Source organism: Chiloscyllium plagiosum, unplaced genomic scaffold (assembly GCF_037043375.1).
Source record: "Chiloscyllium plagiosum isolate Xiang-an unplaced genomic scaffold, Cpla_swu_hap1 HiC_scaffold_14, whole genome shotgun sequence".
Classification (NCBI taxonomy): Eukaryota; Metazoa; Chordata; class Chondrichthyes; order Orectolobiformes; family Hemiscylliidae; genus Chiloscyllium; species Chiloscyllium plagiosum.
In genome coordinates this window covers 69,040,507-69,112,595 of record NW_028270152.1, presented here as the reverse complement: position 1 = coordinate 69,112,595, position 72,089 = coordinate 69,040,507, and positions in this window count along the sequence as shown.

The window sequence follows — 72,089 nt, the reverse complement described above, 5'->3', positions numbered from 1 at the left end:
ATTTCACCCCACGGCATCAGTGGCATCTGCACTGGTGTGGTCCATCACAGCGGGTAGGACGTCGGTGGAAACAAGATGGCGCCAAAGAGTGGCAACTGTCGTTCCCATGGTGACAGCTCAGTGAAGGGGACCCATGCCTGGCTGCCAGACCCATGAAGGAGCACTTAACAAGAAGAACTGGAAAGTTGGACATGTCCTTTACTTCTGCCTTTTATATTCTATGCTTTGGTTTATTTTTCTGTGTTTTAAGGCGGCGTCAGAGAGTGACACCATTCAACACGCTTCACTGTATTTTGTAACAGGACAACGTGACAATAAATAAATCAAATAATTTTCCAGTCATGGTGAATAGCAGAATCTCGATGGTTGATTTCCGTTATCCACACTTGGCAGGCATTTAATAAGCGCCCACCCAAATGACAAGGAACAAATCTGAGAGTGTCCAAAATTGGAATTATGACATTAGCCAGTAATTGGTTGTGAAGTAGATTGTCAGCAAGAGTAGTTGTTATCTGATTGACAAGATATGAGAAGTTGTAGGCGTCAGAGGCCTCAGCTTTTCATCGCATTTATTAAAGACTTTGATGAGGGAATAATGCAGTTGTTTGAAGCTTGGAACAAATTAGGAGGCACAGTAGGAAGGAGAAACACACTTCGATTAGATGGCTGCATAAACGAAGTCTGATCTTTCTGGGCAAGTGTGAGGCCAGCCATTTCGGAGCCTGGATGAAAAAATCACAATGGCCACCTCCATTCCTCTGCTCCCTCACTCTCTCCATCTGAATTTGTGGAGGTCCATTCCCTCAGATCTGGCACTAACATTGTCACCATGTTTGCTGACAAGAGTCAAGCTGTCATTTGGGGTACCAACCTCTCACTAGCAGAGGTCAACTACCAACTCTCTGACCCACAGCCTGACCTCCCCTACCAACCCTGCTCCGACTGTCCTCAGTCCCATTCTGACTGTCCCCAGTCCCACACTGACTGTCCTCAGTCCCACTCCGACTGTCCCCAGTCCCCCTCTGACTGTCCTCAGTCCCACACTGACTGTCCCCAGTCCCAAACTGATTGTCCCCAGTCCCACTCCGACTTCCCCAGTCCCACTCTGACTGTCCCCAGTCCCACTCCGACTGTCCTCAGTCCCACACTGACTGTCCTCAGTCCCATTCTGACTGTCCTCAGTCCCACTCCGACTGTCCCCAGTCCCACACTGACTGTTCCCAATCCCACTCTGACTGTCCTCAGTTCCACAATGACTGTCCTCAGTCCCACTCTGACTGTCCCCAGTCACAAACTGATTGTCCCCAGTCCCACTCCGACTGTCCCCAGTCCCACTCTGACTGTCCCCAGTCCCACACTGACTGTCCCCAGTCCCATTCTGACTGTCCTCAATCCCACTCTGATTGTCCCCAGTCCCACTCTGACTGTCCTCAGTCCTCACTGACTGTCCCAGGTCCCACTCTGACTGTCCCCAGTCCCACACTGACTGTCCCCAGTCCCATTCTGACTGTACTCAGTCCCACTCTGACTGTCCCCAGTCCCACTCTGACTGTCCCCAGTCCCACTGTGACTGTCCTCAGTCCCAGCCTGACTGTCCCCAGTCCCACTCTGACTGTCCTCAGTCCCACTCTGACTGTCCCCAGTCCCACTCTGACTGTCCTCAGTCCTCACTGACTGTCCCAGGTCCCACTCTGACTGTCCCCAGTCCCACACTGACTGTCCCCAGTCCCACTCTGACTGTCCTGAGTCCCAGTCTGACTGTCCCCAATCCCACTCTGACTGTCCTCAGTCCTCACTGACTGTCCCAGGTCCCACTCTGACTGTCCCCAGTCCCACACTGACTGTCCCCAGTCCCATTCTGACTGTACTCAGTCCCACTCTGACTGTCCCCAGTCCCACTCTGACTGTCCCCAGTCCCACTGTGACTGTCCTCAGTCCCAGCCTGACTGTCCCCAGTCCCACTCTGACTGTCCTCAGTCCCAGTCTGACTGTCCCCAGTCCCACACTGACTGTCCCCAGTCCCACACTGACTGTCCTCAGTCCCACACTGACTGTCCCCAGTCCCACTCTGACTGTCCTCAGTCCCACACTGACTGTCCCCAGTCCCACACTGACTGTCCCCAGTCCCACTCTGACTGTCCTCAGTCCCCCTCTGACTGTCCTCAGTCCCAAACTGACTGTCCCCAGTCCCACTCTGACTGTCCTGAGTCCCAGTCTGACTGTCCCCAATCCCACTCTGACTGTCCCCAGTCCCACACTGACTGTCCTCAGTCCCACTCTGACTGTTCTCAGTCCCACTGTGACTGTCCTCAGTCCCACACTGACTGTCCCCAGTCCCACACCGACTGTCCCCAGTCCCACTCTGCTGTCCTCAGTCCCAGCTTGACTGTCCTCAGTCCCAAACCGACTGTCCCCAGTCCCACTCTGCTGTCCTCAGTCCCAACTTGACTGTCTTCAGTCCCACGCTGACTGTCCTCAATCCCAGGCAGCATCCGAGGAGCAGGAGAATCGAAGTTTCGGGCATAAGCCCGTCTTCAGGAATGAGGCTGGTGTGCCAAGCAAGTTGAGATAAAGAGTAGTGGGGAGCGAATTTGGGGGAGGAGCGCTGGGGAATTACGATTGGTGGAAGGAAGTGAGGGTGAGGGTGAAGGAAGTGAGGGGGGTGGGGGCGGAGAGGTCGGGAAGAAGATTGCAGGTCAAGAGGGCGGTGCTGAATCCAGGGGTTGGGACTGAGATAAGGTGGAGGGAGGGGAAATGAGGAAGCTGGAGAAATCTACATTCATCCCGTGTGGTTGGAGGGTTCCTAGGCGGAAGATGAGGCGCTCTTCCTCCAGGCATCATGTGGTCAATCTGACTGTCCTCAGCCCCACTCCGACTGTCCCCAGTCCCACTCTGACTGTCCCCAGACAAACTCACTAGAACATCGTAGGCTGAGGGGCAACCTGATTGCAATATATATAATGAATAGGGGCATAGATGCGGTAGATAGTCAAACTTTTTTCCCCAGTGTGGAAATGTCAGTTACTAGGGGGCATAGGTTTAAGGTGAGAGGAACCACACTTAAAGGCGATGTGTGAGGCAAATGTTTTACAGAGTGGCAGGTGCCTGGATTGTAATGCCAGGGGAACTGATAAAAGCAAATATGACAGGAATGTTGAATAGGTATTTGGGCAGACACATGCAGAAGCAGCGAATGGAGGGACCATGTGCAGGCAGATGGCATTAGTTTCGAATGACTTCACAGTTGGCAAAGACATGGTGGGCCGAAGGGCCTGATCCTGTATTGAATACTCTATGCTCTATCATCTTTCCGCTGCAATGTGAAGCCACAGCCTACCTGCCTATTTTGGTGGACATAAGATATCCCACGACACTTATCAAAGACAGAAGTCACATGACACCAGGTTATTGCCCAACAGGCTTATTGAAAATCACAAGCTTTTCTAGCACTGACCCTTCATCAGGTAAAGTCATCACCTGACGAAGGAGCAGTGCTCCAAAAGCTTGTGATTTTCAATAAATCTGTTGGGCTATAACCTGATGTTGCGTAACTTCTGTCTTTGTCCACCCCAACACCCACCTCCCCATATCATATTGATCAACGAGGAGCAGGGATTTCTCCCTGGAGTCCAGGCAGCATCCGAGAAGCAGGACCTGCTGGCTGAACTGCTGAGCTTTTCCAGCCCCACTCTACTCCAGAATCTGGTTTCCAGCATCTGCAGTCCTTGTTTTTATCCTCGCAAACGGAGTAGCCAGTTATTAATTTACCTAGCAGTCATGGGATCTTCCTGTTCATTTATCTGCCAACTTTTGCCACAGGATGCCAATGAAAGCAATTCGAAAGTAATTAATCGGGTACAACATGCTTTCGGACATTTTGAATTCCAACAGGATGCTATAAAAATGCAAGATATGCCCATCTGCGTGATCGTTAACGCAGATAGCATCTCTCCCAGAAAGGATGATCAGAGTTCATTGTTACAACTCACTCTGTATTCATGCAGCAGACAGTCAAAGCTGCAGGTTATGGTGCAGAAAGCCTATGTCCTTCAAACAGAAATTATCTCCAGGCAATTGCAGAAAAGGTGTTGAGAAATTTTCTAAACATGCAATCTAATGGGTCTGTAATTTACACAAGTATATAGCTAGCTGTGTATGAGCAGATAAGGTTAACCCATTTAAAGAGTCACCTCATACCAGAAACCATTTTACCCTGCACAGAAATGGCCAGTCACTGAGGAGGAGGGGTCAACAAGGTACTCAGAATACACTCCTCTCTTCCAGCAATTTTTTTAGATTAGCCCCATCCCTCTGATCTGATGGTGATTTAATAATTCAAAACAAACAGGCATTTTGTAACATGACGATGCTTTTTGCTTTAATCATTCCCAGGATGTCGGCACCACTGGCCAGATCAGCATTTATTGCCCATCCCTAATTGCCCAGTGCGCAGTTAAGGGTCAATCACATTGCTGTGGGTCTGGAGTCACATGCAGGCCACAGGGTAAGGATGGCAGCTTCCTTCCCTGAAGGGCATTCGTGAACCAGATGGGGTTTGCTGACAATTGACAATGGATTCACAGTCATCATCAGTTCCAGATTTTCTTTTCCCAATTTAATTCAAATTCGAGCGTCTGCCATATCAGGATTCGAACCCAGGTCCCCAGAACATTACCTGGGTCTCTGGATTAACAGGGGGAAAGTGAGGACTGCAGATAGAGTCATAGAGATGTACAGCACAGAAATAGGCCCTTTGGTCCAACCTGTCCACGCCGACCAGATATCCCAACCCAATATCTGCCAGCACCGGGCCCATATCCCTCCAAACCTTCCTAATCATATACCCATCCAAATGCTTCTTAAATGCTGCAATTGTACCAGCCTCCACCACTTCCTCTGGCAGCTCATTCCATACACGTATCACCCTCTGCATGAAAATGTAACCCCTTAGTTCCCGCCTCAGGTGACTATCTGTGTGGAGTTTGCACATTCTCCCCGTGTCTGCGTGGGTTTCCTCCGGGTCCTCCTGTTTCCTCCCACAATCCAAAAATGTGCAGGTTAGGTGAATTGGCCACGCTAAATTGCCCATAGTGTTAGGTGAAGGGGTAAACATAGGGGACTGGGTCTGGGTGGGTTACGCTTCGGCGGGTCAGTGTGGACTTGTTGGGCCGAAGGGCTTGTTTCCACACTGTATGTAATCTAATCAATCAGTCTCTTTTATATCTTTCCCCTCTCACCCTAAACCTATGCCCTCTAGTTCTGGACTCCCCCACCCCAGGCTGAAGACTTTGTCTATTTACCCTATCCATGCCCCTCATGATTTTAGAAACCTCTATAAGGTCACCCCTCAGCCTCCGACGCTCCAGGGAAAACAGCCCCAGCCTGTTCAACTTCTGATAGCTCAAATCCTCCAACTCTGGCAACATCCTTGTAAATCTTTTCTGAACCCTTTCAAGTTTCACATCTTTCCAATAGGAAGGAGACCAGAATTGCAAGCAATATTCCAACAGTGGCCTAACCAATGTCCTGTACAGCTGCAACATGACCTCCCAACCCCTGTACTCAACACTCTGACCAATAAAGGAAAGCATACCAAATGCTGCCTTCACTATCCTATCTACCTGCGACTCCACTTTCAAGGAGCTATGAACCTGCACTCCAAGGTCTCTTTGTTCAGCAACACTCCCTAGGACCTTACCATTAAATGTATAAGTCATGTTAAGATTTGCTTTCCCAAAATGCAGCACCTCACACTTATCTAAATTAAGCTTCATCTGCCACTTCTCAGCCCATTGGCCCATCTGGTCACGATATGCTCACATTCAAATCATTTATATAAATGATGAAAAGTAGTGGGACCAGCACCGATCCTTGTGGCACTCCGCTGGTCACAGGCCTCCAGTCTGAAAAACAACCTTCCACCACCACTCTCTGTCTTCTACCTTTGAGCCAGTTCTGTATCCAAATGGCTAGTTCTCCCTGTATTCCATGAGATCTAACCTTGTTAACCAGTTTCCCATGGGGAACCTTGTCGAGTGCCTTACTGAAGTCCATATAGGTCACATCTACTGCTCTGCCCTCATCAATCCTCCTTGTTACCTTCTTCAAAAAACTCAATCAAGTTTGTGAGACAGGATTTCCCACGTATAAAGCCATGTTGACTATCCCGAATCAGTCCTTGCCTTTCCAAATACATGTACATCCTGTCTCTCAGGATTCCCTCCAACAACTTGCTGGAGATCAGAGTCAAAACATGTGGTGCTGGCAAAGCCCAGCTGGTCAGGCAGCATCCGAAGAGCAGGAGAATCAACATTTCAGGCATAAGCCCTTTGTTAGGAATTTGGGGGTTGGGTGCAAGGGGGTTGAGAGATAAATGGGAGGGTGTGGGGCTGGAAGGGAGGTAACTGAGAATGCAATAGTTAGATGAAGGTGGGGGGGTGATGGTGATAGGTCAGAGCAGAGGGTGCAGTGGATAGGTGGGAAGGAAGATGGACAGGTAGGACAGTTCAAGAGAGTCTGCCGAGCGGAGAGTTTAATTTGGGACAAGGTGAGGGGAGGGGAGATAAGGAAACTGGTGAAACCCACATTGATCGTGTGTGGTTGGAGAGTCCCAAGCCTGAAGATGAGGCATTCTTCATCCAGGCGCTGGGTGGCTTGGATTTGGCGGTGGAGGAGGCCCAGGACTTTTATGTTCTTGGTGGAGCGGGAGGGGGAGTTGAAGTGGCTGGCCACAGGGCGGTGGGGTTGTTTAGTGCGTGTGGCCCCAGAAATGTTCCCCGAAACATTACACAAGCTGGCATCCTGTCTCCCTAGTGTAGAGGAGACTACATCAGGAGCAACACAGTAGATGAGGTGCAGAAAAATCTCTGCCAGATGTGGAAGGATCCTTTGTGGCCTTGGATGGAGGTGAGGGGGGAGTGCGGGCACAGGTTTTACACCTCTTGCGGTGGCAATAGAAGGTGCCGGGATTAGCGGGTGGGTTGGTGTGGGGCGTGGACCTAACGAGGGATTTGCAGAGGGAATGGTCTTTGCAGAATGCTAATAGGGGTGGGGAGGGAAATATATCTCTGGTGGTGGGGTCTGACTGTAGGTGGCAGAAATGGCAGAGGATGACATGCTGTATCTGGAGATTAGTGGAGGTGCCCTTGAACCCTCCAACTGCAACAACGATAGAACCCCCTGTGGTCCTCACCTTCCACCCCACCAATCTTCGGATAAAATGCATCATGCTCCACCATTTCCACCACCTACAGTGATAGTTGTTAGCAGGCCTCAGTCAAGTTAAGGGGGATAGCCTTCACTGAGGGGCACAGGGCAGTCTCCAATGCTAGTGCAATGCCTGCTCAGTGTGGACAGAGTCAGGATCCTCTGTTGATCAGGGGTGAGGGGCCAAATGTCAGACGCACCTGTCTTGACTCTTTCTGCCCAGTTGTGGGCTGTCTTCCTCCTGGAGTGAGAAAGAGGGAGGTATGAAGGGAGATGGATGGCTCATCTGTTACAGGTGGTGCAGGTGGGGGTGGGGATGTCCCGAGTGGGTCGGCATGGAGAGGGCATGAGGGGTTAGTGGTGTGTTGGGTTGGTGGAGTGGAGATGGGTCATTCACCTTCTTCCCTCAGCCCGGGACATTCCTCCAGATGGCTGAGACTGCTCTAACCTGAGGATGCACACTGGACCAGGATGGCATGATCTGGTATTGTGGACTCAGCTAATGGTCCTGGGATAAGAGGACGAAGTCCCTTCTATCAACCACCCCATTCAAAAGGAGGTCCACACTACCGTGTCAAGGGTAAGTTTTAGGAATCATGCAGGGCAGCTCTAGACTGACAGTGCTCGTCCTGGTGCACAGTGGAATTTTAAACATGGCCAAGAGATGCCAGTGAATTCAGGATATTCACTGAGTGGCAAATTGTTCGGGAATGGTATGCGATAAGTTAGAGCTGCAATCAAACAGGAGGGACATCCTAGGGATGTTTTAGATCATTACATAAGATCATCTTATATATTTCAATCAAGTCACCCCTGATTCTTCTAAACTCCAGAGGATACAGGCCGAGCCTGTCTAGCCTTTCCTCATAAGGCAATCCACTCATTCCAGGTATTAGTCTATTAAACCTTCTCTGAATTGCTTCCAACACATTAACATCCTTCTGTAAGTACAGTGAGTTCAGTAAGATACAGTGAGAGAATTCTCCAAGCCTCACAGTGATAAATATTCCAAAAAAGCTCAACGTGACTCAGACTTAATCAGAAAAACGTAACACTCAGGAGAAAGTGAGGACTGCAGATGCTGGAGACCAGAGTTGAAACATTTGGTGCTGGAAAAACACAGCAGGCCAGGCAGCATCCGAGGAGCAGGACAATCGACGTTTCGGGCATAAGCCCTTCTTCAGGAAACATAACACTCAACCCATCATCTCAGTGGCTTCCCACTCTGGCTGAAGTCTGAGGTTACAAAATGATCCAGTTGAGTAAATCCAGCCTGAAGGGCCCAGCAGCCTGGGGGACAGAATTCCAACATCGCAGCTAACAGCAAATTATCCTATTCCAGTATGCATGGCTGCTAAGTGAATGCATCAGGGATTCTCAGTGTCTGATTTCTGGAGCTGGGAGAGATTAGTGATTGTTCGATCGTGCCATCTGAGCATGCCAGCGCATTCTCTGTGTGAGCCACTGTCGGGATAAAGGGTGCTACCACTCTCCTTGTGAGAAACCCCTGCTTAGTCCAGCGTGATGGAGTAAAACCACTTCCTGGTCTAACTAGAAGGGTCTTTTGGAGTTAACATGATATTGTTTATCACAGATTAACAGCGAGTTACACTTTACTTTACCATGGTAGTGTCACAGAGACTTTGAGGAGGACTGGATGCTCAGTGTTGCTCCTTTAAGACCCTAAGCTGTTCCATCACCAGCGTTATTTAAGGGATCATCAACTCCTTCCAGATTAGTTGGTCCACCATTCAATCAGAACATGGCTGACCTTATTTTAAACTCAACTCTGCGTCCCTGCATATCCCCGATAATCTTTGGTCATCAAGGATTTATCTACCTCTGTCTTAAAAATATTTAAAGATGGTGCATTCCCCTGTCTTTTGAGGAAGAGAATTCTGAGGACTCGCAACCCTCTAACAGAAAAAAATGTTTCCTTAAATGGGTAACCCCAGTTATTTCTAAACCCCTAGTTCTAGATTCTCCCAGAAGAGGAAACATCCTTTCAACGTCCACAAGTCTTTGAGGAAGTGGTCAGCATGTAGCGTTCTTAAGACCCCACGGGAAAAATGAGAGGGTGGACCCGGTCACGTGGTTCCCTGAGGGGACTGTCAAAGTCATTTGGCAGAATGTCTCATCACCAGGACGTTCCAAAAGGCACCAAGACATCCTCTGGCTGGTGGTGAGAAGGGCACAGTCTGTGAGATCCTGCATGTAGGTCTGTGCTGCTGCATGCTGCCCGCAAAGTGGCTGTAGGGGTGTAGAGACCGTCACACATCTCCTTCTGGAATGTGCCTTTGCAAAGGAAGTCTGGAGAGAGATGCAGTGGATTTTGTCGAGGCTCGTCCTGAGCAGCTCCAAGACGCAGGACTCTGTGCTCCAAGGCCTGTTCCCCCGGGACGCACATCAAGGCAAATATCGACTGTGACTGGAGGATGGGCAACTCAGTGAAAGGCTCTCTCTGGTCTGCCGAAATATGATGGCCTTTCAGAGCAAAGAGTTAACCTCAACTGAGTGAAGCAGACTGGCACATTCCAAAGTCCAGGATTATGTGCTGAGGGACGCGCTGCTGCCAATGTGCAGTGGGGCAAGACCACTGTCTGAGGTCTTCCTGCTAAAGGGAAATGGGGGTCCATTCATATCTGATCCTCCCAGTATCTCAAATGTACGTCAATATAGTCTTGTTCAAGTGAGAGATTCCTTTGGTTTATTTGGATCGAGTCAAACTCCAATGTTTGTTTGTTTCCTTGAAATGCTACTATACAGAACCGAACTGCGATTGGGACTATGTATGGATATACAAAGACATTGTTTCATGAATAAAGTCTATTTTTGAAATAAAGCAAATTTGAAAGGGAGAAATATGAGGTTGTGGTCCAGGGAAGTAGGGATATTAAGAGGTGGAGGAGCACGCTTTGCATGTCTTGTGAATCAGCGAAGAGTGTGGACAAGCTCACAATTACTTTCAGTGTGGAAACAGGCCCTTCGGCCCAACAAGTCCACACCGACCCGCCGAAGCGCAACCCACCCAGACCCATTCCCCTATATTTACCCCTTCACCTAACACTACGGGCAATTTAGCACGGCCAATTCACCTAACCTGCACATCTTTGGACTGTGGGAGGAAACCGGAGCACCCGGAGGAAATCCGAGCACCCGGAGGAAACCCACACAGACACGGGGAGAATGTGCAAACTCCACACAGACAGTCGCCTGAGGCGGGAATTGAAGCCAGGTCCCTGGCGTTGTGAGGCAGCAGTGCTAACCACTGAGCCACCGTGCCGCCCACAATATGATGCAAGAAGGAAGACTAAGCATGAGCTCACCGTCGGCTTTGATGGTTTCAGCTCAGCGATTGGCCCCAGCCTCAGCAATGCAAGTGCCAATCACAGCGCAGCCTTATCTGCCCATTGAGGGGGTGAGGATGTAAAGCCCCCTCTCCAGTTACCTCCAACCGCCTGCAGTTGTGAGTCACTCTGTCCTGCAGGGCAGAGGAAAGCCTCAGGACACTGGGTAGCTCAGGGTTGTACAAGCTGATGGATGTGAATGTGAGGCTGGCAGCAGTGTGAAGGCTGAGCTGAAGTATATGAATGCGCAGTGTGTGCCCCTGATTGATAGAGATTGCTGGTAGGGAGGGATGGACGTCTAGTGAATCAAACAGCTGCTCAGGGTACTGCTTCGGTAAGCAGGGAGTAGCATTTGAAGATACATTCACGTGCCATGAATGCTCAGGTCAGCATTTGCCCACCATGGGTCGCTACTCAAAGAAACCTTTGACCATGTTTCTAGAGGTACCTGCTGCAGACACTGGACATTTCTATGACAGTCTACCTCCTCCAGCACAATGCCTGGGAATGAGTCAAAAAGTGCAGTGCAGTTGAATGGGTTTTTCTTTTTTGTGTTTTGGTTATTATTTATTTAATATTTAGTGGTATATTAGTGTTTATATTTGTGCTATTTTGTAAGTTTGTAAAAAAATGTTTAAAAAAATTTCCTATTTCTTCAATAAAAATATCAATTTAAAAAAAGTGCAGTGCTGGAAAAGCACAGCCAGTCAGGGCAGCATCCGAGGAGCAGGAGAGTCGATGTTTCGAGCGTAAGCCCTTCATCACCTTTTGACTCTGATCTCCAGCATCTGCAGCCCTGACTTACTCCCAAGGCCTGGGAATGGTGGAGCCCACTCTTGCCCATGTTGTGCCTTTCCTCACTCCTTTCCAGATGGACTCACTTCCCCCGTGACTTGTTCCAGGCACAGCTCCTCCCTTTTAAGGGATGCAGACTTGTTTGAAGCAACGCTAGGCTCTCATGTTGTTGCCCATTGCTGACATGCCCCAGCCAATTAGCAGTGCAGCTTGCTTTGGCTTCATGCCAAAGTCATTGAGGGAGCACAAAGTCAGCACATTGTCATGTTGCAATGATTAGGTGCAAATTAATCACACGGTCCCTACACTTACTTTTACAGAGGCGCTATCTGAGTTGCCCTGTCATGTCACATCATTGCGCTCTCACTGCGTGCGCAGTTGACTTTCTCGGTGAGTTTTAAAGTAATTTAGGCTTCTTCTTGCCGGGACGAGAAAGCACATCTTGCTTTGCATCATCCTTCCCTGTCACCTCGCATCCATTCTCTGCTGATTCCATCAGAGATAATGGCAAAGGGAGGGGAGCTGAGTGGTGCTCACAGAACACAACTGATCGCACAAGCTGATTAAAAGCAACTGAATGAGGAATGATTTTTTTGTTCTCTCTTACATCGCTACACCACTCTGGAAATGAATGCAGCCACCAGCCAAGAATGTTACTGATTCTGGTAAATGGCACTGTTTTATATACACACACACATATATATATATACATATATATATATATATATATAAAATACAGATTCCTGGAAGAGAGCTACATGATGCAATCACTGTACAATCCAGCCCAGCGTGTCCGAGTTCCTGGCTGTAAACTAATCTGAGGTTTATATGCCTCACTAGTGGACTTCCTGTGGTGTTGCTCTTCAGTGATGTAATTGTGTACCTGTCCCTGTCTGCCACACATTTTCTTTTCCTGCCTCCTCTTTGCGTAGGCATACACCATTTTGCAATAATGACAATTATAGAGGAGCCTAAAATGGGATCAAGGTACAGAGAGATCGGGAGTTACAAATTCACTGGTTATTAAAAACGAATGACAGAGATCAAGCTGGCCAGAAAAAGTGCAAATAATACAGCGGGTCAATTTACAGTCATAGAGATGTATAGCCTGGAAACAGACCCTTCGCTCCAACCTGTCCATGCCGATCAGATATCCCAACCCAACCTAGTCCCACCTGTCAGCACCTGGCCCATATCCTTCCAAACCCTTCCTGTTCATATACCCACCCAGATGCCTTTTAAATGTTGCATTGTACCAGCCTCCACCACTTCCTCTGGCAGCTCATTCCATACATGTACTATCCTCTGCGTGAAAAGATTGCCCCTTAGATCTCTTTTATATCTTTCCCCTTTCACCCTAAACCTATGCTCTCTAGTTCTGGACTCCCCACCCCAGGGAAAAGACTTTGTCTATTTATCCTATCCATGCCCCTCATGATTTTAGAAACCTCTATAAGTTCACCCCTCAGCCTCCAACGGTCCAGGGGAAACAGCCCCAGCCTGTTCAGCTTCTCCCTATAGCTCAAATCCTCCAACTCTGGCAACATCCTTGTAAATCTTTTCTGAACCCTTTCAAGTTTCACAACATCTTTCCGATAGGAAGGAGACCAGAATTGCACACAATATTCCAACAGTGGCCTAACCAATGTCCTGTACAGCCGCAACATGACCTCCCAACCCCTGTACTCAATACTCTGACTGATAAAGGAAAACATACCAAACGCCGCCTTCACTATCCTATCTACCTGCGACTCTAATTTCAAGGAGCTATGAACCTGCACCCCAAGGTCTCTGTGTTCAGCAACACTGCCTAGGACCTTACCATTAAGTGTATAAATCCTGCTAAGATTTGCCTTCCCTAAATGCCAGCACCTCGCATGTATCTGATTTAAACTCCATCTGCCAAATTAGAATTTTTTTTTTAAAACGTTATGTTGAATTTATTTTAACCTTGGTCAAACTGCCCTTGGAATACTGTGAGCAGCTCTGGTCATCGGGTTACAAAAAGGACGTTGATATTGCATTGTGGAAAGTGCAACAAAGATTTGCAAGGATTATGGCATCCGTGTAACTCAAGGAGGCTGGGATGTGGTCTGCTGGATGACTGGAATGTGGTGTGGAATAAAACCAACACCGAGTATTCTATGCTTCATAGAGATCTGCCTCATCTTTCTCCACATTTAGGAAGTGGTTACCCTTAAGCTACACAAAACCAATTGTGCCTCTCTAATGGCGAGCATTGGACACTATCAAAACCTACCACAACTGATAGAACAGGGCATCGCCTTTTGGCTCAGAAAAGGATCGCATGATTTGATAAAGGTATTTAAATTTATACGGGGTTGAAAAATGGAGAATTGTAGAATGCAATTACCCTAATTAATGATTAAGAGACTCTAGTAGAAGGTAAGTAAGAAAGCAGTGGTTTCATTTTTTTATCTTATTCTTAAGTGGTAAAGTTTATCGAATTTTAAATTTATGTTGGTAAAGTAAGTGATGTGAGAAGGGAGAAAGTGAGGACTGCAGATGCTGGAGAGTCACGGTTGAAAAGGGTGGTGCTTAATAGGCATAGCAGGCCAGGCAGCATCCAAGGAGCAGGAGGGTCGACATTTCGGGCATAAGCCCTTCATCAGGAAAGATGTGAGAAGGGACCATTGTTTATTTAATAATTAACCATATATTTAATTATTTACTTAATAGAGACACAGTGAAGATGGCAGGACGGGTAATATGTAATATGCTTGCAGCATGTGAAATGTCCTGGACATTTGAAGCAAATGTTTGAAGTTCAATACATTTTGGTATACAGTCATAGAAAGCTACAACACAGAAATAGACCCTTCAGCCCATGTGTCCTTGCTGGTCAAAAATACCATATAACCATTCCAATCGCCTTTTTTCAGCAATGCAGTCTTCTTGGGCTGAAGGCTTAACTACAGGCACCATCACATAACAGAGAAGGGAACGTCGCCCACATACATTCCTGGAGGTGGTCATAACCCTGGAGATACAGTCTTCGGATTTGGCCAGTTGTCTGGGACGGGAGGGTATAACTGTATTTGAGGCAGGTTAAGGGGATACAGAGGGAAGGCGAGCAGGAACCTTGACCTATTTAGGACGGCACGGTGGCATAGTGGTTAGCACTGCTGCCTCACAGCGCCAGGGACCTGGGTTCAATTCCCGCCTCAGGCAACTGTCTGTGTGGAGTTTGCACATTCTCCCCGTGTCTGCTTGGGTTTCCTCTGGTTTCCTCCTACAGTCTAAAGATATGCAGGTCAGGTGAATTGGCCACGCTAAATTGCCCATAGTGTTAGGTGCATTAGTCAGGGGTAAATATAGGGGGGTGGGTTTCTCTTCGGAGGGTCGGTGTGAACTTGTTGAGCCGAAGGGCCTGTTTCCACACTGTAGGGAATCTAATCTAATCTATTCAATTGTCCAACAGGTTGAAGCTTCTTTCAGCTTCGGGCCAATCTGTTCAGGGTGGGAGAAAAGCCTGCAGCAGGAATGTAAGACCCATTTGTCCTGGTCCATGTAAGTACCGACAACAGAAGTAGGAAAAGATATTCTGCAGCGTGACACATTAAAACGCAGAACTTCAAAGGCAATAACATTCAAAATTCAAACATTCATTTGGTTACACAGAGTGTGAACATTGCTGAACAAAGACATGTTTCATGTCAGCTTTTGATCTGACATTCATTGTGACAACTACAAATATTGAATTTATACTCAAACGTAACTATCCAAAGATCGGACAGAATTTTTGAATACAGCAAAATAAAATGACTAGTAAGTTAATGGAAAGAGTGAAATTAGGGTAGGACAGAAAGTTAACTAGAAATATAGAAACAGAGAGCAAAAGTTTCTTCCTTCATTGAAAGAGGAAACAGAGAACAAAGTGAGCGTGCATGCTACAGAATTAAAGCAGACTATCACAATGGTGAGAGGTTGCAGTGCTTTGAGATGTGAAGGGATCTGCATGTCTTATTGCATGAAGCACAGAAGATCAGTCTGCTGGTACAGCAAGTCATCAGAAATCCAATATCATGTTATTGTTTGGAGGGAGCAGAATTGAATACACAAGTTGGGAGCTTATACAGGTCATTGGTGAGACCACATCTGGAGTACTGCATACAATATTGGTCTCCTTATTTAAGGAAGGGCATAAATACACTGGAGGCAGTTCAGAGAAGGTTTATCGGTCTAATACCTAGAAAGGGCAGGGGCTGCCTTTTGAGGCAGTTAGACAGCTTGGACTTTGCAGCTTAGAAGAGTTGGAGGTAACTTCATTGAAACATGTAAGATCCTAAGAGTTCTTGTCACGGTCGATAGGGACCAAGATGTTTCCACTTGTAGAAGAAGCTATACTGAGGAGTGACTATTTAAAACTCAGGGATCACCCATTTCAAACAGAGATCTCACAGAGAGTGGTGACAGATTGGAACTTTGCTTATCATAAGGCAGTGGAGGCAGAGGTCGATGGATTCATGATCAGCACAGGGGTAAAAGGAAGGAATGTGGGGGAACGGGGTCAGCAAAGGGGTAAAAGGGCAGGAATGTGGGGGAACGGGGTCAGCAAAGGGGTAAAAGGCAGGAATGTGGGGGATCAGGATCAGCAAAGGGGTAAAAGGCAGGAATGTGGGGGAACGGGGTCAGCAAAGGGGTAAAAGGCAGGAATGTGGGGGATCAGGATCAGCAATGGGGTAAAAGGAAGGAATGTGGGGGAATGGGGTCAGAAAAGGGGCAAAAGGCAGAAATGTGGGGGAACGGGGTCAGCAAAGGGGTAAAAGGCAGGAATGTGGGGGATCAGGATCTGCAAAGGTGCAAAAGGCAGGAATGTGGGGGAACGGGGTCAGCAAAGGGGCAAAAGGCAGGAATGTGGGGGAACGGGGTCAGCAAAGGGGTAAAAGGCAGGAATGTGGGGGATCAGGATCAGCAAAGGGGTAAAAGGCAGGAATGTGGGGGATCGGGGTCAGCAAAAGGGTAAAAGGCAGGAATGTGGGGGATCAGGATCAGCAAAGGGGTAAAAGGCAGGAATGTGGGGGATCAGGATCAGCAAAGGGGTAAAAGGCAGGAATGTGGGGGATCAGGATCAGCAAAGGGGTAAAAGGCAGGAATGTGGGGGATCAGGATCAGCAAAGGGGTAAAAGGCAGGAATGTGGGGGATCAGGATCAGCAAAGGGGTAAAAGGCAGGAATGTGGGGGATCAGGATCAGCAAAGGGGTAAAAGGCAGGAATGTGGGGGATCAGGATCAGCAAAGGGGTAAAAGGCAGGAATGTGGGGAATCAGGATCAGCAAAGGGGTAAAAGGCAGGAATGTGGGGGATCAGGGTCACCAAAGGGGTAAAAGGCAGGAATGTGGGGGAAACGGGGTCAGCAAAGGGGTAAAAGGCAGGAATGTGGGGGAACAGGATCAGCAAAGGGGTAAAAGGCAGGAATGTGGGGGAAACGGGGTCAGCAAAGGGGTAAAAGGCAGGAATGTGGGGGAACAGGATCAGGCATAATGTTACTGAACAGCAGAGCAACTCTGAGAGGCACAGTGATCTACTCCTACTCTTACGTGGTATCTTTCTATATTAGAAACCAACACTCACTTTCCCTATATTTTAACTTTGAAACTTGTAAGATATTCACTGTCTGTTTTTTTTTCCCAATTCTTGCCAGTTTTCTCTCATACTCCAATTTCTCCTTCTTCATTATTTTGTTTGTCATCCTTTACTGGTTTCTGAAGGTTTCCAAATTTCCTAGCACAGCACTAATCTTTGTACCGTCATGTCTTTGGTCCCACCCTTAATCTCCTCAGTTAGTCATGAGCAGTGCATCCTTCTCAGAGAGCTACCCCCTCTCAGGCAATGACTGTCTCTAACAAGACAGAATCTCATCATTGCCCGTTGATGTTTAATGGAATTATCATTGGCAAATCCTTCACTACCAACAACCTGGGGGTTACCATTGGCGAGAATCTGAACCAGATTAGCCGAACAAATGCTGTGGCTACAAGCGTTGGTCAAAGACTAGGAAGCCTGCTAGGCAAGGAACTCAACTCCTGACTCCTTAAAGCCAGTCCACTACCGACAAAGCACACGCCAGGAGCACGATGGAATATCCCCCACTTGCTTGGATGAATGCAGCTCCAACAACACTCAGGAAACCTGACACTAAGCTCCCAGGGGCATAGATTTAAGGTAAGCCAGGGGGATAGAGTCATAGAGATGTACAGCATGGAAACGGACCCTTCGGTCCAACTTGTCCATGCCAACCCAATATCCTAAATTAATCTAGTCCCATTTGCCAGTGCTTGACCCATATCCCTCCAAACCCTTCCTATTCATATTCCCATCCAGATGCCTTTTAAATGTTGTCATTGTACCAGTCGCCCCCACTTCCCCTGGCAGCTTATTCCACACACACACCACCCTTGGCAATGAAAATGTTGCCCTGTAGGTCCTTTTTAAAGCTTTCCCCTCTCACCCTAAACCTATGCCCTCTAGTTCTGGACTCCCCCATTACCCTATCCATGCCCCAGCCTATTCAGTCTCTCCCTTATAGCTCAAACTCTCCAACCCTGGCAACATCCTTTTCTGAACACTTTCACGTTTCACAACAGCCTTCCGATAGGAGGATGTGAGGAAAAATGTTTTCACCCAGAGAGTCATGGGAATCTGGAACTCCCTGCCTGTAAGTGTGGGAGAGGCAGTAACTCTCGTGACATTTAAGAAGTGTTTGGATGTGCGCTCATGATGCCATGGCATGCAAGGTTATGGGGCAAGTGCTGGAGAATGGGATTACAATCACTGGGGTGGTCGTTTGTGACCAGCAAGGTCAAAGGGCCTTCTTCCTCCGTTATCGATCTCAATGACTCTATGACACAGTAGACCTTCACCATTCTCTCCCTTCAATGCTGATACACAGCCGGTGCATTGTAGAACCTCATCGAGGCTCCACAGTTAGCACCTTCCAAACCCACGACAACTACCATTGAGAAGGAGAAGGGAAGTAACATAGGAACACTGCCTCTTGCAGGTTCCCCTCCAAGCCACCCACCACCCTGACCTGGAAATATATCACCATTCCTTCACTGTGGCTGGGTCAACTCAATTATTAGATTAGATTCCCTACAGTGTGGAAACAGGCCCTTCGGCCCAACCAGTCCACACCGACCCTCCGAAGAGCAACCCACCCAGACCCATTTCCCTCTGACTAATGCACTAATACTACGGGCAATTTAGCATGGCCAATTCATCTGCACATCTTTGGACTGTGGGAGGAAACCGGAGCACCTGGAGGAAACCCACACAGACACAGGGCTGGAATCGAACCTGGGACGCTGGTGCTATGAGGCGGCAGTGCTAACCACTGAGCCACCCGTGCCACCCCATCCTGGTGAGTATCCCTCCACCCAAAGGCTTCAGGGATTGAAGGCAGCTCACTAACACCATCTCCATGGCAAGTAGAGACGTGTAACAAATATTGGCTTAGCCATCGATGCTAACATCCCTTGAAAAAAAAAATTGAAGAGAGAGCAAAGTGCAGCCAGATGTCATAGGAACATGGAAACACAAGTGAACACATTCAGCCCCTTGAGCCCGTATACCGAGCAATAAGGTCAGGACTCACATGGGACTGGTCTCCCTCCACATTCCTTTCCTACACAAGGAGAAGGCCATCAAGGGGAAGACATAAACTCTTACTGACACATCCCCATGAGTGAGTTAAAAATACTGGGGGCAAAAAGACTGCCTGACTGACAGCTCAGCATCATGGGCAATGAGGCGCTTCCTTTCTGGTAGATGTACAAAAGCAGGATGGGTGTGTTGGCTGATTAATGGCCGGGGTTGAGGGGTGAGGGTTATGCGATGAAGTCTCCAGGGATAGACTTAAGTGCAGTTGGCAATCTGACTCCCTCGCGATGGCTAGAACGTTACTTTATACGCAACCCTCGCCTCCACTTCCCCGCACTATCGCAGCCCTGAATCCTGAATGACGTCTGATAGTAATTATTATTTCCGACTAGAAAACATCCCTTTGTCACTTCTGCGCTTGGAAAGAAAGCTTGAAATCCGCAAAAGCCCAGAAGGTTCACAGCACCTTCAATGCCTTGGGCCGTACAGTGAGTACAGCTGTGGTAAGGCCATGACTTCTGATGTTGCCAATGACGTTTCAACACTATAGTCCAACTGAGCAGTTTCCATGGGTAAGTGCCAGACAAGTAAAGATTGTTCAAGCAGCAAAAAGAAGAGGGAATAAGAAAGGATATGTAGAAGTGTTCCTCACTTCACTTGGTTCTCTGATCTCTTAGCCTCTCATGTATCTCAGCCTCCACTGAAGCTCTCAAAGCAAAATCACATCATTGCACTTGCCACTGCCATCTCCGATGGCCATACTTATAATGTAGAACATAGTACAAGCACAGAGAATGTAGGAGCAACTCAGCAGGTCTGGCAGCATCCGTAGAGATAGAAACAGAAATCACGTTTTGAGTCACGTGACCCTTCCTCAGAATTGATACTAGCTATGGAGGTGGAGGGGAACAGGAGTAAGAGGATAGGTGAAAATGGAGCCCAGAGAGAGAAAGAAAGTTTCGCAGACAAAAGGATGGTTGTTTACATTTTCACAAGTACTTGACAGTGTTATCACATCTCGCTCCTCCTCCCCCCCACCCCTTTATCCCCCATCACCACTGCCCTGACCAAGATTCTGAACAGACCATGGCTCCTTCCTTTCTGGAGTGATCAGGAACCATGAACCTTGGTATTGAGTTTCTTCAAGGTTCACTATCTCACAGTCAGTATAGCTGTAAGAGATACACTGATATCACTGTGTTGTAGTATGTGACTGCAGCATAGAAATGTCCCGATGGAACTGGGATAACTGCAACTATTATCTTGCCCCATTACTCCACAAGTTGTCACAAAACTTATGAAAGTGTAAAATTCCAAAGAGACTACCCAAACCAATTTGCTTGATGGGCTTGCAGGGACAGGGCAATTCACTCTAAGCTGCCTCAGGAACTGTAAAAATATCTCTGTTTATTGTAATACACATAGCTTTTATAAGAACAGTATGAAGAAAAGTTTTCTAATTTATGCAACTTAAACTGCACCCCTTCAAATCCCCCAATCATGCACACTCACATATACACACAGACACACACTGTCTCTCTCTCTCACACACACACATATACACACAGACACACTGTCTCTCTCACACACACACTCACGCACACACATATATATATATATACACACACACAGACACACACACGAACACATATATACACAGACACACAGACACATATATACACACAGACACACACACATATATATACACACACAGACACACACATATATACACACATAGAGACAGACACACACAGACACATATACACACAGACACATATATACACACAGACACACATATATACACACACAGACACACACACACATATATACACACAGACACACACACATATATATATACACACATAGAGACAGACACACACAGACACATATACACACAGACACATATACACACATTGTCTCTCTCACACACATATATATACACACACACACATATATACACGCACACAGACACACACACATATATATACACACAGACACATATACACACATTGTCTCTCTCACACACATATATATACACACACACACATATATACACGCACACAGACACACACACATATATATACACACAGACACACACACATATGTACACACACAGACACACACACACATATATATACACACACACAGACAGACACAGACACACACACACACAGACACATACACACGGACACATTCACGCACACGCTCACACTCACATATACACACAGACACACACTCTCTCTCACACACACACAGACACACTCATACACACACATATACTCACAGACACACTCACGCACACTCACACTCACATATACACACAGACACACACTGTCTCTCTCACACACACACACATGTATATACACACAAACACACTCACGCACATGCCCACACACACATTTACACACAGACACTCTCACGCGCACGTACACTCACATATACACACAGACACTTACAATCCCACGCACACACTCACATATACACACAGACTCTCACGCACACACTCACATATACTCACAGACACATACACTCTCACGCGCACATACTCACATATACACACAAACACACACCCTCTTGCATACACACACTCACATATACACACAGACACACACTCTCATGCACACACACTCTCATATACACACAGACATACACTCTCACGCGCACACCCTACTTACATATACACACAGACACACACCCTCTTGCATACACACACTCACATATACACACAGACACACACTCTCACACACACTCATATACAAACATAGACACACACTCTCATGCACACACTCACATATATACACAGACACGCGTCCTCACACACACTCATATATACACACAGACACATACTCTCATGCACACACTCACGCGCACACACTCACATATACACACAGACACACACCCTCATGCATACACACACTCACACAATCTCATGCACATACACTGACATGTACACAAAGACACACACTCTCATGCACACACTCACACACATGCACCCAAATAAAGACACAGACACTCACCCTCACACACACACTCATATATACACAGACACACACTCGCATGCACACACTCACGCGCACACACTCACATATACACACAGACACATACCCTCACACACACTCATATATACATACACCATTTCACACAAATATACTCACACATACACACAGACATAAACTCACACACATACTCACATACACACACACACACTCGTGCACACACATATACACACAGACACACATGCACATTCTGACACAGACACTCACATTTACACACATGCACACTCTTATGCACACAGACACAAACACTCATGCACACACACTCATATAAACACACAGATACACACACTCTCCTACACACACACATATATATATATATACACATAGACACAAACACTGTCACGTGCACACATTAGATTTTAGATTAGATTAGATTACTTTACAGTGTGGAAACAGGCCCTTCGGCCCAACAAGTCCACACCGCCCCGCCGAAACGTAAACCACCCATACCCCTACCCCTACATTTACCTCTTACCTAACACTATGGGCAATTTAGCATGGCCAATTCACCTGACCTGCACATCTTTGGCCTGTGGGAGGAAACCGGAGCACCCGGAGGAAACCCACGCAGACACGGGGAGAATGTGCAAACTCCACACAGTCAGTCGCCTGAGGCGGGAATTGAACCGGATCTCTGGCGCTGCGAGGCAGCAGTGCTAACCACTGTGCCACCGTGCCGCCCCAACATGTTTATATAATGTATACACAAAGGAGTAGCAAGCACTTGACAGTAAACTAAGGTCTGGTCCTGCTGCCTGCTGTCATTACCTTCGCAAAGATTATAATCCGATAATCCAGAAATGGCAGGAGAAATGTTCAATGAACTGTTAATTTCAAGATTTACAAGGGCCAAGGTAACATTGGGGGAGAGATTTTTCAACTGAACAGCTTGGGCAGTAATCCAGCACCTAAAATAAACAGCCCTTCACTGAATGCGTTTTATTCATTTCATTTGCTGCTTGTTCCATCGTTTTATCAGCAATTCTGGTTGCCGTGGTACCTTATGTTACACTTTTAACGTATTTTGCTGGTTGCAAAGGTCTTGGAAGATCATGAAACAGGTGATAGAAATGGGTTGCCTAGTAACTGTGAAGAGTGGCCACTCTTGTCTGACTGCGCAGACACATGCACGCAGACACTGTGCACATGCACAAACACTAAACACAGACACACACACACGCGCAAACACCTACAGAGTGCACACCTTCATGTGCAGAGACACATGTGCGTATACACACACATACATACATGCAGATACACACACAGCCACACACACATGCAGAGAACAGGCACGAGTGTGCACACACAGACACACATACAGATAGATACACACATACACACAGAGTCACACACACAGAGACACACACATAGACACATGCACACACAGACACACACACATAGGCATATACACACACACATAGGCATACACACACAGAAACACAGGCATGCACACACACACACAGACACGCACAGACATACACACACGCGCAGACACATGCATGCAGACACCACGCACACACATGCATGCAGACACCATGCACATGCACACACACCATACAGACACACACACACATGCAGAAACACGCTGAGACATGCAAGCGCACACCCACATGTGCAGAGACACGTGTGTACACACACACATACATGCAGACACACACACGGCCATACACACATGCAGAGAAAGACATGAGCATGCACTCACACAGACACACATACAGATAGATACACACACAGAGTCACACACACAGACACACACATAGACACATGCACATATACACACACAGACACACACATACACAGACACACACATACACAGACACACACATACAGACACACACATGTACACACACACACAGACACACTTATACACACTGTTTTCAACAGTCACTGCTGGTGAAGCTCAATAGACCGAGGAATTTTTGCATCGTCTATTAAATCCTTTTACTCAAATCTGTTCAGTTTCTTTTAAATTTGCCTCCTAACCAGACCCTCTGCCCTTGCCAGGATATGACCAACTCATCAATATTTCGCCTCATTTCCATGTTGAATGTAACTATGAAGGTGTTTGGGAATGGGAGCCTGTGTTTCACAGTCACATTCCAGTTGTGCCTCAGAAGATTAGAGGTTTGACTCCCACTTTCACCTAAACCCAGTCCGAAACTCCATTGTTAACCTGAGGGAAAGTGGAACTGACTTTCTGCCGAATTGTCAAAGCTAGGCCATGTCTGTCTGCTTGACTATGCACTTTATCCTCCAAATTTCTCCCCAGTGACTTGGCCAATATTTGTACCAACACTCAACACTGATTATCTCATCACTATCTCAGTCTTGCCATCTGCAAATTTGTTGCTGGTTTCCGAAATTAAACAGTGGCGATCTTTCAAAGATGCCTTATTGGCTGGGAAGTGCTTTGGGATATCCTGAGATCAGGAAATGTGTTGTGGAAATGCCAGCCTTGCTTTCTTATGATCGTGTCATTGCTTTATCAACTCTTTTAACACATCAACTAAACCGCTGCAGCTATAGGGCTGTCTGGATATTTAAGGGGGGCCCAGCATTTCCCTCCTTTCTGGTGACCCATTTCACCAGCTCACTGGCCTTTGCTGTTGTAGGGAATGACAGCTGATCACTGACAAGAGGTGTAAAGGCACAGTAAAATATCAGAGGTACACAGCAAACTGACTTATGAAACTCCTCTGGTCTGTCAGCTTGGAGCTGATATTCATTGACGTTGCTCTCATCAGGCACAGAGAACTGTGTGGAGCTGTTTCTCAAACACCTTCAATCCATGGCACAATTGTTGAACCCCTGAAGTTAAGGACTGATTAGGCAGAGCCCACATTGTGAAGGGGTCCTCCTGGTAATGTCTCTCCCTCTGAGACAGGGTCGCGAGCGTCTGCAGAGTTTTCTTTTTGTTGAAGGAGCTGGTGTACTTTTTGTGCAGACGGCTCCCTCAGTGTCTAGTCAGTGCCTTACTCCAGCCGACACACCACAAACAGCTGACACCAATGATACGGTGGCTCAGTGGTCAGCACCGCTGCCTCACAGCACCAGGGACTCAGGTTCGATTCCACCCTTGGGTCAATGTCTGTGTGGAGTTTGCACATTCTCCCTGTGTCTGCGTGGGTTTCTTCCAGATAGTCTGGCTTCCTGCCACAGTCCAAAGATGCACAGGTTAGGTGGATTGGCTAAGTTTCCCACAGTATCCAGAGATGTGCAGGCTAGGTGCATCAGTTTTTAGATTAGAGTGGAGCTGGAAAAGCACAGCAGGTCAGGCAGAATCCAAGGAGCAGGAGAATCGACGTTTCAGGCAAAAGCCCTTCATCAGGAATGGAGCTCCATTCCTGATGAAGGCCTTTTGCCCGAAACATTGATTTTCCTGCTCCTCGGTTTCTGCCCGACATGCTGCACTTTTCCAGCACCACTCTGATCTAAACCCTGGTTTCCAGTATCTGCAGTCCTCACTTTTGCCTAGGTTAGGTGCATCACCCATGGGGAGAGTTACAGGGAAAGGGTGGGTCTGGATGAGATGCTCTTCGGGGGTAGGTGTGGACTTGATGGGCTGAATGGTCTGTAGGGATATGTGCATGCACCCAGTGGAGTATGCTCTCAATGACCCCTTCATTAACATCTAACCTTTACTTGTTCCCTAGTTGCATGTGGCCTCAGGTATCTCTGCCAGGCCCTGTTATATGGCAATGCAGTCTTTGCTTGATACAGAAGTCACCTTTTTCTATGTGTAAGCACACATCTCTTGCTCTATTCCGAGATTGTTGCCTGGGACTGAGGTTCTGCCTAAGCTCAGCTCATCTTACCTTCACTCAGCAGGTTGCATTGCCAAAGCCAATTCACCACTCACTCCCTGAAACAGCACCACTTGGCTCTCCCCATCGTGGATACACTCATCATTGCACAGTGGGAAACATTACAGACTTCACCTCCAGCTGTGAACTTATATTGCTCATCAGAAACTCTACGTCTGTGCAGAGGGGTGGAGCTCTTCCTGCTTCTCCCAGCCTTTAATGTCAGCATAAGACACTGTGACAGGGCCCTCATGGTATTGTCTCTACCTCTGAGACAGGATCTTGGGCGGTGGCAGAATTCTCTTTCTGTTTAAGGAGCTGGTGTACTTTTTGTGCAGATGACTCCTTCAATCATTGCCAAGGGAGATACAGCATGTGTTAGCTATTAGTTGCTTCATTAAATACCCCAAGGGTGGTGCAGGGTGGTTCAGATATTGCTTTCACTTCACAACAGTCTGGGGGGGGGCATGCTCTTTGCAGACTCGATGGGCGAAATGGACTCGTTCTGCACTCTAGAGATTCTATGCATGTTAATTCTTACTCAGATTGACTGACTAACATGACAGAGGGAATTGGGATCAATGCATCATTTTCAGGTTGGCAAACATTATCAAAGGGCAATTCCTCGGGGATTAGTGCTGGGTCCTCAACTGTCTACAATCAGTGCCAGTGAATCGGATGAAGGGACTATACATAATCCCAACAACATTTTCTGCTGATACAAAGATGACTTTGTGAGGAGGACACAAAGATCGATGATCCAAAAGGTCTTTAGAAAAATTAAGAATGGGCAAGGAAAAAGATTGGCAGATGGAGTACAACGTGAAAACCTGAGAGGTTGTTCAAAACGCAGAAAGAGGTACAGGATGTTTGGTGAACAGAGAGAGATTGCGCAATGTGGGCTGAATGGCCTCAGTTGTCCCTTTTCCTTATGTTACATTCAGTAATGCTCCTGATCACACAGCGTGCAATCTCCTTTTCTCAAATTTTCTTTTGCGGCCATTCCTGTAAGAAATATTTTCAGCCGGAATGGGCAACCCTGTGTCCAGAAGAAAACAGCCCAGAGGTTCTTAGCCTGCAACCAACCAAATCTGGCAATCACCTACCTCCGGCCCAGCAAACCACTACAACAGTCGATAAAGCGTGGCACTTGAAAAGGCACAGCAGCTCAGGCAGAATCTGAGGAGCAAGAGAGTCATCGTTTCGGGCATAACTCTTCATCAGGGTACACCACAAGGCCCAGTAAACCAACCTCACCCACTACAGGGCCTGTAAACCAGCCTTACACACTACAGGGCCTGTAAACCAGCCTTACACACTACAGGGCCCGGTAAACCAGCCTTACACACTACAGGGCCCGGTAAACCAGCCTTACCCACTACAGGGCCTGTAAACCAGTCTTACACACTACAGGGCCTGGTAAACCAGCCTCACCCACTACAGGGCCTGGTAAACCAGCCTTACACACTACAGGGCCCGGTAAACCAGCCTTACCCACTACAGGGCCTGTAATCCAGCCTAATCCACTCCAGGGCCCGTTGAACCAGGCTCACCCACTACAGGGCTTGGTAAACCAGCCTCACCCACTACAGTGCCCGGTAAACCAGCCTCACCCAGGACAGGGCTTGGTAAACCAACCTCACCCCCTACAGGTCCCGGTAAACCAGCCTCACCCAGTACAGGGCTTGGTAAACCAACCTCACCCCCTACAGGGCCCGGTAAATCAGCCTCACCCAGTACAGGGCTTGATGAACCAGCCTCACCTACTACAGCACCCCCCCCCCCCCCCCTCACCCACCATGATACTGGAATCAGGGCCCCGGAGCTGTAAGGTAGCAATGCTAACCACTGAGCCACAGTGCCTCCCCCCACAAAATGTTATCAATGTGTTCAATTTCATTTCCCATGTCTCTGGTAGTCACGTTCTCATTGTTGATAAACAGGAGATGGAAATGTGTTGCTGGAAAAGCGCAGCAGGTCAGGCAGCATCTAGGGAACAGGAGAATCGACGTTTCGGGCATTAGCCCTTCTTCCTGAAGAAGGGCTAATGCCCGAAACGTCGATTCTCCTGTTCCCTAGATGCTGCCTGACCTGCTGCGCTTATCCAGCAACACATTTCCATCTCTGATCTCCAGCATCTGCAGACCTCACTTTCTCCTCAAAGATGATAAACAGGAGAGCAAACCACTGTGGATGCCGGAAATCTGAAAGAAAGACAGAAAATTCTGGAAACGCTGAGTAAGCCTTGGAGCGGGACGCAAAGTTAACGTTTTCAGCTCTGCGACCTTCTCATCATGGAAGGTCAGAGACCCGAAAGGTTAACTGCCTCGCCTCTTTCAGCATTAATGTCTTTTAGCCAAGCCAGCAGCTTATGGTTTTGAATCCTACTTCAGGGCCCTAGTGCAAAAGGCAAGGCTCATACTGCACACCACAGACCTGGTGACTTCATCATAGAATCCCTACAGGGTGGAAACAGGCCATTTGGCCCAACAAGCTCACACCGACCCTCCAAAGAGTAACCCTCCCATTCCCTTTTACTATTACTCTGACTAATGCACCTAACTTACACATCCCTGAACACTATGGACAATTTAGCATGGCCAATTCACCTAACCTGCACATCTTTGGATTGTGGCAGAAAACCCACACAGACACGGGGAGAATGTGCAAACTCCACACAGTCGCCTGAGGCTGGAATCAAACCCGGGTCCCTGGCGCTGTGAGGCAGCAGTGCTAACCACTGAGCCACCGTGCTGCCTGTAGCTGAGGTAGGGCATTAAACCTGAGACTGCGTCTGCCTCTCAGATAAATGTAAAAGCTCCCATGGGACTATTCTGAGGAGTGATCTGCAGTGTGCTGGTCGATACTCAACTCTCAGTCAACAGAACAAAGCAGATTATGTGGTCGTTATCACATTGTGAAAGGGACTACCACCTTTCTTTCATTGTGTGGCCTTCCCCTAACCCCGCGATTAGATTCCAGCCTGTAACCTACTTATGAGCATCTGTTATTCCATTTATAAACCGCGAGACCCACTCAATTATGATTGCACTCTGTAATTCCCTCCCTAGGGAGTCAATTAGTTTCCCGCAGATTGCATTGTGTACCTTTGTAGCTTTGAAAATTCCTTCAAAACACAGGCATTGATTCACATGCTGAGTAAAGGCCTAAAACATGTACTTCAGTGCTGAGAAAAAGGGGTTGTCTTGTACTCCACACTGAATTACATTCTCGAATCCGTGATATATATATAAACTCCCTGAATGCCTCGATCAGACTCCAGCTTGTATTTTACTTTAAGGAATCCACTGTTGCTTCTAAAAACCTCCCTTTCTTAGATTCCAGCCTGCAATTTATTCCTTGGTATCAATGATTCTATATTTAAGCCATCTAGCAGTTACAGTCTGTAATCTGCTTCCAGATGTTTGTTATTCTATGTGGAAACTTCAAAGATAAGACGATTAAATTCCAGCCTGTATCTCATCCTTGTGCATCCATTTTTCTAATGCTAAAGAGCAAAATGGATGTGGCATAGTGGCTAACACTGCTGCCTCACAGTGCCAGGGACCTGGGTTCGATTCCAACCTTGGGTGACTGTCGGTGTATGTTCTCGCCATTTCTACCTGGGTTTCTTCTGGTTTCCTCCTGCAGTCTAAAGATGGGCAGGTTAAACGGATTAACCATGCTACGTTGTCCATAGTGTGCGGGTTAGCCTTGGGAAAAATTCAGCCCATTGACCCTTCAAGCAGCATCCACCCCAACCCATCCCTGCAACTCGCCATTTCCCATGGCTAATCCCCCTAACCTGCACATCTTTGGACTGTGAAAGGAAACCCACATTGACACAGGGAGAATGTGCAAACTCCACACAGACAGCCGCCTGAGAGTGGAATCAAACCCAGGTCCCTAGCGCTGTGAGGCAGCAGTGCTAACTCCTGAGCCACTCCAGGTTAGTGGTTACAGAGATAGGTAGGTGAAGGTTATCTGGACACAAGGATGAGACTGGCTGATAATCTGCTCCAGAGGTGTGTCATAACATCTCTGAACAGGTTGATTAGAAAAACAAGTTCAAATTAAGAGAATGAGAATGAAAATTAGAAGCTGCACAACAAGTAATAAAATAAAACCAAGGAAAGAACGTGGCAGTGGGCAATGAGAGCAGTTTACCCAGAATGCAGAAGATTCCTGGATGATTGCAAATCCAGCTGCCAGACTTGACACATCCACAGCCCAGAACCTGGAGCGATAGACTTTGTTCAGGTGGGATATTTCATTGTTGGGCAACATGTTTAAACTCCTTTCAGACAAGCTGGCATGTGCAGCCTGTAAGGGCAGTGGGGAGTGGGCTCAATCAGAGCTTTAAAAAAGCAAAATTGCAGGAAAATCTCAGCAGGTCTGGCAGCATCTGTGGAGAGAAATCAGAGTTCACGTTTTGGATCCAGTGACTCAGCCGAGGAAAGGTTAGCCGTAAAAAAGGTGAACCCACAAATTGGCAAAATCATCGAGAAACTGGCACTTGTTGTGCCTTTTGTTTTTTGTCTGTCCTAGGAACTGTTCCAAGGATTATGGCGCTCCACTTCTTTTGCCGATTTCTCTGAGGAGGGTTTTGTATTTAAAGCTGACCCTCTCGTGGACTTAAACAGGAGGAGGCTAACAGAAAGCCCTCATAACCCTCCAAACCCAGACCCACTGCCAGAGACTGACAAACTCCAGCAGGAATTTGCTGCACTGTCCTTCACACTGCCTCTCCTACAGTTTATATTCCAGCTGGTAAAGGGCCCCATTATGACTACTCTATAATTACATACGGGTCCAGTTAACGCAATTATAAATTAATATTCAGATCATACTTCCTGCTAGCAGTTTGATAATGTCTGTGTGTGAAGTGCCTGAGGACATTTTGTTACATCAAAGGCACTATGCAAATGCAAATTGTTTGAACATGATTGCAGGTGGCTGAGGAAGCTGCAAGCACTCCTGATAATGTGATTGGACAAGGGGAGGATGGAGGGAAGTCATGAGGGGACCTGAGATGATGCACTCAGATACGTGCAGCCAAAGTGGCAAGTAAGCATGATAGGAGATTTCCGGACTGAGGTGTGCTTTAGCAGCAAAAGGAGAGCAAGCTGTTGGAACATTTGAGTCAGGAGTCAGTGCGAAAGGGAGGAGTGAGACTCAGTGACAGTGCAGGTGAGGCAGAAACAGGAGAGATATTTTGATGGTGAAAGCTGGGAGCTGTAATGGCAGCCAATTGTGGGATCGAGAAAGACACTGAGCTTGCACAGTCACCCGTACTAACGTCAAGTACTGAATTACAAGGTTCCTCCCACATTGACTGTAACAACTGTTCGATGCAGAGAATATCACATTGTGCAATGGGTTTGCTCAGATCAAACCTAGAATTTTAGATTTAAATGATTCAAAAAGCTGATCTCAAATGTTTACGTCAACTTTTTAAAGCAGAAGAGAAGATTGAAGAAGATTTGTAGGAGCAATACCCTGCAGAAATGCCTGTGCTATTTGAGTGTTCCAATGCTGTGTGTGACCTTTAAACCTTGTATCTTGGTTAATGTGTCCATTAATGTAGCAGGCAGCAGAATGTCACCCTCAACATGTTAAGTGCTCACCATCAATGGCAGCCAGTCAATGGAAGGCCTATATTTTAGCTGAGGACAGCAGCGCACTTGTAAATGATCTACTCAGATGAAATATGTATCCATTACTGTCACATCAGGAAGAAATAAGGATGATCTTCTGTGAGAGTTTGGAAAGAAGGCAACAACAACTATAAATGAAATTGCGCACTGCTTTTAAAAAATAAAGCTGCATCTTCCTTGATAGGTGTCAAGCCTTGCAGCACTGAATGTTTTACTTTCACATTAATCTATCACAGTGGCAGAAATCAGGGCAATGCTGCCTCTTGCCAGTTTAAGCCCCTGTGCCTTGGAAGGTAAATGATCGGCTGAATTTTATGCCCAAACTGGGGTAAGACTGGAGGTGGGGTGGGCATGTAAATTAGTGGCATTAGCTAGCATGCCCAATTCGTGACTCCATGCCGACACATGCACATACACACACACACATATAAGCATTCTCATACACATGCACATTCTCTCACGTCCACAGACATGCACACATGTACACAGGCCATACGCACGCACACATGTGTGCGCACACGCATGCACACACACGTATTCTCACACGTACACAGACATGCACACACACATTCTCAAACACACAGACATGCACATGCACACGTCATACACACGCGTGCGCACACATGAATGCACACTCACACATACACACACACGTGCACATACATGCACACAGATATGCACACACATATCATACACATGCATTCTCACACACTTGTGCGCGTACACATGAATGTACACACACGTGCACATGAATGCACACACACATTCTCGCGCACACAGATATGCACACGCACACATGTCATACACCTGCGTGCGCACACATGAATGCACACACACATACACACACACGTGCACATACATGCACACACACATTCACACACACACAGATATGCACGCACACATGTCATACACATGCATTCTCACACACGCGTGTGCGCACACACAGCCAAACACACACATACATGTCTCCAGTGTCATTTGGATGTTTACAGTCTCTAGGACCTTAGCAATGCCTGGGAACAGTGTAGATGCCTGGAGCAGTCCAGATGTCCCACACTCCAGGCATGCTTAAAGACCCTTCCCAGTTGCCTGGCCCTAACTATAGCTGCAAGCTGCTCTTTGGAGGAGTAGATAACAGCCATGTGACTATCCACCACACAGTGCATGCTTCCAGCCCTTACTCTTTAATTCATTCATGGGATGTGAGCCAGCATTTAGTACCCATCTTTCACTGCCCTGGAGATGGCAATTGGGAGCTGCCATCCTTGAGCAGTAGGTACACCCACAATGCTGTGAGAGAGGGAGTTCCAGGATTTTAAGCCAGTGACAGAGCAGGAACAGTAATATTGTCCAAAGTCAGGAAGCCAGTCAGTCATTTTCAGAAGGCTTTTTTGATAAGGTCCATCACGACAAGCGGGATTGGGAGTGGTATCTTGGCAAGGACTGAGAATCAGTTGACTGACAATAAACCGAGAGTGGGAAGTCTTTCCCAGTTTTCCGCTTTTCCAAGTTGCAGGCAGTGATTAGTGGGGTACGCAGGGACCAGTGCTCGGGCCCGAGTTGTTTATAATCTATATAAATGAGCTGGAGGAGGGAAACGGATGCAACATTTACAAGTTTATGAACAATACAAAATTCGGTGAGATTGTGAGCTGTGAGAAAGATGCAAGGAGACTTCAAGGTGATTTAGACAAGTTGAAAGAAAGGGCAAACACATGGCATATATAGTACCCACACACGTGATTAATATGAAGTTATATACCTCAGTGTATAAACAGAAAGGGAAAGTATTGTAAAAATGGTGAAACACTGGGGAGTGTGGATGGACAAAAGGATCTGGGTGTCCTTGTATACCAAGCTATGAACGTGGTCAGGCAGATGCAGGAAGCAATTAGGAAGGCAAATGGTATGATGGTCTTCACTGCAAGAGGATTTGAGTTCAGAAGTAGGGATATCTTACTGCAGTTATACAGAGTATTGGTGAGACCACACCTGGAGTATTGTTCCCAGCATTGGTCTTTCCATCTGAGAAAGGATATAACTGACATTGAGGGGGTGCAGTGGGATGTTCACTCAGCTGAAACCAGCAATGGCAGAACTGTCCTATGAGGAGAGATTGGTTTGATTGGGCCTGGATTGACTATACTTTCGGGAATCTGATTGAAACATATAAAAACCTGATAAAATTCGACAGACTCGATGCTGGAACATGTTGGGAAGGCTAGAACCAGAGGTTACGGTCTCAGGATACTGATCATGTGGGACTGAGAGGAGGAAACGTACCCTCACTTAAAGGGTCGTGACCTTGTGGAATTCTCTTCCACAGAGGCCAAGTCATTGATCATTTTTTTAGCATTTAAAGGCATCAGGGGGTGCAGGAGGAATGTGGCACTGAGACAGAGGATCCACCTTGTCCATACTGGATGGTGGAGCACACTCAGAGGGCCGAATGGCCTACTCTAGCTCCAAGTTTCTGCTTTTCTGAGTGGCTTGGAGATTGTGGTGTGCTGTGTATCTGCTGCCCTTGTTGTGGCCGTGGGTTCGGAAGGTGCTGTCTCACTGAATTTCTGCAGTGCATCTCGTAGATACCATGTATTGCTGCTACGAGCATCGGTGGTGAACTATATTCCATTGCAATATAGTTAACACTAAACTGCTCTCTTAGGGATGGGCAATAAAAGCTGGCTTAGCCAGCAGTGCCCTCCTCCCGTGACTGAATTTTTAAAAAAACATAAGAAATAGTAATAGGCCACCCATTCCATAATTCAATAAGAATCTCATTGTGGCCTCCACTTTCCCACTTGCTAGCCTTAGTCTTTTGAATCTCTCTTAGGTCAAAGAAATATGTTAAACTGCGTATATATTAAGTGACCCTCAGTGCACTCCAGAGAAGGGAATTCCAAGCACCACTGACCAGTTGTGTTCTGTGATAAACCTCTAATACCTTACATATATAGCTGATGTTAATCATCTCATGGTATAAAGCTCTTTGGCTCCAGCTTACTGAGCTCTGTCTTCTTGCACCATGACATGTTGAGGAAAGCGTCCTGCAGAACATCCAATTGCTTAGTGTCAGCCAAGACATCCACGTGCCTGTGATTGCAGTGTGCACATAGAGATACCAGGAGCTGTAATAATTCTGCAGTACTCCGTGACCTCCATCTGATCTATATTTATGCTATGGGAACCATCATGAGTATCACAGCATGATAGTTGTTGATCATAAGCTTTCATATGACAGTGGTAACACGAAGTAAGCTGCTAGTAACTGTTTATAGAAAATCCTCACTGAAGGATAGGCAGCCCTGGGTTCTAAAGCAGTCACATGGGTAACCAGAAGACATTCATGTGAGCAAAACTCTCCAACATAAATAAACAGGAGGCAGACTTACTTTCCCTCTATTTCAAGTTCAAGACCTACCAAGCTAGAAGCTTTTTATCTCTCTTACAGAAATAAAAGTGAACTGGCCTGATATAAAAATGAAGATATAACAGTTAAAAGTTTAAAAGCAGAATTCGCAGCTAAATGGCTTCCTGTGGATATAATATCAACAATCAAAGGATACTGTCAGTTTAAATACACAACTCTTCTGTCCAAAAGAAACTGAGTTTTTAAGCACGAAAGAGGATTTTCTAACCTGGGAAAGATGATCTGTGTGCAGTGGTCAGTTGGTTCTGTCATTTTTTTCCTCCAATTTGGTTCCAAGGTTGGTGTGATGTCAATCTAATGGTTGAAATCTGCTACTACCGGCCTTTACCTCTTAAAGTTGCAGACCCACACTCAGTAAGACATCTCAAAGAGGCCATTCCATGAAAAAAATACAAATGAGAAGCAGAAAACTAAAAGGACAGAACAGCAAATCAAGTATAAGAGGGAATAAATAAGCCTTGAAAAACAGAAAGCCACAGACCTACAACTAGAAATGGAAGGTAAGCATTTGATTAGGGATTGTGGCAGTGAGTGACATCATCACTGAATGACAGCTATTTAAATAACATATGCAACTTCACTTCACAGATCACGCTTAAATAATCCTGGGAAAATCTCTTTTAAAAATCAGGAAGGAAGTGTTTTACAGAATAAACACTTCCGGTCTTTCCAGGGATGGTGTAAAAGATTCTGAGAAAATCTGGGAATTGCTTGAAGACCAACTCGATGTATGATTCAGTTTTGGGATCAACAGATTCCAATTCATGTCATACAGACAGAAATCTCAGAGTCTACTGATAATGATGTCACTAAATTCCAAAAAAAAGAGTGACAGTCTGACTTCTCTGTGTGAAAGAGAGTGGCTAAATTCGTAATCACCTATTCTTTGATTAAAGTCTTCTAGAAAGATCTTCTTGGCAAGTGAAAGGGCCATTCCATCAATGCCTCGCTGAAGGTGGATGCCAACATGAAGCCATGGTGGCAGTCCAACATCAATTACACGCTTTCGGTGCAGATAACATGATTACTACAGTGAGTAAAGTCCACCAAACCAGCAAAATCTATCATGTTACACCACCCTGAAGTTGCCCAGCAGAAGATTTTGCAGCCACCAATATTGTAAGCCCCAAAATTGAGATGGAGCTCATGCCAACATATTACCAGTTGACATCCTAAAAGATATATACTCAACAAATGGTGCTCCATGGTACATTACATCATATAACAGATCGGCAATTCTGCACAGTGGCGCAATCACACTACCATGCCCATCCAGCTTCAATTCCCAAATTCCACTACCTTGTAGGTACCAAAGGTCCCACAGTGACAGAGCTACCAGTACACATAGATCTCAATCTCATACCCACAGTGGTGAGAATAAAAGAGCCACAGGACTTTCCTGTTCAAAGACAGAGGGGAATGGAACAGACACGACAGTAGCAAGCAGGTAGAGAACTCCAACAACCCACACAGCAGTTGGTCAGTCAAAACTCCAGCCACTAATGCCTGGATGCCAGCAAAGGTGTCTGAGATGTGGAACCAGATCAAGTTACATGAAGTCAAGTCCGATCGCGGTGTTGCATTGCGAAGAAACAGATGTCAGCTTAGATCAATGTACGGAACACCAATCACACACACACGCTCACACTCACACACACACACTCATACGCGGACGCACGCGCGCATACACACACACGGAGGAAGAAGAACCAGAAACACAAAAAACAAATTTTCAACCAAGGGCAACCGTGGATAACACATACCTCCCCAGATGGGTTTCAGATCACCAGGTCGGAACGAGTTGTCAAACATGATATCAAAATTTGACTCAGTGATCTTGTTAACTCAATTTTCACCTGTCTGTATAATTGTTGAATTGACAACATGTGTCCATGTCCAATGATGTATATCGGTTTGGATATCTCTTATAAAGTCACAGAGTCACACAGCTTGGAAACAGACCCTTCGGTTCAACCAGTCCATGCCAACCATGATCCCAAACTAAGCGCGTCCCACCCGCCTGCCCTTGGCCCCTGTCCCTCCAAGCATTTCTAATTTGTGTACTTTTCTAAATGTCTTTTAAACATTGTAATTGTGCAACCTTCCACCACTTCCTCTGGGCATTCATTCCACACACGAAACACTCTCCATGTAAAACTCCTTGTATCTTTTTTAAATCTTTCTCCTCTCACCTTAAAAGTGTGCCTCTTTGTCTTAAAGTCCCCCACCCTATGAAAAAGATATATCACTTTATCGATGCCCCTCATGATTTTATAAACCTCTCTAAGGTCATCCCTCAGCCTCCGACGCTCCAGGGAAAAAAGTCCCATCCTGTCTCTCCTTATAACTCAAACCCTCTTCCTTGGAAAAAGAGAAATGTTGCATTAGGTCTCACAGCAGACGTGTGAGGGTCTCAGTCTCCCATCTTATTGACTCCTCTTGTAGCATGTCACACTGAGGGAAGTGTGCAATCGTACATCTAAATTGCGTAGCCAAGACACACAAATGCATGTGACTGTGGTGTAAGTACGTAGATCCTGTGATAGCAGTTCATTGAAATTTTCAGTACTATGTGACCCATGTCTCAAATCTACATTGCCAGAGCTAACACAATTATCACAATGTGATAGTGGCAGATCATCGGTACATCTCAACACCTCATGTCACTGACCTTCCTCCTCACCTCCAATGTACTTGGGAAATCCTTCATTTTGAAACTATGTTTTGACACTAGTTCCAGACTCTCTAATGAACAACATTCCCTCTAAGCTGTACAGCCATGTGACCGTGTTGTCACCTGTGGGTCCACATACACTGATTAACGTTCTGATGCTTTGATTTCTGGTTTCGAAAGTTGCTGCGATTGTACAGACCTCAGAGATCTGCTCAGAAGAAAACAAGTTTAGTGGGAAGGGAGCTCACACTGGGAAACATCATCTCCCCATCTACTCCTATCAAACCCCTTCAGAATCTTATAAAATCAATAAGATCACCCTTCATTCTTCGACACTCCAACTAGTGTAGGCCCAACCTGCTCGATCCTATTAGACAAAGTGTTAGATGCCTTTTTTCCACACTTCACAGATGCTTTCAGTCCTAGAAATGGACACAAGATGTTGAAAAGGACAGAAAAATATATTTGATCCTGCTATAACAACTAATCTCTAGGGTTTGCCACACAATTGTGATATTTAGCCAATGAGATGGAGCTATGATTAATTTCCTGAAGAAGGGCTCATGCCCGAAATGTTGATTCTCCTGCTCCTTGGATGCTGCCTGACCTGCTGCGCTTTTCCAGCAACACATTTTCAGCTCCGATCTCCAGCATCTGCAGCTCTGACTTTCTCCTATGTTTAACATTGACCTGTCCCTTTAGGCTGCTATTTCAGGTACAACCTGGTAATCAAGTCCAGGTTAGCCGACCATTGTTATTGTTAATTATTAATTTGTTTCTCTTTAAACTCTCCATGTCATCAATAATAAAGCATTGTCTAGTCAGCGAAGTGCATACTTGCTGTTTATGTACGGTACAATGCAAAACATTTTGCCAAGAAGGGCAGAGAATCCAGCCGAGCACTGCAGCCAGCCGGGTACGTGAGGATGGGCTCAGTTAAAAAAACTGGATTAGAGTGGTGCTGAAAAAAAACTGCCACGTAGGTTTGTTTCTACTGGTGTTCAGGGTCCAATTCCTTTGTGCCATAGTTCATAAAGTTCAGATTAATTTCCAACTGGTTGTCACTTTCCAATCTTATCAACGCTTCCGTCGATTCGGACCCCAACACCATGGCAACCACTGTCAGTCAGCATTGGCAATGTCCCAGCCTATGTCAACTGCACTCAGTCAGTAACAGCATCACCTCAGCCCCATGGCAACTGCCGTCGGACCAGTCCCTCTCAAGAGATCCCCTATTGGAGAGATGCCCTAGAGATATAAATGATGAAGAAAAGTGAACTTTTAACAGCTCAGTGGTCACTACAGGCAGGCATAGCGCTTTTATTAAACAGAGATACACGGATGTAGGTTTGCTCGCTGAGCTGGAAGGTTCGTTTTCAGATGTTCCGTCACCATACTAGGTAACATCTTCAGTGAGCCTCTGAATGAAGCTTCAAACAGAGACATACATATAGATACATATATACCTATACATTGGATAAACAGAATGTGTGACTCAGTATTAATTTTTCTCTGATTATGCAATTTTTGCTGAGTTTTATGACATTAACGGTGCTAAACAATCAGGGTTGTTGCAGACAGCTACCAGTAGAGAAACAGATACCAAACAGACAAATAGGTGCAAACACAGAAACATAGAAAATCAGTACAGCAGTAGGCCATTCGGCCCCTCGAGCCCACACCACCATTTAATATGATCATGGCTGATCATGCAATCTCAGTGTCCCACTCCCTCCCTCTCTCCATACCCCTTGAGCCCGTTAGCTGCAAGGGCCATGTCCAGCTCCCTCCCGAACATCTCTAACAAACTGGTCCCCAACAGCTTCCTGTGGCAGGGAATTCCACAGCTTCCCAATCTCAGTTCTTAGACTGTGACCCCTAGCTCTGGAATTTCCTAACGTCGGGAACATTCTTCCCACATCTAGCCAGTCCAGTTCCATCAGGCTTTAATCCCTCCCCCACCCCCATTCTTCTATGTTCCTGTCAGTAGAAGCCCAGTCAATCCAATCTTTTTTCATATGTCAGTCCGCAGAGATATACACACAGAGATATGCAATCAATGCTGGGACATGATGTACATAGATACAGGTATTTGTTCAAGCAGGTACATACACAAAAAGAAATATTGAAATAAAATATAGATATAAGAGACAGATATTTATACTTCTATCAGTGTGGACTGGCATATTAATACTGATATTTGAATAGAGGTTCAGATATAAATGAAGAAATAAAAATCAAGAGGGTTGCAAAGATAAACGTAGGTACAAATATTCACATTTCTTTTTTGCTACACTAATTTATGAAAAGGGGCAGTGGAATTGGATTGTTTCTGTTGATGGGATTGTTAATATGGAACGCTATTTTTCCAATCACAACACAAAATCAACATGCTACTTTAACATCAGCGCCACAGCCTGGGTGATGTCACATGTTTACAGAGGCTTCTTCCTTTTCTCAGTTGTGGACAGAGGAAGTCATGACAGAAGCACAAAACTGGAGAGTGGAGTGGAAGACGTTCAAAAGGGGAGCTGAATTGTGTGTGCACATATCTGTCCAATTATCCCTTGCCCTCGAATGCTGCTACTTTTGAAAAGCGTTTTGTAACACACGATCAGCCTGGCATCTCCATCCGGACGTGTGACTCATACATTGCCAGCTCCTGTATGATACAGATTTAAGGCCAAACTGTTCACAGCTGTTCCCCATTCCCCACTTCAATTGTCATCTGAGTCCAGTTAGTATAGCATTACAGCTCAGTACATGATTACTGTCGACACTCCAGTCATATTGCACCTTGAAGATTCACACTGTGCCATCACAGGGGATAAGAAAATCACCCAGGGCTTTTTGGACTCCATAATGTTCCTGATGATCAGTTTAGAGAGCAGCTCGTGTTTGCAATTCCAGTGAAGGACTTAAAACACAATGGTTGTTTTGTGTCTTTTCAAATACCAACAACCTTTCTGCTTCATATTAAGTAAAAGGGGCTATTTTCAAATTGATGACATTAGTATTCAGAGTTCATGGATTCAAACAATTCTAGATAGACAGCTCATCGTCACTGTCCATTTCTCCCTCCTATTCCTTCTTTCACCCTCATCTGGTTGATAGCACTTCTTTCTGAAGATTTCTCCTGCTCCAATGCCTTTATCGATAAATAGAATATCAAAACCTCCACACTCTTTGAGCATCTCTGCATAGTCACACAGACCCTGGTTGTTCAGGCATTGGCAACCACTGACTGCTGTGTCATACTCAGATGTGACAAGGTACTGCAGTGATTTGCCGTTCCCCTCTGTAAGTGGCTGGCCAGGAGTCTCTCCCATTCTCCCCATGTGTTGGAAAGATTTACAGGTTGATGCCCAACTCTTTAAACGCATTATGATTGCAGCTTCCTGAGCCATTGACTTAGAATCATTGAGTCATCCAGCACAGAAACAGACCCTGCAGTCCAACTAGTCCATACCGACCACAATCCCAAACGAAGCCAGTCCCACCTGCCTGTGCTTGGCCCATATCCCTCCAAACATTTCTTATCCATGTACTTAGCTAAATGTCTTTTAAACGTTGTAACTGTACCTGCATCCACCACTTCCAGACATGAACCACTCTCTGTGTAAAAGACTTGCCCACTTGTCCCTTTTAAACCTTTCTCCTCTCACCTTAAAATATGCTGCCTAGTCTTGAAATCCCCTATCCAAGGGAAAAGACATTTACCCCATCCATGCCCCTCATAATTTTATATAACTTCTATAAGGTCACACCTCACCCTCCTACACTCCAATGAAAAAAGTCCCAGCCTATCCAGCCTTTCCTTATAACTCAAAACTCCACTTTAAGCAACATCCTGGGAAATGTCTTCTGAATCCTCTCCAGCTTAAAAATATCCTTCCTATAACAGGAACTGAACACAGTATCCCAGAAGAGGACTCATCATGTCCTGCACAGCCCCAACATGATGTCCCAACTCCTATACGCAAAGAACTGAATGACAAAAATTAAACACCTTCTTAGCCAACCTGTCTACATGTGATGCAAACTCCAATGAATCATGTACCTGAACCGTTAGGTCTCTGTTCTACAAGACCCTTCTTTTAATTCTATAAGTCTAAATGTGGCTAAAACCCAGAGCTTCTGGGCTCTGAGGCAGAGATGTTACCCATTGCACCTCAGAACCACTGACTAGTCTTTACCCTGCTAAAGTGAAACACAGTGACCAATCATTACCTTGCTGAATAAATAGATGCTCCACACAGTGAGTAATCCTTGCCCTGCTGAATAAAATGTATTGTGTTGACGTTCCTTTAGGTAGTCTAATCAGCTTGTTCAGAGGTGTTATTACACACCATTGGGGATGGTGGGACTTGAAACCTAATTCAGACGTAGGGACACTATCAGTGGACCACACGTGCTCTTGGTGTTTACTGCACTGAACACAAATACATGCTCTGATGTGTCAATCATTGTTATTAGAACATAGAACATAGAACATAGAAAAATACAGCGCAGTACAGGCCCTTTGGCCCTCGATGTTGCGCCGATCCAAGCCCACCTAACCTACACTAGCCCACTATCCTCCATATGCCTATCCAATGCCCGTTTAAATGCCCATAAAGAGAGAGAGTCCACCACTGCTACTGGCAGGGCATTCCATGAACTCACGACTCGCTGAGTAAAGAATCTACCCCTAACATCTGTCCTATACCTACCACCCCTTAATTTAAAGCTATGCCCCCTCGTAATAGCTGACTCCATACATGGAAAAAGGTTCTCATGGTCAACCCTATCTAAACCCCTAATCATCTTGTACACCTCTATCAAGTCACCCCTAAACCTTCTTTTCTCCAATGAAAGCAGCCCCAAGTGCCTCAGCCTTTCCTCATGCTATCTTCCTACCATACCAGGCAACATCCTGGTAAACCTCCTCTGCACCCGTTCCAGTGCCTCCACATCCTTCCTATAGTATAGCGACCAAAACTGCACACAATACTCCAGATGCGGCCGCACCAGAGTCTTATACAACTGCAACATGACCTCAGGACTCCGGAACTCAATTCCTCTACCAATAAAAACCAGTACGCCATATGCCTTCTTCACCGCACTATTTACCTGGGTGGCAACTTTCAGAGATCTGTGTACATGGACACCAAGATCCCTCTGCTCATCCACACTACCAAGTATCCGACCATTAGCCCAGTACCCCATCTTTTTATTACTCTTACCAAAGTGAATCACCTCACACTTACCTACATTGAACTCCATTTGCCACCTTTCTGCCCAGCTCTGCAATTTATCTATATCCCGCTGTAACCTGACACATCCTTCCTCACTGTCAACAACTCCACCGACTTTCGTATCATCCGCAAACTTGCTCACCCAACCTTCTAGCCCCTCCTCCAGGTCATTTATAAAAATGACAAACAGCAATGGTCCCAAAACAGATCCTTGCGGAACACCGCTAATAACTACACTCCATGATGAACCTTTACCATCAACTACTACCCTCTGTCTTCTTCCAGCCAGCCAATTCCTAATCCAAACCTCCAACTCACCCTCAGTGCCATACCTCCGTATTTTTTGCAGTAGTCTACCATGGGGAACCTTATCAAACGCCTTACTAAAATCCATATACACCACATCTACCGCTTTATCCTCGTCTACCTCCTTAGTCACCTTCTCAAAGAATTCAATAAGGTTTGTGAGGCAAGACCTGCCCTTCACAAAACCATGCTGACTATCCTTGATCACATTATTCCTATCCAGATATTCATAAATCCTATCACTTACAATTCTCTCTAAGACTTTGCCCACAACAGAAGTGAGACTCACCGGCCTATAGTTACTAGGGTTATCCCTACTCCCCTTCTTGAACAAGGGAACCACATTTGCTATCCTCCAGTCTACTGGCACTATTCCTGTAGACAACGAGGACATAAAAATCAAGGCCAATGGCTCTGCAATCTCCTCCCTTGCTTCCCAGAGAATCCTAGGATAAATGCCATCAGGCCCAGGGGACTTATCTATTTTCACCCTTTCCAGAATTTCCAACACCTCTTCCCTACATACCTCAAAGCCGTCCATTCTAATTAATTGTGACTCAATATTCACATCGGCAACAATGTCCTGTTCCTGAGTGAATACTGACGAAAAGTATTCATTCAGTGTCTCCCCAACCTCTTCAGCCTCCACACGCAACTTCCCACTACTATCCTTGACTGGACCTATTCCTACCCTAGTCATTCTTTTATTCCTGACATACCTATAGAAAGCCTTAGGGTTTTCCCTAATCCTACCAACTAAGGACCTTTCATGTACCCTCCTTGCTGCTCTTAGCTCTCTCTTCAGATCCTTCCTGGCTACCTTATAACTCTCAATCGCCCCAATTGAACCTTCACGCCTCATCTTTACATAGGCCGCCCTCTTCCATTTAACAAGGGATTCCAATTCCTTATTAAACCACGGCTCCCTCACACGACCCTTTCCTCCCTGCCTGACAGGTACATACTTATCAAGGACACTCAATAGTTGCTCCTTGAACAAGCTCCACATATCAATTGTGCCCATGCCTTGAAGCCTACTTTTCCAAGCCACGCATCCTAAGTGATGCCTCACCGCATCATAATTTCCCTGCCCCCAGCTATAACTCTTACCCTGCAGTGCACACTTATCCCTCTCCATCACTAGAGTAAAAGTCACCGAATTGTGGTCACTGTCCCCAAAGTGCTCACCTACCTCCAATTCTAACACCTGGCCTGGTTCGTTACCCAGAACCAAATCCAGTATGGGCTCACCTCTTATTCTGGTGGATTTCTGTAAATTTAATTACCATAATTCCATTATTTCCTTAATTCTGTAAAAATGGTCAATAAGTCATAACTAGCACTTACTTAACAGCTTTTTGGTGCAGAGAGTGTTTGCAGAAACTTTGTGCGTGTGTAATTTGACAAAACTCAGTGCTGAGGCAGACAGGTGTAGTCGGGATAGGGTGAGCACCAGTTTGGAGAAATGGGTTACTTCACAGAGGAGATGGAGGAAGGGAAGGAGAAAAGGAATTTCAGAGTTTAACGGCCAAACAGCTAAAGTCTGGGCATCCAATGTTGGCATGAACGGAAGGAATGATGTACTGGAATTTTAGGAGTGAAGAATTCTGGTTGGAATCACACTGGTTACAGGCGCAAGGAGGTTCAAGGCTACAAAGTCATAAAATCCCTCCAGTGGGGAAGCAGGCCATTCAGCCCAATGAGTCCACACTGACTCTCCACAGGTCACCCCACCTGGACCACTTCTCCCTATCTTATCCTACAGGGCAATTTAGCATGGCCAACCCATCTAACCTGCACATCTTTAGACTGTGGTAGGAAACCCATGTAGGTAAGGGGAAAATATGCAAACTCTACACAGCCAGTTGCCTGAGGCTGGAATCGAACCCTGTTGTTGAGAGGCAGTAGTGCCAACCACAGAGCCTCTGTGCTACACCCTTTCTTTCTCCTAACCCGAGCCTAATCCTAACCATAGCCCTAACCCCACGCCATATTCCTAACCCTAACACTAGTCCTAACTAACCCTAACCTGGAGAACATAAACACAAATTTTCCATTGGAGATTTTTTTCTTGGGAATGGGAAGACAGTGTCACTCAATATGGAGACGAGGAAAAGCCTTTTTCCCTAGAGTGTCATCAGTTCTCTTCCCCAGAGACTGGAGGAGGCAGTCATTGAATATTCTTCAGGCTCAGTTGACTGAAAGGTGGGCTTCTCACAGGGTACAGGGATTGACAGGGAAGTAGGGTCGAGGCTGCCAGCCATGATCTTGTTAAACAGCAGATTGAACTGGAGAGGCTGAATAACCCACTCCTGCTCCTCATTCATACATTCACAAATATTATGGCTTGATATGTGACTGTATAGGGGTGCAAGGTTGAGCTGAGGTGTATGGAGATTGGAAGAGGGGTCAGCCCAGTGTTAAGTCAAGGTGATAAAAGACTTGGATACATGGTTGAGCAGCATGTGGACTGGGCCATGGTGGAGAAAGCTGATCTCTTTGGGAGCCAATGACTTTTGAAGGTGGCCTTACTATTTAGCTCTCCCGCCTACGTTAATAGCACCCTTGCTTCTGAACTTCAAAGGTACATTCAACCAACGATTCAGAATCAATTTTTTCCTTCTTTCATGGTGTGTGGGGCACTGCTGGCAAAGCCAGTGTTTGTTGTACATCCCTAATTGCCCTTAAACTGAGGGGTTTGCTTGAATTGTTCGATGGACAGTTCAGAGCCAATCTCGTAGCTCTGGGTGGAGTCATGGGTAGGCCCAACCAGCGAGATTTCCTTCGCTAGTGAGCCACATAGGCTTTATACAATCAGCACTAGTTTCATGCACAAAGGCAGAGAAATATTTAGAGTCCGGTATGTTCTCCAGCACTGACTGTTTCGGACGGCCAGTGTCTGTCATATTTTGCTTTTAAGCAATGGCTTCATAATCATCATTGTTGAAGTTCGCTTTATGTGCCACCTTTATCGATCAAATTAGAATTAGAATGCCGACAGTGGGAAACAGGCCCTTTGGCCCAACAAGTCCATACCGACCCTACGGAGAGTAACCCACCCATTCCCCTACCCTATATTTGCCTAGTTCACCTAACCTACTCCAATTCACCTAATCTACACATCTTTGCTATGTGGGAGGAAAACCATGCAGACACAGGGAGAATGTGTAAACTCCATATAGACAGTCGCCCGACGCTAGAGTTGAACCTGGATCCCTGGCACTGCGAAGCAGCAATACCAACCACTGAGCTACCGTGCTGCCCTAGATTGAACTTAAATTCCACCAGTTCCTGTGGTAGGATTTGAATCCATGACTCTAGGCCAGTGACCTTATCACCATCTCCTCAGGTGCTGAGCTCATAGCCTGAGTGAACATTTCAATTCAGTACTGAGGGGCTGTTGCATGATAAGAGTTGTCATGTTACGAGGCCCATCGCAGTGGTGCAGTCAGATGACCCAACTCAAAGCCAACCCTGAGTCCCCGCAATTTCTAAGTCACCATTGCTCAAAACCCAATCGGCACAGAATTCTCAACTCATCGCGGAAATTCATCATGTATCAACCAGCTGCCATCTGCATAACCACTGTCAATGCACTTCAGAATAATCTATTGCACGTGAATCACCTCAGAGGATTTGAGAGAGGCAGGATAAGGTCTGATTTAAATATATTCCTTTCTGCTTTAAAGAAAATTGTTCACTGGGCTGTGAAAGCACATCAACAACAAACAAAATCTGTTCTGGCACATGACAATGCATTAATATAGCTCTTCCTGAATTAACCAGCCAAGTATGTGGCCCTTGCACCACAGACTGGTTCCAGGCAGACACCTACTCACCAAATACCTCTACCCCCGTCACACTTAAAGATTCAACGCATAGGATAGATAAAAACCATGGCCAAATAAAACAAAAACCACAACAATCTCACTGGCTGCAGCTCCAGGAAATAAAACATCCCAACTGTGCTCTCTGAAGCTCACTGGAAACGCACCAATGCAGATTTATGCTGATGACACTACTTTATAACATTAACAGAAACTCACACTGAGATACGTGACTGGCTTATCAGCGTTCCATGGCTTCAGTTAATGCTGGCTTGCTCCCATTTTTAATCTCCACAGCTATGTGCAGGGATGGGGACATCTTGTGATTTTTATGATTATGTAAGGCTTAATAACTACTATTTGTCTAACTTTGTATCTAATGAAAACAGTGAGTGCTGGCGATATCATCAAACTCATTGTGAAGGCCACTGCTCACATCAGGTTACTGTAGTTAACACAGGGTTCTGGCTGGAGGGGTGAGTGCGCATTCTGGGGTGTGGGAGCTGGATTAGATAGATGTCATCATAACCAACAGCGGGGAGGCAAAGGAAAGGAGGGTGGCTGGGTGCAGTGGGGAGGAGGAGGGGAGCAGACAGAGTTGGAGGAACCCAGGAGCCCTCAGAGGTTCCAAGGATAAGAAGGAGTAATGGTACACAAACAGTGCCATCTCTCCTCTCTGTGATGCCATGACAAGCACTCCGAACGTCAGCACCCCCTAACTCTTAGCTTCCTCGCCTTGTAGCCAAGAGTGCTCACAACTTGGCAAGAGGCAGGGTCGGACACTGCAAAATTGTGCCCGCTCGATCAATGGCGAGGGAGGTCTCCAGGAGGATTCCAATGTCAGCAATGACCCGCTGCAAGAAACTAAACTTCCTGAGGCACTGTACACAGGCATGCAGCGAGATGATCCTCCTCCTGTTGGAATTAGATATAATAGTTTCAAGTTTACAAATAGTACATAACTAGGTGGAAGTAAGAGTTGTGAGGAGACTTCAGTGGGATTTGGATAGAGTGGGTGAGTGAGTGAGTGGGCAAATGGGATATAATGTGAGGTTATCTGCTGTAGTCGGAGATACACAGTATTCCATTGATGGTGAGAGACTGAAGTGCTAGCGTCAAAGGGAACTCAGTGCTCTTGTTGAAAAGCCACAGAAAGCTAACATAAGGACTCAGAGCAGGAAATGGCCATTCAGCCCCTCTGCCTAGTCGAGCATTTGATTTGTCATGGTTGATCTCTTGTGGACTCACTACTATTTTTCCACCTACTCTCAATAACCACTTAACCTATTTGTAGCAATTATAACAAGGTCAACCAGCTAGTCCTCATATCACATGAGTTCCCTGATTGGGGCTGTTAACCTGGTCCAATCAGGGAGCCCTGGCTGACTAATATGAGCAGGAGTGTCAGAGGTTCCGTTCACTCTGAGAACTGGCTCTGAGGGAGTTGGATCAGTGTTGAGGTCTCTCCAACTATAAATAAAGGGTGACTTGGTGACGGGATACCAGCCTGTGTGGAGTTTTTTCACCATCAGTAATTTAAAAATCTGTCTATCTCCTCCTTAAATTTACTCAGTGCCACAGCATCTACCACACTCTGGGATAGTGAATTCCATGGATTCATTGTCCTTTTGAAAGAAATAATTTCTCCTCACCTCCATTTTAAATCTGCTGTGACAACTACGACCTATGACTCCCACATGAGGAGACATCCTTCCTACAGGCAGCAACGCCAGGACAAGCTGGGAACGAGCAAGGTGCAGGTCCTGGCCTGAGACTCGCAGGCTGTGCCGAGGCTTCAGGTCTGCAGCTAGGCCTGGGCGCCCGAAGGAGTGGACACATCAGCCATAGGGCCCGGGTGCAGAATTGGTGGCAGCATCTGGAGAAGTGTTAGATGGGGAACAGGAGGTTTCTCCCAGCCAAGCGGCAAGGTGGCTTCCACCCACCGGTGTGGTAGGTGGTCTTCTTCGGCAGAGGCCTCCGGCCCAGTATTCCAGCCACCCGGAGTGACGGTCTCATCCCTGTGTATCCCAGCATTGTGTTCTTGTCCCAGGTTGGCAGTCTCATCCCGACTATGTATTCCAAAGTTCTTTAATCAGCTTTCCCAGAGCCCAGGAGCTGAACTGCGATGAACCTTCTCTTAAGTTTACATTTTTATAATTATTATGTATGAATTGTGTTATTAATATAGGCACCATGGTGGGGTGACTTATGAAACGTTTTGCTGTATTTTTCATGTAAAGGTACACCTGACAACATTTCTATTCTATTTTATACTGTCCCAACTTTGTCAATCCCCTTTTAGCATCTTACGTACCTCAGTTAGATCGCTTCTAAACTCCCAAGGCTGTAGGTCTAAACTGCTCAATTGCTCTTCAAAAGGCAAACCCCCAGACGGGTTGCAGACACTCCCTTCTCAGTGATACTGGGTAAGTCACTCAGCCGCGTGGCACCTTCACCAAGTTGCTGCCCAAATCGGAACCTGGATGGATGATGGACACGTGCCCCTCATTATCCAGGTGCACAGTGCGTCTCGCTGTGTGTGGAGAACGTAGCTGGGCTGCCCCCCCAGACACAGAGCGCTATTGACTGGAAGCACGAGATACTGAAGAGGGCTGTGTCACAACACTGCGCAATTCATCCTCAGGAAGGAGCTACATCCCATTAATGTTCAGGTGATCTGTGATCGCTGTTACCACTTCCTGGAGGGGTGTGCCTGCCGCTCTGGCAGCTATCACCTCTCCAATATCCTGCAGCACTCTCCTGTACTTGAGGGTCTGGGACCCTGATTACTTGGAGGGGCCATGGCTACCCACTGTGACCATGGCACACGACAGAACCCCTGATGCCAAAGTGCAGATACAATGCTGACCATTCTTCCACCTGGGCCGCGGTTCAGTGGATGATGGGGCTGGTGAAAATGAGCGAGTTGTTGGGCCCCTCCAATATTACCCAGACAGAGTCCCTGTGCTGCAGGCGATGAGCTGGACTGGGGGAATGGCAAAGGGTAATGGTTCACTTCTTTCTTGTTGGGGATGGTCATTGTCTGGCACATGTGGTGCAAATATTACTCGACACTTAACCAACCAAAACCCGGATAACATTCAGGTCTTGCAATAAGAAATCCCATCCTACATTTCATTGGCTATAACACTGCTTTCAAACGTCTTGTGGTCATGAAAATGTACTTCCTCTTTTATTAAACTTCCACAAGGCTCAAATTCATTTCTGATCACAGGAAAGCACAACATTTGCTGAACATGTTTGAAATGGAGGAAGAAATGGAGCTTTATAACAATTTACGATTCATTACACAGTGCTTTTTATGTATTCAAGAAATTATTACACAGCAGTTGCTATTGGTAACTGCATAGACTGTTTAAAGTGGCTGTCTGAATCACTTATTTGAAAGAATTCAAATTATGATTAGCTCCGTTGTACCATAGTGATGTTGGGTTTCACAGTCAAAATGACTCATTACACTGTGGAGTGGGTGGTTTGAGGCCTCAGGAGTTTCCTGTTGGTCTGTGACCCTGGACATATTCAGAGGAACCTGCATTTTCCCATGCCGGTCACAACCTTCAACCTACCCAGGTGCCCACCCCAGCCCCCACCGCGCCCTGTGGTAGATCTCACCAGCACTCACCCTTCAGCTGCTTTAGAGATTCGGATCGAAAACAATTTGCCAGTCTCCTTGTGTACCTCCACAATTTAATCTCTGTTTACAAATCCCCTGAAGGGAATTCATCAGTCATAACAACACAAGTCAATTCCCCCCTCTGTTTCACTCCCTCTCTCTCATGATGTTTCCTCTTCTGTTGCACTCTCTCTCTTTTCCATTATGTTCCCTCTCTTCTGCACTCACTACATTCCCTCTCTTTTACACTCTCTCATTCTGATCCCTCTGCTACATACACTATCTTTATGTTTCCTCTCCCATGCCCTCTCTCCTTCTACGTTCCCTCTCCTTCACGCTCTCTCACTGTGTTCCCTCTGCAGTGCTCTCTCTCTCTTACACTACATTCCCACTGCTACATACACTCTCTGGATTCCCTTTGCGGTGCACTCTCTCTTTTAACGTTCGAGTTGAAAGGAACAATGTACATCTGAAATTAGTAAGCGGTTTGGAGAATGACAGGGCAGTTAGCACTATTACCTGCTCATATATCTGGACTCTTGACACATTGAGCTACTCACTGTATGCTATAGCATCATAGCAGAGGGCTCTAGCCAGTTGTTCTCAAACTCAGATGTAGCCTCCATATATCCAGCCCTTGAAGAGGACAATTTGTACCTGTTTGCAGGTTTCTCCTGTTAGAATATCCTAGACCTGAAATTCAGAATGGAATCGTTTTGTTGCTTTTGCATTTGATAGATAAACCCAGAACTGAAAAATTTATTAGCATCCGAAAATTGGGATATAGAATCTATAGTTTAGGGAAGGAGGCTATTTGACCCATTGTTCCTATATCAGTGTAAACCAATGCGGTCTTTCACACACACACACACGCACACACTCACACTCACACACTCACATGCACACACACACACACATACACACTCACACACACGCACACAGTCACACACATACACACTCACACACACATGCACACACACACACATGCACACACACACACATGCACACACACACAACACACACATGCACACACACACACACAAAACACACACACGCACACACACACGCACATACACAACACACACATGCACTCACACACACTCAAAAGCTATATAAAAGGTATAAACAATGACTGCAGAGGCTGGAAACCAGAGTCCTGAAACAAACTCAAACTCACCTTCATCCCCTCCCCCACTCACCGATTGTACTCAGTATGCTACTTTCTCCCCAACCCCACACTCCTCTCACTTATCTCTCTACCCTTCAAGCTCTCTGCCTTTATTCCTGATGAAGGGCTTTTGCCCGAAACGTCGATTTTCCTGCCCCTCGGATGCTGCCTGAACTGCTGTGCTTTTCCAGCACCACTCTGATCTATACAACAGCTATATAAGCAATCCAATATTTAGAGTCATAGAGATGTACCGCTCAGAAACAGACCCTTTGGTCCAACCCATCCATGCCGACCAGATATCCCAACCCAATCTAGTCCCACCTGCCAGCACCTGGCCCATATCCCTCCAAACCCTTCCTATTCATATACCCATCCAAATGCCTCTTAAATGTTGCAATTGTACCAGCCTCCACCACATCCTCTGGCAGCTCATTCCATACATGTACAACCCTCTGTGTGAAAAGGTTTCCCCTTAGGCCTCTTTTATATCTTTCCCCTCTCACCCTAAACCGTCTAGTTTTGGACTCTCCCACCCTGGGCAAAATACTTCACCTACTTACCCTATCTATGCCCCTCATGATTTTAGAAACCTCTATAAGGTCACCCCTCAGCCTCCGACGCTCCAGGGAAAACAGCCCCAGCCTGTTCAGCCTCTCCCTGTAGCTCAAATCCTCCAACCCTGGCAACATCCTTGTGAATCTTTTCTGAACCCTTTCAAGCTTCACAACATCTTTCCGATAGGAAGGAGACCAGAATTGCATGCACTATTCCAACAGTGGCCTAACCAATGTCCTGTACAGCCGCAACATGAGCTCCCAACTCCTGTACTCAATACTCTGACCAATAAAGAAAAGCATACCAAACGCCTTCTTCACTATCCTATCTACCTGCGACTCCACTTTCAAGGAGCTATGAACCTGCACTCCAAGGTCTCTTTGTTCAGCAACACTCCCTAGGACTTTACCATAAAGTGTATACATCCTGCTTTCCCAAAACGCAGCACCTCGCATTTACCTAAATGAAACTCCATCGGCCATCCTTGCACTGTGTTAATCAGTATGAACCATGTGACCATGCTTTTACTTCTTTCCTATTTACGAATGTAAGCTGCTTGTGATGAAGCCCCCCCTAGTGGGTTTGCCTCATGCTGGCAAGATTGGCATCGAAGAAGAAATTGGTGCCCTGGCTAACGACATGAATGATGGGCATGAGAACGGGAAGCCCTTGGTCAAGCCACAGATCTTTAGCTAAGAGCCTTAATCCATGCAGGAACCATGAAGGACATTTTTTCTGGGATCTGGAGATGCCAGTGCTCATTTCTTCTCAACCTTGGCCTTGAGGAAGGGAATGCAGGGAAATTACAGCCAGCGAGGGCTTTGAATAGGACAGCGATGGGGCGGAAAGCCAATTAAGTGGAGCAGAACCAGGTATTACCTAATGTGGCACAGGTAGAGCAAAGAAAGCTTCATTGTTGCTGCCAGGAGAAAGCAGGTTCTGCTCCAGAAGATACGCACCAGGAGGACCACTGATGCATTGACTAACTGAGACAGATCAGGTTTGTAGAGTTTAAACAACTGACTGGGGTAATTGTGACTCGGGAACAATGGCTGCCATAGTGCAATAAAGGAGAGGTGGAACTCGACTCACATTGTTGCGTGCCATTTATTTCTGGACCCCAAGATTTGACCCCAAGGAGGGGAGTACACCAGCGCTTCGAAAAATCTACACATTTAGTCCCAGGACTGGTCCCCTACGCCCTGCAAATATTTCTTCAGTCAATGTTTGTCACATTTCCTGTTGCAAGTTATTCTAAAATCTGCTCCTGCCATCCTTTCGAGCAATGCAGTCAGATCATAATAAGGTAAGTCATTTCTCCGCAAGCCCTTTCGCCAAACCTGCCCATATATCTGCACCCCTCTGTTTCATCACATTTCCATCAGTGGAAATCGGGTTTCTCACTTCTCAAAGTGTTGGATAATTCTATTAAATCTCAATTAACCACGTTTGGAGAAAGGAGTCAATGAGAGAGAGAGACCAGGCCTGTCTGTGTGTGAGAGAGACCATGCCTGTCTGTATGTGAGAGAGACCATGCCTGTCGGTGTGTGAGAGAGACCAGGCCTGTCTGTGTGTGTGTGAGAAAGACCATGCCTGTCTGTGTGTGAGAGAGACCAGGCCTGTCTGTGTGAGAGAGAGACCAGGCCTGTCTGTGTGTGAGAGAGACCGTGCCTGTCTGTATGTGAGAGAGACCATGCCTGTCGGTGTGTGAGAGAGAGACCAGGCCTGTCTGTGTGTGTGTGAGAAAGACCATGCCTGTCTGTGTGTGAGAGAGACCAGGCCTGTCTGTGTGTGAGAAAGACCAGGCCTGTCTGTGTGAGGGAGAGACCAGGCCTGTCTGTGTGTGAGAGAGACCGTGCCTGTGTGTGTGTGTGAGAGAGACCATGCCTGTCTGTGTGTGTGAGAGACCATGCTTGTCTGTCTGTGTGTGTGAGAGAGCAGGCCTGCCTGTCTGTGTGTGAGAGAGACCATGCCTGTCTGTGTGTGAGAGAGATCATGCATGTCTGTGTGTGTGTGAGAGAGACTGTGCCTGTCTGTCTGTGTGCGAGAGACCATGCCTGTCTGTGCGTGTGTGTGTGTGTGTGTGTGTGAGAGAGACCATGCCTGTGTGTGTGTGAGAGAGAGAGAGACCATGCCTGGCTGTGTGTGTGTGAGAGAGAGAGACCATGCCTGTCTGTCTGTGAGAGAGACCATGCCTGTCTGTGTGTGTGAGAGACCCCTGTCTGTTTGTGTGTGAGAGAGACCATGCCTATCTGTGTGTGAGAGAGACCATGCCTGTCTGTGTGTGAGAGAGACCAGGCCAGTCTGTGTGTGAGAGAGACCGTGCCTGTCTGTCTGTGTGTGTGTGAGAGACCATACCTGTCTGTGTGTGAGAGAGATCATGCCTGTCTGTGTGTGTGAGAAACCATGCCTGTCTGTCTGTGTGTGTGTGAGAGATCATGCCTGTGTGTGTGTATGTGTGTGGGAGAGACTAGGCCTGTCTGTGTTTGTGCAGGGCAGACCATGCCTGTCTGTGTGTATGTGAGAGACCATGCCTGTCTGTGTGTGTGAGAGACCATGCCTGTCTGTATGTGTGCGTGAGAGACCATGCCTGTCTGTGTGTGTGTGAGAGACCATGCCTGTCTGTATGTGTGTGAGAGAGACCACGCCTGTCTGTGTGTGTGTGTGTGTGTGAGAGAGAGACCATGCCTGTCTGTCTGTGTGTGTGAGAGAGACCAGGCCTGTCTGTGTGTGTGTGTGTGAGAGACCATGCCTGTCTGTGTGTGTGAGAGACTATGCCTGTCTGTGTGTGTGAGAGAGACCATGCTTGTCTGTGTGTGTATGTGAGAGAGAGAGACCATGCCTGTCTGTGTGTGACTGTGAGAGACATGCGTGTCTGTGTGTGTGTGAGAGAGACCAGGCTTGTCTGTGTGTGTGTATGTGAGAGAGACCAGGCCTGTCTGTGTGTGTGTGAGAGAGACCATGCCTGTCTGTGTGTGTGTGAGAGAGACCAGGCCTGTCTGTGTGTGTGTGAGAGACCATGCCTGTCTGTGTGTGTGTGAGAGAAACCAGGCCTGTCTGTGTGTGTGTGTGAGAGAGACCAGGCCTGTCTGTGTGTGTGTGTGAGAGACCATGCCTGTCTGTGTGTGTGTGAGAGAGACCAAGCCTGTCTGTGTGTGTGAGAGAGAGACCAGGCCTGTCTGTGTGTGTGAGAGAGACCATGCCTGTCTGTGTGTGTGTGTGTGTGTGTAAGAGACCAAGCCTGTCTATCTGTGTGTGTGAGAGACCATGCCTGTCTGTGTGTGTGTGTGTGAGAGAGACTAGGCCAGTCTGTGTTTGTGCAGGACAGACCATGCCTGTCTGTGTGTGTGTGAGAGACCATGCCTGTCTGTGTGTGTGAGAGACCATGCCTGTCTGTGTGTGTATGTGTGCGTGAGAGACCATGCCTGTCTGTGTGTGTGTGAGAGACCATGCCTGTCTGTGTGTGTGTGAGAGAGACCATGCCTGTCTGTGTGTGTGTATGTGTGTGTGAGAGACCATGCCTGTCTATGTATGTGAGTGAGAGAGACCAGGCCTCTGTGTGTGTGTGTGTGTGTGAGAAACCATGCCTGTGTGTGTGTGAGTGTGTGAGAGAGACCATGCCTGCCTGTGTGTGTGTGAGAGACCATGCCTGTCTGTGTGCGTGTGAGAGACCATCCAGGTCTGTGTGTGTGAGAGAGACCATGCCTGTCTGTGTGTGTGTGAGAGACCATGCCTGTCTGTGTGTGTGAGAGACCATGCCTGTCTGTGTGTGTGTGTGTGAGAGAGACCATGCCTGTCTGTGTGTGTGAGAGAGACCATGCCTGTCTGTGTGTGTGAGAGAGACCAGGCCTGTCTGTGTGTGTGTGTGTGAGAGACCATGCCTGCCTGTGTGTGTGAGAAACCATGCCTGTCAGTGTGTGTGTGAGAGAGACCATGCCTGTCTGTGTGTGTGAGAGAGACCATGCCTGCCTGTGTGTGTGAGAAACCATGCCTGTCAGTGTGTGTGTGAGAGAGACCATGCCTGTCTGTGTGTGTGTGAGAGAGACCAGGCCTGTCTGTGTGTGTGTGAGAGACCATGCCTGTCTGTGTGTGTGTGAGAGAGACCAGGCCTGTCTGTGTGTGTGTAAGAGAGACCAGGCCTGTCTGTGTGTGTGTGTGAGAGAGACCATGCATGTCTGTGTGTGTGAGAGAGACCATGCCTGTCTGTGTGTGTGTGTGTGTGTGTGAGAGAGACCATGCCTGTCTGTGTGTGTGAGAGAGACCATGCCTGTCTGTGTGTGTGTGTGTGAGTGTGAGAGAGAGACCATGCCTGTCTGTGTGTGTGTGTGTGTGTGAGAGACCATGCCTGTCTGTGCATGTGTGAGAGACCATGCCTGTCTCTGTGTGTGCGTGAGAGAGAGAGAGAGACCATGCCTGTCTGTGTGTGTGTGTGTGTGTGTGTGAGAGACCATGCCTGTCTATGTGTGTGAGTGAGAGAGACCAGGCCTGTCTGTGTGTGTGTGTGTGTGTGTGTGAGAGACCATGCCTGTCTATGTGTGTGAGTGAGAGAGACCAGGCCTGTCTGTGTGTTTGTGTGAGAGACCATGCCTGTCTCTGTGTGAGAGACCATGCCTGTCTCTGTGTGTGAGAGAGACCATACCTGTCTGTGTTTGTGTGAGAGACCATGCCTGTCTGTGTATGTGCGTGTGTGAGAGAGAGAGACCATGCCTGGCTGTGTGTGTGTGAGAGACCATGCCTGCCTGTGTGTGTGAGAGACCATGCCTGTGTGTGTGTGTCTGTGTGTGTGAGAGAGACCATGCCTGTCTATGTGTGTGTGAGAGAGATCAGGCCTGTCTGTGTGTGTGTGTGAGAGAGACCATGTCTGTCTGCGTGTGTGTGAGAGAGACCATGCCTGTCTGTGTGTGTGAGAGACTATGCCTGTGTGTGTGTGTGAGAGAGACCATGCCCGTCTGTGTGTGTGTGAGAGAGACCATGCCTGTCTCTGTGTGTGTGAGAGAGACCAGGCCTGTCTGTGTGTGTGTGAGAGAGACCAGGCCTGTCTGAGTGTGTGTGTGAGAGAGAGAGACTATGCCTGTCTGTGTGAGAGACCAGGCCTGTCTGTGTGTGTGTGTGAGAGACCAGGCCTGTCTGTCTGTGTGTGTGTGTGAGAGAGACCAGGCCTGTCTGTCTGTGTGTGTGTGTGTGTGAGAGACCAGGCCTGTCTGTGTGTGTGAGAGAGAGACTATGCCTGTCTGTGTATGTGTGTGTGAGAGACCATGCCTGTCTGTGTGTGTGTGTGAGAAACAATGCCTGTCTGTGTGTGTGTGAGAGAGACTAGGCCTGTCTGTGTGTGTGAGAGACCAGGCCTGTCTGTGTGTGTGTGTGTGTGAGAGACCATGCCTGTCTGTGTGTGTGTGAGAGAGACCAGGCCTGTCTGTCTGTGTGTGTGTGAGAGACCATGCCTGTCTGTGTGTGTGTGAGAGAGACTAGGCCTGTCTGTGTGTGTGAGAGACTAGGCCTGTCTGTGTGTGTGTGAGAGAGACTAGGCCTGTGTGTGTGTGAGAGAGACTAGGCCTGTCTGTGTGTGTGAGAGACCAGGCCTGTCTGTCTGTGTATGTGAGAGAGAGACCAGGCCTGTCTGTGTCTGTGTGTGTGAGAGACCAGGCCTGTCTGTCTGTCTGTGTGTGTGAGAGACCAGGCCTGTCTGTGTGTGTGTGTGTGTGTGTGTGTGTGAGAGACCAGGCCTGTCTGTCTGCCTGTGTGTATGAGAGACCAGGCCTGTCTGTGTGTGTGTGTATGTGTGTGAGAGACCAGGCCTCAGTGTATGCACCTGAAGCATCTGCAGTCTGTCCATATAACAGAATTCCCTCATCCCCCACTATCATTCACGAAAACCTCCTCTGCATCCTCTCCAAAGCCTTGACATCCTCCCAAACATCAAGGTGAATGGGGTAGAGTGGTCTAAACCTCCTACCTGGTTGTCATGGCTGCATACGGAGTGCCTAGGTCACCGATGAAGTCAAAGCCTCAACACTCCTGCACCAGATCCTGATCTTGAGTGGTCACCCACATGATAACCACAGGGTGACCAAGCGTCTGGTCTTGCCGGTGATGGAAATGATTCCCCTGTTGGCAATTGGTTAATCCCTCCTCCAAGAGTAGATTCATCAGTCACTCAAAGTAGAAACCAACCTTAATGTGCTCCTCATTAGTATGACAACGCCAGCAAGCAGGGCAGCATGGTGACTCAGTGGTTAGCGCCAGGGACCTGGGTTCAATTCCACCCTTGAGCAACTAACTGAGTGCAGTTTGCACATTCACTTTGTGTATGTGTGCATTTGCTTTGAGTGCTCTGGTTCCTTCCCACAGACCAAAAATGCAGGTTAGGTGGGTTGGCTATGCTAAATCACCCAGGGCTGGCCATGCTCAATCACCCAGGACTGGCCATGCTAAATCACCCAGGACTGGCCATGCTAAATCACCCAGGGTTGGCTATGCTAAATCACCCAGGGCTGGCCATGCTAAATCACCCAGGGCTGGCCATGGAAATGCAGGGCTGCAGGGATGGTGTAGGTATGGCTGGGATGCCTGCTGGAGGATCAGTATGGGCTGAATGGCCTGTTTCTGCACCGTCGGGATTCTATGCATTTATGGAAATATTTATATCAACATGGGAAAAATGGCGCTACAGCGCAGTTTGCAGAAGTAGCAAAGTCAAAATTCTCAAAGACAACTGGAAGCTTGGGCCAAAATTTAGAACTTAAGGGTAGATCTTAAAAATAGTGGCTAAACTTCAGAAGTACTTATAAAGTCTTGGTGAGCTTTGAGAAGATTTGTAGCTCAGGTTGAGGTTCTGGATGTAGGTTGGCTTGCTGAGCTGGAAGGTTCATTTTCAGACGTTTCGTCACCCTACTAAGTAACACCTTCACTGAGCCTCCAGACGAAGGGTTTGTCTGGGGGGGGGGGGGGTCACTGATGATGTTACCTAGTATGGTGATGAAATGTTTGAAAATGAACCTTCCAGCTCAGCGAGCAAACCTACATCCAGATTATAAAATGCTTTGAGATGTCCTGAGGACATACAAGGCGCTGTATAAATTAGAAGCATGGGCTGTCTGAATATTCTGGGTCATAAAAGGCTGTGGGTTTCAGAGACCTGAGCACAAAAAAATACAGAAGGAGTGCTGCACTGTCTGTGAGGCCGTCTGTCAGCTCAGCCATTAATCCAAGACCATGTCTGCTTCTCAGTAAAAGACTCCTTGGCACTATTTCAAAGAAGGTCAGGTGAATTCTCCACTGTGTCTGAAGCGATGTTTATCCCCGAGCCTACATCACTAAAAACACATAATCTGGCTGTAACCTCATTGGTGTTTGTGAGGTCTGTCTGTTGTACAAGGGCTTCTGGATCCTGGAGCAACTTTGTAACAATGCCTGCACATCACTGAGTATAAATAGCACAGTGTGGGCAGGGCTAGAACACGACAGGGCTGGGAGATGCACATGAACATGAACACATGAAGACAAATTAATCCGTCTCTGTAAGAACAGAGCTTAGTGGACCTCCGATTACAATGTTTAGCAGTGTTTAAAATTAATGTACAATAAATAATGTTACTTTGAAATCTAGTCCTTGACTTTGCTTCCTCCTCAATCCCAAAGACACAGTGTGCCAACAAATCAGGTCAGAAGACCTAGGAGCAAAAATTTAGGCCATTCAGCCCGTCAAGTCTGCTGCGCCATTCAATCGTGGCTGAGAAGTTTCTCAACCCTTTTCTCTTGCTTTCGCCCCATAACATGTGATTCCCCTTGACAATCTATGGGCGGCACGGTGGCACAGTGGTTAGCACTGCTGCCTCACAGCGCCAGCGACCCGGGTTCAATTCCCGCCTCAGGCGACTGACTGTGTGGAGTTTGCACGTTCTCCCCGTGTCTGCGTGGGTTTCCTCCGGGTGCTCCGGTTTCCTCCCACACTCCAAAAATGTGCAGGTCAGGTGAATTGGCCGTGCTAAATTGCCCATAGTGTTAGGTAGGGGGTAAATGTAGGGGTATGGGTGGGTTGCGCTTCGGCGGGTCGGTGTGGACTTGTTGGGCCGAAGGGCCTGTTTCCACACTGTAAGTAATCTAATCTAAAAAAAACTATCTTTCTCTGCCTTAAATATAATCAATACCAGGTTATAGTCCAACAGGTTTATTTGGAAGCACTAGCTTTCGGAGCTAGTGCTTCCAAATAAACCTGTTGGATTATAACTTGGTGCTGTGTGATTTTTAACTTTGTACACCCCAGTCCAACACCGGCTCCTCCAAATCTTAAATATACTCAATGACCTAATCTCACAATAAAAAACTTTCTGCGTGCAAATTGGCTGTTGCATTTCCTAGATTCTAACTGCAGTTCAAAAACACTTCAATGGCCCAAACACAACATTCGGACATCCTGAAGTCATGACAGGTGCTATATAAATGCAAGTCTTGTTTTTGTTTCGATCATACCTACAATTTACATTCAGACGACTGAACTTCAGACCATTGCTCAGATTGTGACAAAGCCTAAAAAGATATTCGGGGGCAGTAAGCATTCTCAGACTGGAAGTATTCCTTTCATTTTCAAGCGCTACAGATTTAGGAGCACGCAAATTATTTCACCACCTTCCACAATGCTAAGAGTTGGCAATGACTTTATTTGGCTGTAGCCTTCTATGCCCCTTCTGGACCGTTAACAGCTGAGCTGAAGGTCTGACCAGCGAATTAGCTGCTCTCAGTAGCAATCAAGCATTCCGAACACTTTCCGTACAGCTGCCAACCATTCTGTTTCATTGATTTGCCCTTGCGGTTAGCAAGGATCACGGCACAGAGCAGAAGAAATGTGTTAAGTCATGGAATTTATAGACTGACCAGAGGAAGCTGTATTGATATTGTGTCATCCACATCCTCAGATTGTCTCGGTGGCTCTCCGTAGCCAATAGATCACTTTGGCAGCATGGGTCATTGTTGCCATGCCAACAATTTTCCGTCTGGGGACACCTGCAGGACTCAATATCGAGTTCAATAATTTTAAGGCCCAAACACACTCTACCATGTCCATTACCACCCCCCCCCCCCCCCCACCCCCCCACACACACCCCAGGCCCTATCATGGCATGGGCCGCTTTCAGCAAAGCCAATCCATTTTCACAAACTCATCGTCTGCATTGTTAGCTTTTCTGTCTCCATGGCTTACTATTAAATATCACTGTGTCTGCTTAACATTCATTCTCTCTGTCACTGAGCTCCATCGCCACCTATTGACCCACTCCCCCCATGTCACCCTGACCACCCTATTCCCCACCCCCATACCCAACCCATGCCACCTTCCTGTCATCAGCGTAAAACCTATCTTTTCCCAGTGACTATCAGTTCTGAACAAGGGCCATTCGACTCGAAACATCAACTCTGCTTTCTCTTTCCACCAATGCTGCCAGACCTGATGAGTTCCTCCAGCAATTTCTCTTTCTGTCATACCTAAAAATCAGTTCTGGATGCACTGTTTAAATGATGATATTTGGACAGATGAGTGAGATACCTCCCCGCTATTCCTTCAAGGGTACCCCAGGACGTTCAGCATCCACTGCAAGGAGGCAGGTGGATTAATGTCGTAGCTGAGAGGTGGCACATCAGGCAGTGCTGCACTCCTTCTGTGGGCAGTTAGATTAATTGCTTTAATATTGATCTGTTGCATGACCTTTCTCTCCTGTATGTTGATCACATCCTGACAAACTAGACCCAGAACATCCCAGGCCCTGAACATGACAGGTATGGAATCAGATAGACGGAGAGTCTCCGTTACACTGGGATAGTGGTATATGTGTGATACAGTGTATTTCAGTGGGTACACGTGTGATATAGGGTGTTTCAGTAGGTCAGTGTATGATGCAGGATGTTTCAGTGGGTCAGTGTGTGATACAGGGTGTTTCAGTGGGTCAGTGTGTGATACAGGGTGTTTCAGTGGGTCAGTGTGTGATACGGGGTGTTTCAGTGGGTCATTGTGTGATACGGGGTGTTTCAGTGGGTCATTGTGTGATGCAGGATGTTTCAGTGCATCAGTGTGTGATACAGGGTGTTTCAATGGGTCAGTGTGTGATACAGGATGTTTCAGTGGGTCAGTGTGTGATACAGGGTGTTTCAGTGGGTTAGTGTGTGATACAGTGTGTTTCAGTGAGTCATTGTGTGATGCAGGATGTTTCAGTAGGTCAGTGTGTGATACGGGGTGTTTCAGTTGGTCAGTGTGTGATACGGGGTGTTTCAGTGGGTCAGTGTGTGATGCAGGATGTTTCAGTGGGTCAGTGTGTGATGCAGGATGTTTCAGTGGGTCAGTGTGTGATACAGGGTGTTTCAGTGGGTCAATGTGTGATACGGGGTGTTTCAGTGGGTCATTGTGTGATGCAGGATGTTTCAGTGGGTCAGTGTGTGATACGGGGTGTTTCAGTGGGTCAGTGTGTGATACGGGGTGTTTCAGTGGGTCATTGTGTGATGCAGGATGTTTCAGTGGGTCAGTGTGTGATACGGGGTGTTTCAGTGGGTCAGTGTGTGATACGGTGTGTTTCAGTGGGTCATTGTGTGATGCAGGATGTTTCAGTGGGTCAGTGTGTGATACAGGGTGTTTCAGTGGGTCAGTGTGTGATACGGGGTGTTTCAGTGGGTCAGTGTGTGATACGGGGTGTTTCAGTGGGTCAGTGTGTGATACGGTGTGTTTCAGTGGGTCAGTGTGTGATACAAGGTGTTTCAGTGGGTCAGTGTGTGATACGGGGTGTTTCAGTGGGTCAGTGTGTGATACGGGGTGTTTCAGTGGGTCATTGTGTGATGCAGGATGTTTCAGTGGGTCAGTGTGTGATACGGGGTGTTTCAGTGGGTCATTGTGTGATGCAGGATGTTTCAGTGGGTCAGTGTGTGATACGGGGTGTTTCAGTGGGTCAGTGTGTGATACGGGGTGTTTCAGTGGGTCAGTGTGTGATACAGTGAGTTTCAGTGGGTCATTGTGTGATGCAGGATGTTTCAGTGGGTCAGTGTGTGATACAGGGTGTTTCAGTGGGTCATTGTGTGATACGGGGTGTTTCAGTGGGTCAGTGTGTGATACGGTGTGTTTCAGTGGGTCAGTGTGTGATACGGGGTGTTTCAGTGGGTCAGTGTGTGATACGGGGTGTTTCAGTGGGTCAGTGTGTGATGCAGGATGTTTCAGTGGGTCAGTGTGTGATACGGGGTGTTTCAGTGGGTCAGTGCGTGATACAGTGAGTTTCAGTGGGTCATTGTGTGATGCAGGATGTTTCAGTGGGTCAGTGTGTGATACGGGGTGTTTCAGTGTGTGATACGGGGTGTTTCAGTGGGTCAGTGTGTGATGCAGGATGTTTCAGTGGGTCAGTGTGTGATACGGGGTGTTTCAGTGGGTCAGTGTGTGATACAGGGTGTTTCAGTGGGTCAGTGTGTGATACAAGATGTTTCAGTGGGTCATTCTGTGATGCAGGATGTTTCAGTGGGTCAGTGTGTGATGCAGGCTGTTTCAGTGGGTCAGTGTGTGATGCAGGATGTTTCAGTGGGTCAGTGTGTGATGCAGGATGTTTCAGTGGGTCAGTGTGTGATGCAGGATGTTTCAGTGGATCAGTGTGTGATACGGGGTGTTTCAGTGGGTCATTGTGTGATGCAGGATGTTTCAGTGGGTCAGTGTGTGATACGGGGTGTTTCAGTGGGTCATTGTGTGATGCAGGATGTTTCAGTGGGTCAGTGTGTGATACGGGGTGTTTCAGTGGGTCAGTGTGTGATACGGGGTGTTTCAGTGGGTCAGTGTGTGATACGGGGTGTTTCAGTGGGTCAGTGTGTGATACAGTGTGTTTCAGTGGGTCATTGTGTGATGCAGGATGTTTCAGTGGGTCAGTGTGTGATACGGGGTGTTTCAGTGGGTCAGTGTGTGATACGGGGTGTTTCAGTGGGTCAGTGTGTGATACGGGGTGTTTCAGTGGGTCAGTGTGTGATGCAGGATGTTTCAGTGGGTCAGTGTGTGATACGGGGTGTTTAAGTGGGTCATTGTGTGATGCAGGATGTTTCAGTGGGTCAGTGTGTGATACGGGGTGTTTCAGTGGGTCATTGTGTGATGCAGGATGTTTCAGTGGGTCAGTGTGTGATACGGGGTGTTTCAGTGGGTCCGTGTGTGATACAGTAAGTTTCAGTGGGTCATTGTGTGATGCAGGATGTTTCAGTGGGTCAGTGTGTGATACAGGGTGTTTCAGTGGGTCATTGTGTGATACGGGGTGTTTCAGTGGGTCAGTGTGTGATACGGTGTGTTTCAGTGGGTCAGTGTGTGATACGGGGTGTTTCAGTGGGTCAGTGTGTGATATACTGTGTTTTAGTGGGTCATTGTGTGATGCAGGATGTTTCAGTGGGTCAGTGTGTGATACGGGGTGTTTCAGTGGGTCAGTGTGTGATACGGGGTGTTTCAGTGGGTCAGTGTGTGATACGGGGTGTTTCAGTGGGTCAGTGTGTGATGCAGGATGTTTCAGTGGGTCAGTGTGTGATACGGGGTGTTTCAGTGGGTCAGTGTGTGATGCAGGATGTTTCAGTGGGTCAGTGTGTGATACAGGGTGTTTCAGTGGGTCATTCTGTGATGCAGGATGTTTCAGTGGGTCAATGTGTGATACGGGGTGTTTCAGTGGGTCATTGTGTGATACAAGATGTTTCAGTGGGTCATTCTGTGATGCAGGATGTTTCAGTTGGTCAGTGTGTGATACAAGGTGTTTCAGTGGGTCAGTGTGTGATACGGGGTGTTTCAGTGGGTCATTGTGTGATACAAGATGTTTCAGTGGGTCATTCTGTGATGCAGGATGTTTCAGTTGGTCAGTGTGTGATACAAGGTGTTTCAGTGGGTCAGTGTGTGATACAGGGTGTTTCAGTGGGTCAGTGTGTGATACGGGGTGTTTCAGTGGGTCAGTGTGTGATACAGGGTGTTTCAGTGGGTCAGTGTGTGATACGGGGTGTTTCAGTGGGTCAGTGTGTGATACGGGGTGTTTCAGTGGGTCAGTGTGTGATACGGGGTGTTTCAGTGGGTCAGTGTGTGATACGGGGTGTTTCAGTGGGTCAGTGTGTGATACGGGGTGTTTCAGTGGGTCAGTGTGTGATACAGGGTGTTTCAGTGGGTCAGTGTGTGATACGGGGTGTTTCAGTGGGTCAGTGTGTGATACAGGGTGTTTCAGTGGGTCAGTGTGTGATACGGGGTGTTTCAGTGGGTCAGTGTGTGATGTAGGATGTTTCAGTGGGTCATTCTGTGATGCAGGATGTTTCAGTGGGTCAGTGTGTGATACAAGGTGTTTCAGTGGGTCAGTGTGTGATACAGGGTGTTTCAGTGGGTCATTGTGTGATACGGGGTGTTTCAGTGCGTCAGTGTGTGATACGGGGTGTTTCAGTGGGTCATTGTGTGATACAGGGTGTTTCAGTGGGTCAGTGTGTGATGCAGGATGTTTCAGTGGGTCAGTGTGTGATACAGGGTGTTTCAGTGGGTCAGTGTGTGATACAAGATGTTTCAGTGGGTCAGTGTGTGATACAAGGTGTTTCAGTGGGTCAGTGTGTGATACGGGGTGTTTCAGTGGGTCAGTGTGTGATACGGGGTGTTTCAGTGGGTCAGTGTGTGATACAGGGTGTTTCAGTGGGTCAGTGTGTGATACAAGGTGTTTCAGTGGGTCAGTGTGTGATACAAGATGTTTCAGTGGGTCAGTGTGTGATACGGGGTGTTTCAGTGGGTCAGTGTGTGATACAGGGTGTTTCATTGGGTCAGTGTGTGATGCAGGATGTTTCAGTGGGTCAGTGTGTGATACGGGGTCTTTCAGTGGGTTAGTGTGTGATACGGGGTGTTTCAGTGGGTCAGTGTGTGATGCAGGATGTTTCAGTGGGTCAGTGTGTGATGCAGGATGTTTCAGTGGGTCAGTGTGTGATGCAGGATGTTTCAGTGGGTCAGTGTCTGATACAGGATGTTTCAGTGGGTCAGTGTGTGATACAGGGTGTTTCAGTGGGTCATTGTGTGATACAAGATGTTTCAGTGGGTCAGTGTGTGATACAAGGTGTTTCAGTGGGTCAGTGTGTGATACAAGATGTTTCAGTGGGTCAGTGTGTGATACAAGATGTTTCAGTGGGTCAGTGTGTGATACGGGGTGTTTCAGTGGGTCAGTGTGTGATACAGGGTGTTTCAGTGGGTCAGTGTGTGATGCAGGATGTTTCAGTGGGTCAGTGTGTGATACGGGGTGTTTCAGTGGGTCAGTGTGTGATACGGGGTGTTTCAGTGGGTCAGTGTGTGATGCAGGATGTTTCAGTGGGTCAGTGTGTGATGCAGGATGTTTCAGTGGGTCAGTGTGTGATACAGGGTGTTTCAGTGGGTCAGTGTGTGATACGGGGTGTTTCAGTGGGTCAGTGTGTGATGCAGGATGTTTCAGTGGGTCAGTGTGTGATGCAGGATGTTTCAGTGGGTCAGTGTGTGATGCAGGATGTTTCAGTGGGTCAGTGTGTGATGCAGGATGTTTCAGTGGGTCAGTGTGTGATGCAGGATGTTTCAGTGGGTCAGTGTGTGATACAGGGTGTTTCAATGGGTCATTGTGTGATACAAGATGTTTCAGTGGGTCAGTGTGTGATACATGGTGTTTCAGTGGGTCAGTGTGTGATACAAGGTGTTTCAGTGGGTCAATGTGTGATACACGGTGTTTCAGTGGGTACACATGTGAAATGGCAGCACAGTGGCACAGTGGTTAGCACTGCTGCCTCACAGCGCCAGAGACCCGGATTCAATTCCACCTCCGGCAACTGTCTGTGTGGAGTTTGCACATTCTCCCCGTGTCTGGTGGTTTTTCTCCAGGTGCTCCAGTTTCCTCCCACAGTCCAAAAACGTGCAGGTTAGGTGAATTGGCCATGCTAAATTGCCCGTAGTGTTAGGTGAAGGGGTAAATGTAGGGGAATGGATCTGGATGGGTTGCTCTTCGGAGGGTTGGTGTGGAGTCGTTGGGCCGAACTGTAAGTAATCTAAAAGAAATGGGCTGTTTTAGTGGGTCAGTGTGTGATAATGAGCTGTTTTAGTGAGTCAATGTGTGATATGGGGTCTTTCAGTGGGTCAATGTTGATATGAGGTGTTTCAGTGGGTACTTGTGTGATACGGGGCAATGGTATAATTGGTGATAAGTGGTATCCCTGCTGTAACATTGCTGTGGCTTTAGGAACTGTCTCTTGTCCTGGTTTCTTTTAGAAAGAAATTGGGGCACAGACTCTGAGCAGTTTATGAGAAGGTAAATAACTTGTGGGACCTTGGGTTTGTTTTTAAATTAAGAACAATAGATGCATCCTGAATGGGTGTGACCAAACTCCCACAGAACCAGTGCAGCTTTCAGCAGTTGCTGTTGGGGTCTTGAAGAGGTGGAAGCTTTTTTTTTTGTCCCTGTCTCGGTTACAGTCAGAAAGTTGGGGGATTCTCTGCCTGCAGGGGATTCGCATATGAAACAATCGCTGTTCTGAATTTGCCTTTTGCCACGGGTGTATGTTACTACATTGGAGCAGTTCCTGTTTTGTAGCAAAATAATCGATTGTTCTGTTAATGTTTTCCAATAGAGTTAAGCTATTCTAAGTTCCTCTTTTCCTTTGATGTATTTTAACTACAGTGTTTGAATAAATTATGGTAATAAATTGCTTAATGCTAAGTAGTTTGACCAACCAAGTTGCATCTGGAACATTTACCTTTCAAATAAAGAAACGTTATCTCCCCACACACCCTCCCCACCCCCAGCCCCTTAATGGGTCAAGGGTCTTGGCAACTACCAAACTGGGATCACAAGGTGAAAAGCTCTCAGAAGCACAATGATGGGTCTCTACCGCTGAGAGTGCAGCACCCCCTCGGTCTCACCCAGAGGGAAGAAGCAGCAAAACAAACGGTAAAAGCTGGAAATGAATGCATTGGTCACACTGTTCTCAATTATATAAAAGAAGGCAGACCAATATGTGTCACTCATAAGCTTCACTGGTTTTCTCCTAATTAATGCTGTCCTGTTTTCATGCAGTGAGCTTTTTTTATAAAAAGGTATATCATTCAGACGAAGTGTACAAGGCTCTTTTACTCTCTTTTTGATTCTTATTCCTCTACTGTAAAGTCTAAGCCCGATCACTGAAACATAATTTGCCTGTGTAAACGAGAATAAAGATGGCTGCCGCTAGACACGGTCTCCTTTGGTCAGACCAGGCCAACTCCTGGTAAAGACAGCTTTCAGCACTTGGAAGTGATGTGAGTTTTGAGACAATCTAAAAAGCAACAGCATGGCACCAGGCTGTGCATAAAACAGGAGGTGACTGGCACTTACACACACAGATGGCACAGGATGGTGAGGGTGTGAAATGGAATCACCCATCAAACTAGTGCAGGTGTTAGTTACAGCCTGGGGCTGGAATAGATTAGCGCTGCATCTATCTGTGGTAGAGCCACAAATGCAGAATAACATGTATGTTCCAGTTCCTTCAGTCAGCATTTAAGTCACAACTTAATGTAAAAAAAAACTCAAAACAATCTGAAATGCTCTTTGGATTCTCAGTGCCATGTCCCTTCCATTCCGCGATTAACTTTGGCCCTGAATAGAAGTTCGAACCTTTCAAATAATGCAAACCGATCTTCAACAAGCACCCACGAATGACAAGGGCAAAGAGGGGTATGTAACTACCAAAAGTACAAGGATGATAGCAAACTGGGCGCGTCATCTCCCTGGCACAGCCATTTACAGTAAAAATACCTGCTCTTGAATTCCCTTATTTGAAAAATTGCATCAATTATAAAACAAAAAGACCTGTATTAGCATCAGATTAAATGATCAAGGTCTGAAACCCCACTCCTCCCAGCAGGTTTTGCAATTTTTTCTTTCATTCATTCACATGTTGTTGGCAAGACCAGTGTTTATTAACAGAGAAGGGCAAAGGTGGTATCAGGTCAAGTATCGTGCTCACTCCTGTGGGAGGTCATGGCTGACAGTGTCTCTGCAAGGTACTGATAGCTTCCATTCGGTGCAGGGGCACAAAGACCTCCAGCACCTCATTTCCACACTATCACATCCAGTCCATCTTTACCCCATCCGCAAACAACTCATCCAAAACAGCATCTCGACTCCCAGTGATGCTGATTAGTTAAGCGGAACCAGGAAGCTCTAACCTATTTTAGTAAGCACTGAGCAGAAAGCAACGAAAAAAGTTACAAAACAATACGTTACAGACTCAAATCTAATTGAGGGAATTAGACAGGTTACTTTTTGAGTTATAGAGCCCTGAACATAATGAGCTTGGATGAATTATACATAAATTTGCATAAATAGAGCAATAGAGCTTTACATTGCCAAAGGAGGTAATTCCGATCTTTGTGCTTGCACTAATCTTAAACTAATCTCACTGTCCTGCTCTCTACCTTTCTCCCTTCTAATACTTATCCAATTGCACCTGAAAAGGCGCAATGATTTCTGCAAATTACGTTGTTCCACACTCCAACAATGTTTAGCAGAAAACAAACTCACCCTCCCTGATAATATCACATCGACGCACCCTTGACATTGATTCACCAACTAGACCTCCCTATTCCTTGATCCAAATCATGTTTGCTCACTAATGTGCTCAAAATAAACCTCCTTCTTGTTATCGAAAAGTCTCCCAGCAACGGAATGGCTCCCTTTCTGTTTCCCCCCCCCCAAACCAGTCCCAAAACAAGCGAGCAAACCCTTTGCTGCATCATTTTGAGTCAATACAGCCTTTAATTAATCTAATCGGGAATTGAGGAGAAACTGCTTTACCCAGAGAGAACTGAGAATGTGGAACACGGTACTGTCAGCATAGAATGAGGCAAATTGCACCGATGTATTTAAGGAAAAAGTACTTTGGGGAAAGAATCACTTTCTTTGCATCTATCTGTGGTAGGGGAGACAAGTGAAAAATCAAATATATGTTCCAGTTCCTTTCACAGGCATTTAAGTTACAACTTAATGCAAAACATCTCCAAACAATCTGAAAGGCTCTCTAGATTCTCAACGCCATGTTCTTTCTTGTAATACAACTTTTCCCTTCCACTCCTCTATTAACTTTCACCCTGAATAGAATTTTGCAACTTTCAAAAATACAAAATAATCTTCAGCAAGCGATTTCATACATTTTGTAATGACTGCGGCAGTCGCAAATGATTGCAGGGCGCGTTGGGAATCCATATGATTGTTTGGCACAGGACAGCTTTGGGACTATTGGAAGAGGTTACCAGCATATACCCCCTCCCTCCTCCAACCCCACACCTCACCACGTTCACCCTCCTCCACCCCAATCCCCTCCCTCCTCCACCCCCACCCCCATCACCCCTACCACTCCCACACACACACACACATACTCTCACACACACGCATGCACACACATACACACACACTCATACACACATGCGCACGCACACATGCACTCACACCCACACACACTCATGCACACACACACTCACACCCACACACACGCACATGCACTCACACACACATGCAAACAAACTCACACAGACACAGACACACACACTCATACACTCACATACACAGACACATAAACTCTCACACACAGACACACACACACTCTCACACACATGCACACACACAATCTCTCTCTCACACTCACACGCACACACTCTCTCACACACACTCACACTCTCCCTCACACACACTCACACTCTCCCTCACACACACACTCTCTCTGACACACACACTCACACGCACACAAACACTCTCACGCACACTCACACACACTTTCTCTCTCACACACACGCACTCTCTCTCACACACACAGTCACACGCACACTCTCACACACACATGCACACTCTCACACACACACTCACACGCACACAAACACTCTCTCACGCACACACACACACTTTCTCTCACACACACACATGCACTCTCTCACACACACACGCACACACTCTCACACACATACGCGCACACACATACTCTCTCGCACACATGCACACACACAATCTCTCTCTCTCACACTCACGCACACACACTCTCACACACACACTCACACGCACACAAACACTCTCTCACGCACACACACACACTTTCTCTCTCACACACACATGCACTCTCACACACACACACACACAATCTCTCTCACACACACACTCACATGCACACTCACACAGACGCACACTCTCTCTCACACAGACACACACGCACACTCTCACACACACACGCACACGTTGTTGGGAATATGGCAACTGTCTGAGGAAGAGGGCAAGAGTTTGGGCTGAGAGAGGGATGCGGAGGGGTGTGCCAACATTAAGAGAAAGCACTGAATAATATAAGGGCAGATTTGGGGCTACCTCAAAAGTGCGGCAGAATTCACAGCCAAGGCCTGGCATTCAAGAATTGGGGGTCATCACAACTTGTGACAACATGGAGTCACAGACAGGATGGCAGGTCGAAGTGAGATCATGGTTTTAAGTGAGTCAGGTGTTTGAGGACGTTCACCTCAGGGTGTGCTGGAAGGAGGAGTAGAACAGTCCCACCTGATATCTCCAAGTCAGGCAGCAAGCTAGTGCCTGCTTATTCTCGAGACCAGAATTAGCAAACTAAACTGGTAAAATAAATCATAACATTTAACCATGACACAAAAGAAAATCTGCATGTTCACTAACAGAACGCACAAATAAATATAAGGCTTTGTTTTTAAATGCAGAGTCACGCTATAGTTAACAATGTTGGATTTTTATGTTCACCAACATGAGACCTTTTTAACCCCAGCAATACCC